This window comes from Ananas comosus, linkage group 1, assembly GCF_001540865.1.
Source record: "Ananas comosus cultivar F153 linkage group 1, ASM154086v1, whole genome shotgun sequence".
Taxonomy (NCBI): domain Eukaryota; kingdom Viridiplantae; phylum Streptophyta; class Magnoliopsida; order Poales; family Bromeliaceae; genus Ananas; species Ananas comosus.
In genome coordinates, this window is record NC_033621.1 from 15331364 (window position 1) to 15402568 (window position 71205).

At 40.5% G+C, this 71205-nt stretch overlaps 6 protein-coding genes and 3 long non-coding RNA genes across 12 annotated transcripts; 4 read left to right on the forward strand and 5 right to left on the reverse strand.

Moving 5' to 3' along the window:
- LOC109717978 lies at window positions 8106-8504 on the forward strand. The gene has a single exon (XM_020243976.1). It carries the CDS (start codon window positions 8106-8108, stop codon window positions 8502-8504), a length of 399 nt encoding a protein of 132 aa, XP_020099565.1.
- On the forward strand, window positions 8553-12331 carry LOC109718053. Its single transcript, XM_020244085.1, has 2 exons — window positions 8553-8826; window positions 12027-12331. Exons 1-2 carry the CDS (start codon window positions 8553-8555, stop codon window positions 12329-12331), a joined length of 579 nt encoding a protein of 192 aa, XP_020099674.1.
- Window positions 21840-27556, forward strand: LOC109711239 (ubiquitin-60S ribosomal protein L40). The gene is made up of 5 exons (XM_020234188.1): window positions 21840-22000; window positions 22232-22318; window positions 22441-22543; window positions 26473-26539; window positions 27302-27556. The coding sequence occupies exons 1-5, from the start codon at window positions 21898-21900 to the stop codon at window positions 27326-27328; spliced, it is 387 nt and encodes a 128-aa protein (XP_020089777.1). The 5' UTR covers window positions 21840-21897; the 3' UTR covers window positions 27329-27556.
- On the reverse strand, window positions 31189-31830 carry LOC109718132 (putative germin-like protein 9-2). The gene has a single exon (XM_020244188.1). The coding sequence runs from the start codon at window positions 31828-31830 to the stop codon at window positions 31189-31191; it is 642 nt and encodes a 213-aa protein (XP_020099777.1).
- On the forward strand, window positions 40845-42089 carry LOC109711256. Of its 2 annotated transcripts, none has more exons than XR_002216554.1 (2): window positions 40845-41278; window positions 41393-42089. It is a non-coding gene; the product is annotated as an uncharacterized LOC109711256 (long non-coding RNA). The 2 variants fall into 2 exon arrangements; XR_002216553.1 differs by having other exon boundaries at window positions 40845-41260; window positions 41393-42084.
- On the reverse strand, window positions 44118-45007 carry LOC109711232 (germin-like protein 9-3). Its single transcript, XM_020234178.1, has one exon. The coding sequence runs from the start codon at window positions 44912-44914 to the stop codon at window positions 44279-44281; it is 636 nt and encodes a 211-aa protein (XP_020089767.1). The 5' UTR covers window positions 44915-45007; the 3' UTR covers window positions 44118-44278.
- LOC109711248 lies at window positions 48940-51062 on the reverse strand. 2 transcript variants are annotated; one of them, XR_002216550.1, is made up of 5 exons: window positions 50707-51062; window positions 50381-50450; window positions 50217-50284; window positions 50037-50096; window positions 48940-48979 (listed from the first exon to the last, which is right to left on the reverse strand). It is a non-coding gene; the product is annotated as an uncharacterized LOC109711248 (long non-coding RNA). The 2 variants fall into 2 exon arrangements; XR_002216549.1 differs by having other exon boundaries at window positions 50381-50447; window positions 50707-51060.
- LOC109718198 lies at window positions 54778-56257 on the reverse strand. The gene is made up of 3 exons (XM_020244322.1): window positions 56236-56257; window positions 55008-56126; window positions 54778-54810 (listed from the first exon to the last, which is right to left on the reverse strand). Exons 2-3 carry the CDS (start codon window positions 56118-56120, stop codon window positions 54778-54780), a joined length of 1146 nt encoding a protein of 381 aa, XP_020099911.1. The 5' UTR covers window positions 56121-56126; window positions 56236-56257.
- On the reverse strand, window positions 57661-59078 carry LOC109711264. Of its 2 annotated transcripts, none has more exons than XR_002216559.1 (4): window positions 58585-59078; window positions 58259-58325; window positions 58093-58161; window positions 57661-57973 (listed from the first exon to the last, which is right to left on the reverse strand). It is a non-coding gene; the product is annotated as an uncharacterized LOC109711264 (long non-coding RNA). The 2 variants fall into 2 exon arrangements; XR_002216560.1 differs by having other exon boundaries at window positions 58259-58328.

A 71205-nucleotide genomic window follows, 5' to 3' on the forward strand; every position in this document is an offset into this window, starting at 1 on the left:
ACGCTTAACTCTCTTAACCTCTTGGGCCTTGCCACCACCCAAAATGCTTAAGCCGGGTTAAGAGTTTAGCCCTATTATATCTCATATATAGGACTATCCGGGGTCTCACAATCTCTCCTCCTTTAAGCCCTGACGTCCTCGTCAGGCTCAGACTCACAAGTACCAGGCGATGTGAGACTCATCTCGCTAGCCCGTCATCCAGACCCTGGCTCAGCCGAGACTCATCTCACACTTCCGGCTGGTAATTGGCTCTGATACCATCTGTGACGCCCCAACTTCCCAGGGGGTCACCCATCCTAGGACTACTCCCGTCCTAGCACGCTTAACTCTCTTAACCTCTTGGGCCTTGCCACCACCCAAAATGCTTAAGCCGGGTTAAGAGTTTAGCCCTATTATATCTCATATATAGGACTATCTGGGGTCTCACATCGAGTTAGCCAAGTTGATTGGGTGACAAGCATATGAGCTGTAGTTGAATCCCAATAGAGTGGATTTAGTATCCCAGTTGAGTGGATTTAAGGCTGAGGTGCATGTGAGACGTCCTTCACCTCGAGCCTGATTTTACGCGGTACTCCGCGGATGATTGACTCAAGACCGAGTCGAGTAGATAACTTTGTAAAAGTAGATGAAACCTTATGAGTAGAATGGTCATTGACATGAATCTAAGATAGAGAAAAACTTAGATGTCGATTGGATGAGCTGTGGATAGCGAGACAAAAAGTAGAATTAGTAAATCGACTTACCTCATTGCATATTGAGTTGCATGATTTGCATTATTGCATGTTGTGAGGCATGAACATAATAAATGTTTGTTGCATAACTTATCTAATGAAAAATATATATATCTGTGGATATTTGTTGGACTAACATGTTGTAGTGCCTCCTTCGGATCTGGTGGGTCGAGCTCTTTTCTTGGGTGGCCGTACCCACTGGAAACTATGGACAATAGTTCTTACTTCACGTGGTTTTGGGGTTTCAGGTTCACACGCGAGCGGCGCGGCAGCGCGAGGAAAGGACATAGCTCCGTAGATAGCGCCCTACCACAGAGACCAGAGATAGCATTACCTCGAGTCGGCGTAGCTAGGGGTTGTAGAAAGCAGAAAATAATGTTGTAATAATATCGATTATAATTAGAAGTTAAATGTGGATGCAAATTGTAATATGTAAAATCTGGGATGAATGCTTGTAATAGTATAGTTGTATTTATGTTTTTGATACTTATGCAATCCTTGCTTGATTATTGTCCCTGGTTGGAACCTCGCGCTTTGTATGGATTGTGACGCCTAGGATGTACAAGGGAAACTCTGTCCGTTCGGCGGTCTGTCAGCGTGCCCAAATCCGACCAAATAGGCGGGTCTCGGGGCGTGGCAGTACACCTCGCCTTCGTCGGCTTGCGGTACCGAACATGTTCATTTTTTAGGTGACACAGGCGGTGAGGGTCAGGACTGTGCGTGAGGATGATACTAGATATCTATGTTCTAGATCTATCTGTTGATGATATTTATTATTCTTCTGCTAAATTAGTTTAATTCATTACTAATGTTTAAATAATAATGAATGTATGTGGATTATCATTATTTTATGATCATTAAATTGTTTGTATTGTGTGGTTGTATGTGTGATTAATTTTGTATCTGGTGCTACGCCGTGCATGTACAGAGGAGACTCTGTCCATTCGTATAGGGAATCTTATATCCATGTGGCGGTTCTATGTGTGTCCGCAGGGTGTCCTCAAAAGTGTTCAAAAAAAATTATATGTTTTTCGCTATTTGTTTCGAAAATAGATTTGCATGACAAATTAAGATGGTATCAGAGCAAATTTCAACCACAATCAACCAAGTTTAGGATGACCAGTAGGATAACCTAAGGCTTATAGGCACGTGAGAGCGCGGGGTTATTGGGATTAGATTCCGGTGTTTTAGTCGAGATTTAATAGTCTCAAGGTATATGATTCTTTTATTACCCCATGATTTGTGCTATAGGTATATGGCCACTTCTTTACCTTGTGTTAGTATTACGTGTCGGCGCTAACTCATATTCTTGCCAAAAGTTGTGGTGGATTACCAGGCAGGCTTCGAGTGGCAAAGCGAGATTCACTAAGTATAGCCACTTATTATCAGGTGGAGGCCTTAACGGGCCAGGTGACAGCACTTATTGGGTCTATTATGCAAATATGAGTGCATGGGCTGCCTCGGGTAGTGTAAGGCCATTTATTGTGACCCTCTAGACTAATTGTCAAAGTTATTGATACTCTCACGAGAATGGAATTTGGTTTTCCGAAGTGTTTTCCAACGAAATCATCGGCAGAACGTGGTTATTGATGTGGGGTCCACTTTTTATTAATGAGGATGCCCCCGGTTTGCCGCCGAGCTTTGTTGGCTGGTTTCTCTCGCAGTCTCGAGTTTCTAGAGATAACGGGTGAGCGGTGGAGGGTTTCGGTGCTGAAAATGGCATTTTCGAAAATCCGGAACGGCACTAAGTGCGCTGTTATATGTCTATATCTGTTTGGCATGTGTTTGCTGTCCGAACACCTGATTTGGTGCGTTTTGGGACACCAGGTGACTTGAGATATACAACGGTACCTTTCGGGATACTTTGTTGGGTTCAGAAGTGTTCCGGTGGATATTTCGGAACTTTCGGTGGTTCTGGAGTTGTGTGTTTAGTTTTTTGGAGTCGAGTCGGTGGACCTTGACTTGGTGGGTCTTTCGTAGGTCTAATCGACGTCCCTGCGTGCGACGCTACGACAGTTTTAATTAGGTAAGTTCTTCAATCCAAAATCGGTACAGTGGTGCTAGCTCGGTGATGTTCTTCTCTTACCATTTTTTATTGCTTTTGCATATTATTAATGAGCGTTACACCACTAGACTTTCAGTTATTTACTCTGCTTCTATTCTATCATGTGTTAGTAGTAGGGTGGTGTATGATATATTGCATGATCTCTATCTATGAGACTTGATTGGTCAGTGTTAGTTAGTTCGGTGACATGGGTGATAACGTTTGGACATGTGTTAGTTGTTGACTTATTCTCGGCTATTTGCCGTATTGTTGACTATTTTGAGCATAGTGCATTGATCGTCACAGGTCATGTAGCATGTCACGTACACTAGTGGTTTGGCCACCGTGTAGGTGTTCTTTTTCAAAAAAAAACAATCGTTTCCTCGACCCATGAGCCCCTTGCAAGGTGCTAGTTGGGGTTATGTGCCGGTGGGTAAGCATACTGTAGCACTGCCTGCGGTCTTTAGACTAATATGGCGAGGTGTTTGGATATCTATTTTACATACAATTGATGCATATATTTATTATTTACAGTATCGGTAGATGCTTACTATTGTTCATATCTGTATTTCTTTACTCGCTACTATACTTGTATATCTATCTCTCCTTGTTTATATTCTACTCGCCAGTGAGTACATTTGTAACATGCCGAATCCCCAGTAGGGTGTACTGAACTTATGTCAAATTGATAGAACTGTGGTAATGGACATTTGGTAGAGGTCCGTTAAGTGTTCCGAATGCTTCGGAATAGTTTAAATAGATGTTTTGACCTTGGAGAGAAAAGTTGGAAAATTTCCAAGCTAGTCAGGCTGGAAATGCTCTCGGGGTCCGAACCCTGGCTGTAGGGTCTGGACCCTGAACCCGCAAAAAGTTGGGTTGGTCCAAAATGTTATTGTTGTGAGGGGCTTAGGTGTAATTGTCTTTGGGAAGGCTTCTTATATGGGTTCTATGCCCTAAGCCCCATTTCCCTCACATGTGAACCAAGAGAAGAAACTCTCTTTCTCTCTCTAGAAACTTCTCTCACTCTCCACTCTCTTTCTCTCTCTGTCTCCTAGGGTTTGCTCCAAGGGTGGAGTTTGGAGAAGAAGGAAGCTTGCTTGAGTAAGAAGCTAGCTCTTGTGCTAGGGGTTGAGGAGAAAGCTAGAACTTGAGGTGAGTTCATGTGAATATGAGTTAGGGTTTGGTTAAATCTCTTCTAGTTATTGTTTCTAGAAGATAATATGTTAGAGAAACTCATGAAACCCTAAAGAATTTGGGTTGTGAAGCATGTGTAAACCCTAGGCTTGAAATTAGGGTTTTCTTGGTTATGAGGTCTAAGATAAAATTGATCTCTTGTGGCCCTAATTGGAGTATAAACCAACGCATTGGGAGACTCGGATTGGGGTTCCGACAAGCCTACGTCGAGATATTGAGGGAAAACCTCATTTCGCCTTCGTTCGTCGTGGGTCGAGAGAAAGCGGCGACCATAAATCGTGGAACCCGAATTCTAGCACCCTAGCATCCCTACGAGGTGGGTGGTGCTATCCGAAACAGTTGGATTTCTCTTTATGTCTAAGTTACCATTTGAGCAGGCATGTGTATATGTAGGATTCATGCATTGTAGAGTTAAATGGTAATATGTTGGTACTTTTTGCATGCTTTTGGTATAAAGATGCATATGAATTGGCAATGGAACATTGGACAATTGTGAACCCTATAGATGTATGAATTGAGATATGAACCTAGTCAAGGTAGAAAATATGGTGACATTGTGACAAATGATTGAAATAGCATCTTGTGGCGTTGAATGCTAATGAATGGAACACTTTGTGTGTTGTGTCATTAGTGGACATGGCATTCTCATGGTTGTGGATTGGATCATACTCACCTATAGTCTTATGCTTGAGGGCGGTCGCTCCCCCTAAAGCGATGAGCTCCGGAGTGGTCATCACTGGGTAATAGCGGTATCTCCCGAGAAGACGGTCCTGTCGGGTCGTAGCGATATCTCCTCGTGTAAGGTAATGGATCCTCGACGTGTAAACCGAACTTCGGTTGAAATTGACCAAAGCTTGGTTTTGGATGCTTCAGAAAGGCCCGAATGCGTCAGATTGGCTCAAAAGGGTGTTAAGGGGCCTTGGAGAGCAATTGGGTGAAGCCCCAAAATTTTTTCGCAGAAAAGATGCTCTCGGGGTCCGAACCCTATGCAGGGTCCGGACACCGTAGTCGAAATCTGCCCAGTATGGGCAGTATGCAAAGTGAGTTGTGTGAGGGGTTTTATGCAATTGTATTTGAGTGGGGTTATTTGAGAGGGGTTGTGAGCCCATTTCTCTCATTCCCTTCGTAAGATATTGAATCCTCGTCGTATTAAATCACTTTTGGTCAAATTGACCAAAGTGTAGCAAGAGAGATGATTAGACATGGTCTATTCGACATTTCAACAATGTCGGAAGGGTCAAAGTTGAGTCCCAAATGAGATTAGCGAGTTTTAGCATTGCTCGGCACGAAATAGAAATGAGCACTGCCAAAAACTGCTACCTGAACACTGCGTACCGGTGATGGCTTAGGTGGTACCGGTACCAGGCAGGCAACCCGAGAAGGTTGCTCTCGGGTTTGGCCATTGTGTGGCTGCGTACCGGTACGGCATCAAGGCAGTACCGATACTCCGTAACAAATTGAGGATAGCAGCTCTCGAGTTTGGGCTGTTGAACAGGGGCGTACCAGTGACGCCATCCCGTGTACCGGTACCCTGCACTGCGAACAGCAAAATAAAAACTGCTGCAATTATAAAATGTTGGAGGGCTTAAATGCAAATGTGGGGACATATAAAAAGACCCCATCTCTCTCCTCTTCCATTCACAGCCAAAGAACACCCTCCCTCTCATTTTTCTCTATCTTTCTCGAGAAACTCTCTCCCAAGGTGGATTGAAGGAGATTGGAAGAGGATTTGGAGGAGATTTTGGAGCTTGAAGGTGGATCTTCATCTTCTTCTTCTTCTCTAGCTTGGAGAAAGAGCTTAGTTGAGGTAAGCTTCTCGCCCTTTCATGGTGGATTGTTAGGGTTTGGCTTAGATCTCTTAGAATACTTGGTTTTGATCTTCCTACATGAAAGAAAACCTAGGAGAGACCTTGGAATCTCATGTTGGAACCATGTTGTTCATGCTATAGGAACCCTAGGGTTGGATTTGGCGTTTTCATAGATATGAGGGTTATGGTTAAATTGACCCTATGTATCTTCAATTGAAGGTAAAGCTAACGTTGTGGGCAACTCAAATCGAAGTTCCTACGATCGGATGACGAGTAATCGAAGAAAAGGACCGTTTTTTCTTCGTTTCAGCCTAGAGGGCCGAGACGACGTCCAAAAATCACGAAATTAAAATCCTAACATCGCGACATCACCAAAAGGTGGGGGGTGCTATCCGAAGCCATCGAGCTTCACTTTATGTCTATGTTGTTTTGTTGACCATGCATCTCATATATGTCGATTATGCATTATAGGATGTTGTAGTTGCATTTCTATTTCCTTATATGCTTCCTTGATTGAAATACCATTGTGAGTTCAACACATGTTATATTGGATGCGTAAGGATTGGGTCTTGATATATAATCCTATATTGCCGATGAACTTGATAGATGCAATGACATGACGAGTGGCATGTAAACTATAAATGTGATGACATGATGAGTGGCATATGACTAATGTAGTAGAAACACTTATGGACATATGACATGTGAACTTAGTGTAGTTGAGACACTTGAACATGAACATTAGAATAGTTGAGTTCCCGAGTGTTAGTTAGCCTTAGTTGGTAGGGTGTCCTCAGTTGACGATGATTGGATTATACTCATATAGTCTATTTTTGCTTGGCGATGGTTGCTCCACCCAAGCAATGAGCACCGGAGTTATCACACTAAGGGCAGATGTGGTTGTCCCGCAGACGGTTTTGGGTTGGTTGAGCAGCTGAGGCTACTCACCTATGGGATTTGCACGGTGAATCAGGGCGAACCTTCGGGTTAGCCAAGTGGATTGGGTAATGAACTTATGAACGACATACTTGTTGAACATAGTAGCATGATAGTTGATTTCATTATTATGTAGTTCTTTCGTTCATTTACCTTGTTGAGATATACTAGCATGATAGGTGGTTTCATTGCTAGGTGGACACTTCATTAATTTACATTATTGAAGGCATAGTAGGATAGTATATTGATCGTAGACTTCATTACTATGTTAGCAGCTTTCATTATCATATCTATCTACTTATGTCTGCTTAGACCTAGTGAGAAGATCGGCGGGGTCGGCAGCCGAACCCACTGGGAACTATTATTAGTTCTCATCCTACTTTGTTGCAGGGCCGAGCTCGAGCGGACCGGGCGAGAATCGTGGTACGGGCATAGCGCCCTAATAGTTAGCAGCTTTCCTTATACATTAGAGTATCCTATGTATTTTGTGAGAGGTTAAGGCTATAGATGCGTGAGTGAGACGTGGACCTATGCCGGGTGGCGGAAGTTGAACTAATTGGGTATAATCGCTAGTATGTCTCTAATGATTGATAGAGATGGATTCAAGTGGTATTAATTCTCGACTTGAAGAGGTTATGTTGGCGGTCGACAACATGACACTAAGAGTTGAGAATAAGTACGCTTGTGTGCTTCCGCCGGATTGGGTGTCGAGTTGTTTATTCCTAAAATTGCGTAGGGTCGTGGGTTATGATAATTAACCTAATTGTTGTGTTTCAGGAGCTATGGCACCAAGGGGATGCCCCAGGACGAGATTTACTCCGGCGCCACCTCCCGAGGTGCCTAAGCAATCAGGATCAGAGGAAGTGCGGGAATTGCGAGCACAGATTGCTACGATGGCCGGCGCGATGCAGTGCCAAGAGGATCAGATAGCGAGGTTGCAGGAGTTGGTAGCCCAGTAGGCGTCGGCTTAGGCAGATGTTGAGCGACCTGCGCCTCCTGCCGTTGTACCTAGTGCGATGGAAGGTGCAGCCACGGCGGCTATGCCGGTTGCAGCGAGGCCCACGCCGGCGGTAGTAGCGACGGGTTCGGGAACTTCAAATCCCGATGGTACGGCTATGGCGGCGGAGAGGGATCACGTACTTGTGGCCCTCGTGATGTTCCGGAAGTTTGATCCATCGGTGTTCGACGGGGAGAAGGTCGAGCCGTGGATGGTCGAGTTGTGGATTGACTCGATGGAGACCCTTTTCGAGGATCTCTACACTCTGGAGAAAGACAAAAGTACACCTCGCCACTCATTGCTTGGAGCGGGCGACGAAGGTGTGGTGGAAGCGAGTTAAGCGGGACCGGTCTTCCGACCTTTCGTCGTTGTCGTGGGAGGAGTTTCGGGGCTTGATGTATACTAACTATTTCCCCGATAGCGAGAAGCAAAAGCTTCAAGACCAATTCCAAAAGTTGAACCAAGGAAACCGCTCGGTAGGAGAGTATGAGCGAGAGTTCTCACATATTATCGATTGTGTCTCCGACGTGGTGCGAGACGACAAGGATCGAGCCGATTGGTTCGAGCAAGGACTCCGGCCGGATATCTACAAGGCGGTTCACATTTTAAAGCTCACTACCTTTGCGGAGGTGCTTGATCGGGCGTTGTGGGCGGAGCATGGTAACGCCTATGTCCGTGAGGAGCGAGAGGTGTCCGAGAAGGACGGAGGAAAGAAGTGGGCTCCAGGTGGTTCTGGAGGTCAATCCAAGTCGAAGTCGAGGAAGCCTCCGAAGTACCCGCGGACACAGTCGTAGGGTCGTGGGGCGCAGCGGTGTGTCATTTGTGGTGGAGACCACCGGGCGATGCATTGTGAGCAACGCCAAGGGAAGTGCTTCGAATGTGGTCAGGCGGGGCACGTTAGCCGTTATTGCCCAAGGAAGACCTCGCCTGCCCCGTCCGTCGCATTGGCTCCGACAACTCCGGGACATTATGGAGAAGCCCCACTTGTTGCCATATCTGCTGGACGTGCCATGGAGCCGCGTCAGCCCGAGATGACCCGGTCGGCCCTGAGTGGACAGGTGTTTGCCGCTCAAGCCGAGGAACCTATCGAGGCTGAGGAGCGCAACGTCGTGGCAGGTATGGTGTCACACCCCGAGACCGCCAATTTGGTCGGTTCGGGCACGTCGAACAGACGCCGAATGGACAGAACCTTCCCTATCCATCCAAGGCTAAACAATGAGATCATGTACATTTTTGTCGCCCAGGATGACATACAACATATATGAGGCACCACAAGTGCGATACAAGCAAAAGCAAGAATCACAAGTAAGCATACAAATGAACAAGAGAGAGAGATTCTAGATTTACATTTTTCCTCCACATTCACATTGGGTTTACGTCACCAAAATGGATACATCTTTATTTACAATTTCTTCTCATGACAGAAGTATGCATACAACTCTCCAAAAGCACCCTCACCAATATACATTAGGGATAATTACCTTTGTACCCCTCATACGTTTGAAAATATCTGATTTACCTCTACTTTTTTTTTTCTTTCTAAAATACCCCTCATATGTTCTACCGTTATTGCAAAATACCCCTACAGTTATCTCCTGTTAAGTTAACTTGGGTTAAACGTGAGTTAAATATCTACCACAGTTAAAAAAAAATTAAAATACCAAATTTGCCCTTAACTTAAGGGCAAATAAGAAAGGTTGGTGACGGTAGAGGGGTATATTGGAAAAGACCAAAAGTCAAAATACTTTTTATACCCCTGACTTTAAGGGTAAATAAGAAAAAAAGTGATGGTGGAAGGGTATATTTGAAAGGGCAAAATAGTAATTTTATAGAGATAACAGAGTTACTTAACAGATTTTAACTCTAGGGGTATATTAGAAATAGGTTGGAACGTAGGAGGGGTATTTTTAATATTAGCCTTCTAAGAGGGGTAAATCGAAAAGTCGGGAACTCTTCAGGGGTATATAAGCAATTGCCCCTATACATTATCATCTCTCAAGTACATAGGTGATCTAATGCAAAATAGGAAAGCAACTATCTAGTTGGGGCGCTATGCCCTTGCCGCGATCATCTGCCGGTCCGCTCTCGTGAGTACCTGTACTCCAACACCACATGGGGTGAGAACTATTGTCCATAGGTCCCAGTGGGTTCGGCCGCCGACTCCGCTAATCCTCCTACTAGGTCTAAATAGGCATGAGTAGATAGACAGATAGATATAGAAATGAAATTGCTAGCATAGAATAAATTCTACTATTATTCTACTATGCCTTGATCAACATAATGTAATGAATGCTAACTCTACATAGCAATGAAATTCAACTAGCTTTCTACTATGCTTCAACAATATCATAGATAAGATATGCATATAGCTAGGAAAATCTACTAACATGGCCCTAAGTTCATGCCATGGTATGAATGCGTACTCTACAATGCCATTTAATCACTTGTTATTCAATCTGCTTGGCTAACCCGAAAGTTACGCCTCGACTTACTTCTCAAATCTCATAGGTGAGGAGAATCTGCACTCGCACACCGAGACCGCCTGCGGGACAACTATGTCTGTCCCTAGTGTGACATCTCCGGAGACCACTGCTTGTGTGGAGCGACCACCCCAAGCGAAAAACAGATTGAGGGAGTATAATCCAATTCTCGTCTACAGAGGATACCCTGTTTACAAGGGTCACAATGCTTCTACCGCACTTGATTCAATGTCTCATTGGCAAATCGAAAAAATCTACTATCCCTAAGTTCATGCTATAGTGTTTCTACTACACTAAGACCAAATGCCACTTATTTATGTCATATGTTTTCCAAGTGTCTACTACTACACTAAATCATATGTCACTCGTTTATGTAATCATATTTATGTGTTTCTACCACACTAATTGACATGCCACTCGTCTACATAAACATATCATCCAAGTTATTACTTAATCTTGCTACTATAGGATCCAATGTCATATCCAATCCTCATGCAACCACAAGAATATGTGTTCAACCCACAATTCTATTACTACTATGGAAGCATGCAAGGAAATATAGCTACAATTACTCAACATATCCTATAATGCAAGATTACACATATACATGTATGCTCAATAATAGAACTTGGACATAGAGAGAAGTTCAACTGCTTCGGGATGACACCCCCCACCTTCTGGGGTTACCAAGATGCTAGGGTTCCGTTTTTGTGATTTTTGGACGTGGGCTCGGCGCTCTAGGTGGAAACGAAACCAAAAACGTCATTTTCTTCAATATCTTCGTGTAACCTCGTCGGATCGCCGAACCGACTTCACCAACGCGTTAGAATACCTATCAATTAGATTTATATAAGCTCAATTTAGATCAAACCCATATACTTGCAAAAACTCACTTTTGGAACCCTAACATGCTACTATAGCAAGAAACCCAATTCCACCACTATATTCAAGTAAATAGCATGTTAAAATCACCTAGGGAGTCATCCAAACCCATTTCTAGAGTATACAAACCTAACCCTAGAAATCCACCATGAGAGCTCCAAGAGCTTACCTCAACAAGCTCCTTCAATGGTGAGGAAGAAGATGAAAATCCACATCCTAGCTTCCTTCTCCACCAATCTCTCCACCAAATCCATCTTCTTGCAGAGTTTCTAAAGAGAGAGGGAGAAAAATGAGAGAGAGGAGAGAGTTCACTGCTGTGAACAAGAGAGGAGGGGTTAGGGTCTTTTTATAAGCTGCTACATTTGCAATAAAACATTCCACTTCATTTTATTTGCAGCAGACCGCCCCTGCTGTTCGGGGCACTGCGTACCGGTACGCGGGTTGGCGTCACCGGTACGCCCCCTGTTCAACTACCCAAACCCGAGGGTTGTTGTTCTCGGGTGGCTACGGGGTACTGGTACTCTTTGGATTTTTACTAGTTTAACGATTACGCAGCAGCCAAACCCGAGAGTTGCCTTCTCGGGTAGCTGACCTGGTACCGGAACGCACCAGGGGTGTCACCGGTTTAATAGCCTTAAACTCTCAAACCCGAGAGCTGCTGTTCTCGGTTGCCTGCCTGGTACCGGTACCACTCCAATGCATTATCGGTTAATAATGCTCTAGACTGCAATTTCGCATTGTTTCGTCCCGATCAACGCTAAAACCTTTTAATCTCTCTTCAATCTCAACTTTAACCTTTCCAACATGGTTGGAATGTTAAATGGACCATGTCCAAACATTTTTCTTGCCACGCTTTGGTCATTTTGACCAAAAGTGGTTTAATACGACGAGGATCCACTTTCTTACATATGGTGTTAATAAAGGGAGTTTGAACTAGGGCTATGTTTGATACAGGTGCAACTCATTCATTCATTAGCCGACCCTTTGCACAAATGCATGGCATAGACATTCAGTTGAGTAGGAGTACTTGGCGGGTTGAAGCCCCCGAGCGTGCATTCGTTATTAGAAAGGAGTGTTTGGCTTGTCCGGTGCAAGTGGGCCACTGGATTATGCTGACACGGTTACTGGTGCTCAAGAGGTTAAAGAATTTCGATATAATACTAGGCATGGACTGGCTCTCGAGATACTATGTGACCATTGATTGCAAAGACAAGTTGATAACTTTTCGTGAGCCGGGACAAAAGGAGTTCACCTATTGAGCATGTAAGAGCTCGCTCTTCGCCATGATGGTGTCGGCGTCAAGGGCAAGGAAGCTAGTTAGCAGCGGTTGCGCGGCTTATTTGGTGACCGTTGTGGAGCTTAATAGGGAGACCCCGACGCTTGAGGATATTTTCGTGGTTCGGAAATTCCCGGATGTGTTTCCCGCGGAGTTGCCAGGATTGCCACCGGATCGGGAGATCGAGTTCGTGATAGATATGGTTCTCGGGACGACGCCAATTTCGAAGGCTCCATATCGAATGGCACTTGCTGAGTTGATAGAGTTAAGGGCTCAGTTGCAGGATTTACTCAACAAGGGGTTTGTAAAGCCGAGTGTATCACCTTGGAGAGCCCCGGTGCTATTTGTGTAGAAGAAAGACAGATCCTTTCTCTTTGTGTTGATTATCGTGAACTTAACAAAGTCATGGTTAAGAACAAGTACCTGTTACCTCGCATCGACGACTTGTTTGATCAGTTGCAAGGGTCGCGGGTTTATTCGAAGATAGATCTTCAGTTCGGATATCATCAGTTGAAGATAAAATCGGAGGATGTACAAAAGACCGCGTTTCGCATGCGGTATGGACATTATGAATTCACGATCATGCCATTCGGGCTCACAAATGCCCCGGCAGCGTTCATGGACTTGATGAACCGTGTATTCAAGGTTTACTTAGATCGATTTGTCGTAGTGTTCATAGACGACATATTGGTCTACTCTCGTAGCAACGAGGAGCACGCGAAACATTTGAGGATTGTGCTACAAGTCCTTCGGGAGGAGAAGCTCTATGCAAAATTAAAGAAGTGCGACTTTTGGCTCAGTGAAGTTGCATTTTTGGGACATGTTATTTCCGAGGGCAGAGTATCTGTTGACCCGAGGAAAGTTGAGGCGATCAAGGATTGGCCTCGCCCGACGAATGTAACGGAAGTCCGTAGCTTTGTTGGCTTAGCGGGCTATTATAGACAGTTTGTTTGTAGAGGGTTTCTCAAAGATTGTTATTCCACTTACCCGTCTTACAAAGAAGGGCACTAAGTTCGTATGGAGTGATGACTGCGACCGGAGTTTCAAGGAGTTGAAAGAAAGATTGACTTCGACTCCGGTGCTCACTCTACTGGTTAAAGGTGAAGACTTTGTGATGTATAGCGATGCATCCTACCAGGGTCTTCGGTGTGTTTTGATGCAAGGAGGGAAGGTGATCGCTTATGCGTCCCGTCAGTTGAAAGGCTATGAAAAGAACTATCCCGTCCATGATCTAGAATTAATGGCAGTGGTCTTCGCACTTAAGCTGTGGAGACACTACTTATATGGTACGCATTGTGAGATATACACGGATCACAAGTCTAAAATACTTGTTCACACAGAAGGAACTTAATATGCGGCAACGGCGGTAGTTGGAGTTGCTAAAGGATTACGATGTTACTATCATTTACCACCCCGGGAAAGCTAATGTGGTAGCTGACGCGCTTAGCAGGAAATCGGTGGAGAATCTTGTGATGTTGGTCACACATCAAGAGCCGTTGTGGAGAGAAATGCGGCGGCTTTATCTTGAGATTGTAGCTCCGGAGGTTCCGGCTATGCTTACGGCTCTCGTTGTCCAACCGACCTTGTTAGAGAGGATTAAGAGTTTGCAATCCGCGGATCTGAATCTCCAAAAGGTGCGGCGTAATATCGAGAGTGGGTGTAGTGGTGATTTTAATGTAGACACCGATGGCGAACTTCGGTATCGGAACTGATGGTGTGTGTCGGAAAATGAGAAAATTCGAAAATTGATTCTACAAGAAGCGCATCGATCTCCCTATAGTGTCCACTCGGGCGGCACCAAAATGTACAAGGATTTAAAAATGCACTATTGGTGGCTGGGAATGAAAGGTGCTATTGGACGTTATGTGGCACAATATCTTGTGTGCCAACAAGTCAAGGCGGAGCGCCGATTTCCGGCGGGGAAACTCTAAAGTTTACCCATTCCCGTTTGGAAATGGGAGGATATAGCGATGGACTTCGTGGTCGGATTGCCCCGGTCGTCGGGTGGCCACAATGCTATTTGGGTAGTGGTGGATCCCTTGACCAAGTTGGCGCACTTTCTACCGATCCACACTACTTGGTCTGGAGACAAGCTAGCCCAAGTTTATCTTGATGAGGTTGTGAGACTTCATGGGGTTTCAAAGTCGATCGTGTCGGATCGGGATCCCCAGTTTACATCACACTTTTGGTGGAGCTTGCAAAAGGCACTTGGCACGCAGCTCAATTTTAGCACCGCATTTCATCCTCAAACCGACGGTCAATCGGAGAGAACCATTCAAGTGTTGCAGGATATGTTGCGAGCGTGTGTCATTGATTATCGGGATGGATGGCATGATCACCTAGCGATGGCCGAGTTCGCCTACAACAATAGTTATCAAGCTAGTATAGAGATGGCACCGTTTGAGGCTCTCTACGAGAGGAAGTGCCGATCTCCTATACATTGGAGCGATGTTGGCGAACGAGTGGTTTTGGGTCCCAATGTGTGGCGAGAGGCGGAGAAGAAAGTCCACCTTACTCGCCAAAGGTTGTTGACGGCGCAATCTAGACAGAGGAATTATGCGAATAGGTGCCGGCGAGATCTTGAATTCGCAGTGGGCGACCGCGTCTTCTTGAAGGTATCACCTATGAGAGGTGTGAAGCAGTTTGGAGTTCGAGGTAAGTTGAGTCCCCGATACGTTGGACCGTATGAGGTGCTAGAGCGGATTGGAGCGATAGCATACCGGCTTGCCTCGCCGCCAAAGCTTGCGAGAGTTCACAATGTGTTCCACATATCTAATCTTCGCAAGTATATCCACGATCCCGAGCATGTTCTTTCGTATAAACTGCCGAACTCCAAGAGGATATGACATATGAGGAGTTTCCGATATCAATTATAGCTCGAGAAGTGCGGAAGTTGAGAAACCGTGAGATTCTATACGTCAAAGTTCAGTGGAGCAATCATGATGATCGCGAAGCCACGTGGGAACGTGAGGACTCGATGAAAGAGCGCCATCCTCATCTCTTCGAAGGTTTGAGTTGAGGTATCAGTTTATATTAAGTTGAGTTAAGTTTCAAGGACGAAACTCCTTTTTAGGAAGGGAGGATGTAAGATATTGAATTCTCGTCGTATTAAACCACTTTTGGTCAAACTGACCAAAGTGTGGTGAGAGAGATGGTTGGACATGGTCCATTCGACATTTCAACAATATCGAAAGGGTTAAAGTTGAGTCCCAAATGAGATTAGCTAGTTTTAGCATTGCTCGGCGCGAAATAGAAGTGAGCACTGCCAAAAACTGCTGCCTGAACACTGCGTACCGGTGATAGCTTGGGTGGTACCGGTACCAGGCAGGCAACCCAAGAAGGTTGCTCTCGGGTTTGGGCTGTTGAACAGGGGCGTACCGGTGACACCATCCCGCGTACCGATACCCTGCACTGCGAACAGCAGAATAAAAACTGCTACAATTATAAAATGTTGGAGGGCTTAAATGCAATTGTGGGGACATATAAAAGGACCCCATCTCTCTCCTCTTCCATTCACAGCCAAAGAACACCATCCCTCTCAGTTTTCTCCCTCTCTCTCTCTAGAAACTCTCTCCCAAGGTGGATTGGAGGAGATTGGAGGAGGATTTGGAGGAGATTTTGGAGCTTGAAGGTGGATCTTCATCTTCTTCTTCTTCCCTAGCTTGGAGAAAAAGCTTAGTTGAGGTAAGCTTCTCGCCCTCTCATTGTGGATTGTTAGGGTTTGGCTTAGATCTCTTAGAACACTTGATTTTGATCTTCCTATATGAAAGGAAACCTAGGAGAGACCTTGGAATCTCATGTTGGAACCATGTTGTTCATGCTATAGGAACCCTAGGGTTGGATTTGGCGTTTTCATAGATATGAGGTTTATGATTAAATTGACCCTATCTTCAATTGAAGGTAAAGTTTACGTTGTGGGCAACTCAAATCGAAGTTCCTACAATCGGGTGACGAGTAGTCGAAGAAAAGGACCGTTTTTGCTTCGTTTTTGCCTGGAGGGCCGAGGCGACATCCAAAAATCATGAAATTAGAATCCTAGCATCGCGGCATCACCAAAAGGTGGGGGCTACTATCCGAAGCCATCGGGCTTCACTTTTATGTCTATGTTGTTTTGTTGACCAAGCATCTCATATATGTCGATTATGCATTATAGGATGTTGTAGTTGCATTTCCATTTCCTTATATGCTTCCTTGATTGAAATACCATTGGGAGTTCAACACATGTTATATTGGATGCGTAAGGATTGAGTCTTGATATATAATCCTATATTGCCGATGAACTTGATAGATGCAATGACATGACGAGTGGCATGTAAACTATAAATGTGATGACATGACGAGTGGCATATGACTAATGTAGTAGAAACACTTATGGACATATGACATGTGAACTTAGTGTAGTTGAGACACTTGAACATGGACATTGGAATAGTTGAGTTCCCGAGTGTTAGTTAGCCCTAGTTGGTAGGGTGTTCTCAGTTGACGATGATTGGATTATACTCACATAGTCTGTTTTTGCTGGGCGGTGGTCGCTCCACCCAAGCAGTGAGCTCTGGAGTTATCACACTAGGGGAAGACGTGGTTGTTCCGCAGACGGTCTCGGGTGGGTTGAGCAGCTGAGGCTCCTCACCTATGGAATTTGCATGGTGAGTCAGGGCGAACCTTCGGGTTAGCCAAGTGGATTGGGTAATGAACTTATGAACGACATACTTGTTGAACATAGTAGCATGATAGTTGATTTCATTATTATGTAGTTCTTTCACTCATTTACCTTGTTGAGATATACTAGCATGATAGGTGGTTTCATTGCTAGGTGAACACTTCATTCATTTACATTATTGAAGGCATAGTAGCATAGTATATTGATCATAGACTTCATTACTATGTTAGCAGTTTTCATTATCATATCTATCTACTTATGCCTGCTTAGACCTAGTGGGAAGATCGGCGGGATCGGCGGCCGAACCCACTGGGAACTATTATTAGTTCTCATCCCACTNTAGTGGTGCATAGAGCTGAGGTCAGTAATTGCCCACTGAGAACTATAAATTATAGTTCTCACGCCCTCTTTTTCTCGATGTTTTTCAGAGCCTTCCACGCAGGGTGAGGCCAGGGATCGCGGGAAGGGAGTTGCTTCGAGCTAGCTTCCTTCGAGGACGAGTTGTTAGGTGGTCTACCTCTCGATATTTACTTGTCTTACCGAGAGGTTGAGGGTTTTGCCAGTGTACTAGAGACCACCATTTTTGTATTGGAGACAGATATTGTACTACTTATGATTTCTTTTATTGTCTAGCTTTACTTTGGTGTAGATGTTAGAACTTTACTCGCTCTGATATCATTAGTTGCTAGTTATTTCACTTTCTCTATTTGTTCTATTACTTGCTTTTATTTCCGCTTTTATTCTAGACGCCTTATATGTGTAGACATATGGCGGGTCTGGGTACGCTACCATGGGGGCCTCCGCCGGTCCCGAGGTGTGACATAGCGTCCTAGTAGTTAGCAACTTTCCTTATACATTACAGTACCCTATGTATTTTGTGAGAGGTTACTTTTGGAGAGTCATACATATATGTATATATCATGAGATGAACATGTAAACTTAATATATGCATTTTGGAGATAAATATGTAACTCAATGATGTAAATGGTTGAATGAAAATGTAATAGCTAGTACTCTCTCTCTCTTTTGCTCTTGCTTGTTTATACTCACAATTAATTATGTATGTGGTTAATATTTTCCTGGGCAACTATATGTACATGATTGTTGTTGTTGAGCCTTGGGCGGACAGGGGAGGTTCTGTCCATTCGGCATCTGTTCAGCGTACCCTAACCGACCAAATTGGCAGTTGCGGGGCGTGGGACCCTTACACTTGCACACCCAAAAGAAAACCCTCTCTCTCTCTAAGATCTCTTTCTCTCTCCTAGGGTTGGACCAAGAGGAGAAGGTGGTGGAGAGTGGTGCTTGGAGGTGAAGCTTCTTTCTCTTCTTTTTCCTTGGCTCAAGAGGATGCTAGGTTTTGAGGTAAGCTTCTTGACCTCTAATGGTAAATGTTTAGGGTTTGGTTTAATTACCCTAGGAATGGATCTAGATGAATCCCTAGATGGTATTATGTTGGTTTGTTGCTTGAATCATGAGCTATATAGTGTATTCTTGCAATAGTGGGATTCTAGGGTTTCAAAATGGGGTTTTGCCATGTTTAGGGTTTGGATATAAATTGACCCTATGGAAACCTAATTGAAGGTAAAACTGACACGGTGGGCAACTCAAATAGGAGTTCCTACGGGCGTGCAGCGAGTTTTTGAGGGAAATGACCATTTTCGCTTCATTTCTGTCGGATAAGGCTGAAGCAACGTCTAAAAATCACAAGCTTAGGATTCTTGCATCTCGGCAGTGTTTAGAGGTGCGGGGTGCTATCCGGAACATCCGGATTTCTTTTTATATCTAAGTTACTTCATTGCTCATATATGTTTATGTGTAGCATTCATGCATTGTAGAGTAGTTGTTGGTTATTCAAATTCTTGCATTCTCTTATGGTATATGTGAAAACATGAGATGGAACCTAGTGGCTAAGAGCATGAGAATTGGGTTGTGAACAAGAAAACTCTAAAGTGACCTGAAACGAGAACTTGGAACATTGTGGCAACGGAAATGGCATTTGACATAACAATGAAAACTTAGATACATTGTGGCATTTGGCTAGAGACTTTGTGACATTGTGGCGTTAGCTAGAGATATTGTGACATTGTGGCGTTAGCTAGAGACATTGTGACATTGTGGCATTAGCCAGAGGCATTGTGATCACTTAGGATATGAGGATTGGGGATTGGTATTGTTCCCAAACTTGGTTACCGCTGGTTGGTAGGGTATCCTACGTAGCTGTCCCGCAGACAGTCTCGGGTGAGTGTAGTCGATGCTCCTCACATCGCAAGATTTGGTTGTGAGTCGGGGCTCAACCTTCGGGTTAGCCGGAATGATTGGGTTATGAAAAAGTAAATGTCATGCATCATGAGCATAGTAGTTGCTATTACTTGTTTACCTTACCTGTTTATTGTTTCATATTGTTGAGGCATAGTAGCATGCTAGATGTTTATATATCACTAACCTTTTTCTACTTATGCCTGCTTAAACCTAGTGGGAAAATCGGCGGCGTGAGTAGCCGAATCCACTGGAAACTATTATTAGTTCTCATCCCACTTTGTTGCAGGGTCGAGCACGAGCGGACTGGTCGAGAATCGCGGTAAGAGCATAGCGCTCTAGGTAGCGACCACCTATGCATTAGAGTTGGGTACCCATTTTGAGGGATGTCTTTATGGGTTGAGAGACTTTATGTATTTTGGTGAGACTGCTTATGGATATAGATGTATCATGAAATGAATGATGTAAACCATATGTATCTTGAGATGCAAATTGTAAACCAATGTATGTATGTTGGTGGAAATATGTAAAATGGTTGAATGTTAATGTAATAGGTAGTTCTCCTTTGCTCCTGCTTGTACTATACTCGCATTGTTCATATATGTTGTTGATGTTTTCTTGGGCAACTAGATGTACATGACTGTGTTTGTTGAGCCTTGGGCAGACAGGGAAGATTCTGTCCGTTCGGCGTCTGTCGACGCGCCCGAACCGACTAAATAGGTAGTTGTGAGGTGTGACACCCCGATATTAGGGATTTGGTTGGTGAGTTTTGGGGCTAAACCTACGGGTTAGCCAAGAGAATTGGGTATTGACAATGACAATCGGCATGCATCATGAGCATCATATATATATTGCTTTGCTATCTTTGTTCAGGCATAGTAGCTACATTTGTTTAAAAATAACTATTTATCTATCTGTTTTCTTCTACTTATACCTGGTTAGATCTAGTGGGAAAGTCGGCGGGGTCGGTGGCTGAACCCACTGGGAACTTCTTATAGTTCTCACCCCACCATTTTTATAGATCCGAGCGCGAGCGAGGAGGTCGAGGATCGCGGCAAGGGCATAGCGCCTTAGGTAGTGGACACCCGTGCATTAGTCGTACTTTTATTTTATCTTTTATATGTGACAAAAAGATGTATTTGGGAGATGAAATTGTATATAAAGACAAATGTAAAAGATTTGTATTTTGGATTGATGTAATCAAATAAATGAATGGATGTAATAAATAGGATTTACTTTCACTTACTTTTGTTACTTCCCTTCGCGCAAGTCACGTATATTGTAATTCTTCCTGGGCAATTCTTTATACATGTTAATATTTGTGTGGAGCCTTGGGTGGAAAGAGGAGGTTCTGTCCGTTCGGCGTCTGTAGACGTACCCGAACCGATCAAATTGGCGGTCGCGGGGCGTGACAATATTTTCCCTCGTCGGCTTGCGGCGCGTGATATAGAAAGGTTTGTGTTGGTGAGGATGGGTGTAGGAGCGGGAGGGGAGAGAAGGAGGTCAAGGGAAGAGGAAGACGAAGAAGAAGATGAGGCGAGGAGGGTCAGAGAATAGTGCAATTTTCTCTAAAACAATATAATTTTTTGTCGAAAGAGTGCAACTTTTGTTTCAAATGGTATAATTTTCATCTCAAAGAGTGCAACATTCATCTTAAACAGTGCAATTTTCTTGTAAAACAGTACAATTTTATTTTAATAGTGCAATCTTCATTTTCTTTTTCCTTTTTCTCTGATTATTAGATTTTTTGATAGCAGCAACGATATATAATGACCTTTCAAAGAGAAAAAAATTTTGTTATTTTTTTTTAATTTTATTGTTATTATTTTTTTCTTCTATCCTTTGCATTTTTGTTCGATCTTTGGAGATGGGCACGTCTTTTTTCCTAACCTTTACGGGCAGCGAGCACCTCCTAGGCAACGACCTCATCGTCTCCGTTCGCTCCGCCCTCACTCGGGCATACTCCGAGTTCTCCTTCTCCTTCTCAAGCACTTGCAAAGCAGAGGTGGTGGCGGAGGAAGAGGAGGAGGCACCGTCGTCTTTACCGTCGCCGAGGGCCGTCGACGTCGGCGAAGGAAGAGATGGAAGAAGAGGAGGTAGTTGAAAATCCGGCCCAAATTTGTAAAATCCAAAATAGTGGGCTATCTTTTGCAAAATCACAAAACTAGTGGATTTTTTATGCAAATTGGCCAATATAAAGTGACCTATATATTTCATAAATTTTAACTTTTGGATTAAGATTTTGATTTTTAAAATTTTCTTTTAACTTTTTACTTAAGAATGGGACTGACAATCTGACTTGCTGTTAACGAGCCAGCTTCTTAATAAATAAGGTGAATGCGAATTAAATTTTGTAACTCGATATTTTAATAACCTAACTCGTGTTCGGTTTGTTCAATAAACAAGGGACACGAGTCTGCTCATCCCGCCTCCTATTCAGGCTGACCTGGTTTGGTCGATTTAATTCCAACTCGGTCCGTTCCCAGCGAACCGTGACGAGCTACAAGGCAAGGGGTAATGTCGTCATTCCGCGCGCGAAATGTCAAAACCCTAGCGAGGCGCCGCGCCTATAAAACCCCCTCATCCTCTTCGAACCCTAATTAGTTGAGAGACGAAGGACAACGTCGGCGGAGATGCAGATCTTCGTGAAAACCCTAACGGGGAAAACCATCACCCTCGAAGTCGAGAGCAGCGACACCATTGACAACGTCAAGGCCAAGATCCAAGACAAAGAAGGTCTCAATTCCCTACTCTAATCTCGTTCGATTTCGTAATCCACACTTCCTCTTCTTTTACATCACCTCGATCAGATCAGCTTCGTGTTTTTCGTGCTTTTGGTTCAATATGGTTTTATTTTGATCTAACGTAGTTCGGTTTCTTGATTCGCCTCCTTTTCTTATTGTACTTTGATTTGATTTAATTTGAGTTTTATGATGTTTTTGATCTCTTATTGGCTCCAAATCTTAGGAATTCCGCCGGATCAGCAACGTTTGATCTTTGCAGGGAAGCAGCTTGAGGATGGACGAACCCTAGCCGACTACAACATCCAAAAAGGTCTCATATTCTTAGATTTTGCTGCAGTTTTTGTTGGATTTGTGGTGTTTTTTTGTTTTTACTTTAATTTAGTTTGTGATTTGGAGTTCCGATTAGTGTAAATGTTTGTGTTCGTGGCGCAGAGTCGACGCTGCATCTAGTGCTTAGGTTGAGAGGTGGGATCATCGAGCCGTCACTCATGGCTCTCGCGAGGAAGTACAACCAGGACAAAATGATCTGTAGGAAGTATGACCTTTTGATTCCTTCTAATTATACATTTGAAAAGATTTACATTTGATTGTTTTAGATCTTTTCCTCTGTATCGAGTATTTACAGTGGCTTTTGGTTATTTTCATGATGCATTCGTTCCATTGACTAGTGGGTTGTGACATATAATCAAAAGAGTTATGGGTACTCCGCCGAATCTGGTAGAAAACCTTTGCCTGTGATGCATTAAGCTTTAGTTTCTTAGGAAGCATGAGCTCATGCTTTCAAATTTCAGCTGAAACTTGACAACTGAAAATTATTGTGTATCAATTTGAAGCTAGGTCTGAGAAATATAAATTGAATCGGAGAAATTTCAGTTTCAGTTGCAACTGGTGCTTTTAAAGCATTGACTCAAATTGATAGAAACTAATTTTATTTTTTTGTTGGTTTCATTTATGTTTTCATCTATTTGATGGCCTTTGCTTAAACAGTTACCTCTGTTTCTCTTATATATTATACAAATGTAATTTATTAAAATGTTATTAAATACATGAAGTTTGTTTAATTATTCTAAATTTGATATTTGATATGTTTGGAGATTTTTCAATGAATACCTAAAACCAAAAGCATAAACTTCCTAAACCATTGAATCTAAAATTCCAGTAGCGCTGAGCCGATGCCCAAAACAAAAAAAAGAATTGCGGGCTCAAGATATCTTTGAAGTTAAGCGTGTTTATCTTTGTCTTATACACTCATAGTTTGAGATTTGGGCTATTGAGTTATTAAGGTCTCAGTAATTGTACTAGCAGTTCCAGTATCTGTATGTAATCATTTCTCTGCTCACTCCTTAGGAGGCCTTGAATTCCTAAGAGTCTTCCTACAAGCGATGCTTATTTTCTTGAAGATCTCAATTTGACCTTTGCTCATTTGCATATTGATATTTATCAGAAAACCATGCTTAAACTAGCGTAGACTCCCGTACGATGTGGCGGATAAATTTTTTTTAAAAAATTAAACTATAAGATGTGCATAAAAAAATTATCATTTACCAATGCAAAAACAATTTTTTTTTTTTTTTCATTTACCAATCCAAAAACAAAAAAGAAGAGGAGACGAAGAGAGATTCATATATAGTGAAAAAATTAATATTAATATCTCAACTAATAAAGAATGACAATTTTATAAATTTCAAGAGTTTAGAGAGCAAAATAAAATAATTAAAACTTTAGAGAGACATACAAATAATTATCTCTAAATTATATTTTTATAAAATATTTTTAAAGGTTATGATAGCTTTCTAATTACATTATTCTTGTAAAATACAAAAAGTATGTAATTAAAATTTTGATTATCAAAAACCTATTCAAAGTTAGTGTTTTTTTTTTATCTAATAAATTTTATTTGTAAAAATCAATAATTTATATGGAAGAAAATTTACAAATGAACATATTTGTAAAAAGCTAGTTATAAAATAGAGGGGCCCTTTTTGAACTTATTTTTTTGGGAACTCTAATAATTTGGACTTCTTTAACTCTATTTTTGCAGTGTTTCTCACTTTTTTATTGAATTTTAAAATTCTTTTAAGTATTTTTTATTTTTTGCTTTGAAAAAATATAATATAACATGCACTAAAGAATATAGTATAAACATAGAGTTTTTTTTGTGCACTTACATTTGTTTTTATCCTCATGATAGCTTCTGTAGGAATTAACCTAAAAAAAATCAATGATAAATTAGAGAAAAATAATTTAAAAGTTAAAATAAATACTTTATAATTGAACTCATAAGATAAAATTAGTAGAGAAGAAAAATCAAAAGAACAAATAACAATTTCCTTACTAATTAACAACAGAGACTGCTGAATTAAAAGTAGAAAATAAAAAAAATAAAAGAAAATGCCGTTTGAGAGAGAAAGAGGAAGAGGGGTCATATAAATAGCAATTACAGGATTAAAAAATTTTAGGAATTATGAGATAAGGTGCAATAATTTTAAGAAGATGAGAGGTCTCATAAATAAGAGTTATTAAAAAAGGTGTAGCATTAAATTAAATTAAAAATTAATTAGGAAGAATTTAATGAGAAAAGATTCTGTTATTTGAAAAGGCATGTCAACTTTATAAGAAAAAATATGGTAATTTAGTGAGTAATTGCCAACCCATTGAACTTCCAAAATTAATTTATAGAAGACAACTATTGACCATTTGAGCAGTCCAACAGTCTTGTACACAGTAATTATTATAATTATAATACTATATCAAATAGTAATTTTTGCTTAAGAAATATTAATTAGAGAGAGAGAGTAGATAGATTCCAAAAAAAATTCAAGAAAAATTAGAGTACAAAAGAAAAAATTAAAAATTGAGGTTATGCCAAGTCACCTCTAGATATTGAGGATTAATAGAGGTATAGATTATTGTCCATTTCCACGATTATTGTGTCTTGATATATTTGGTGCAACATAGGAGTTGAGTTGTGTAATATCTAGCGATCTTATCTTTTTGTGCCTTGATCCATTCTCAGATAGGACTTATGTAGTATGGTGATATGTTACTTGTGGAGGCCAGTTTTATTGATCGAGTCCTATCTTGTTTGAGAACATAGTGATTGACAAATATGAACGCTTCCTTTGTTGTTTATATTTTTATTTTTCTTTTTACATTTGTATCCTTGTTACTATTAGTTTTTTTTTTTTTTTAGCATTTTTCCAAATGGGAGAAGTGATGATTTTCTATCCATAGACTGTTTCTGCATTTTGTATGATGAATCATTTAAAACATGCACTACCATCTGATCTCCCATGATTTTTTCACCTGATTTGTAGGCCTTTCTTTTCAAAAATCTGTTCTGTTAAATATTACTTGACTTTTTCTATGTATACACATTTGGCCGACTGGTGATGTATTTGCATCTGTTTGTGCAATCAGTGATGATGCTCTAATTACTTGCTGATTTGTAGTGATTATTTTAAAATTTTCACCATCTTTCGACTGAGATTGCACCATCAGGATCTTTTAACATATTAAACATCAGTGGTTCTTAAATTGTTCATGTATTTATACTCTAAATAATATATTTGTGTACTTCATGATTTTATTTTTAACTGAATGCCATAAGGTATCTGATGCTCGGCATATATAGTTGCTGTGTGTCTCGTTAGAATGGCAGATATTGAGTGGAACAGGTCTTGCGACACTGGTTGCTCCTTCATGAGCTTCTTGTTACTTTAATCCTGTTTACATTGTATTACTGCATGACCAAGCATAATGTATCTATTAAGTGGTGTGTATAGTGATTTTCTAAATCACTTTTATTTTCTGGTTTTCTCTATTCTTGATAGGCAAAATAAATCACCGGTGTGATATGCAGGAAAATGTAAAATAATTTAAATAGAATAGAGGAAATTTAATATGCTCTGTCAGATTAATCTTTCCATATTAATAGATTGAGTAATTTGCCATATTTAATTTCTCAGATTGCATCGCACGATTAGTTATAACTTGTTCTGCAGTTGAGTGTTGGAAGGAGAACACTACTTAAAACTAATTTGAGTTGAGTGTGATTTTTTGTTTCATTTGAAAATTTCTCATTGGCCTCTGATCTTTTGAAGCAAGGCTGAGTTACATTGGAGTGTATTTAAACAAACTCCAGTCGGCGGTCCCAAATAAGTCCTTTCACGAACATCCTGTTGAGTGTTGACAAGGCTTGTGGGTGCCATGCTTGTTATATACCCACATTAATTAAACCAAGTTGTTTATGTGGCAACTGTATTGGCCTTGTCCTCATTTAACTTATCAGCAGATGATTGAACTTATTTGGAACGTGTCTAAATTTGGGGTGTTTGCATGGTGCTTTAAAAGATCACAGACCAAGGTGAAACCTTTGGGAAAAAAAATTTGTGGACAACAAATGCTATTCAGTTGTTGAAAACTGCGGATAATTTTGTTAAAATACTTATGATTCTTGAGCAGGTGCTATGCTCGGTTGCATCCAAGGGCTGTCAATTGCCGGAAGAAGAAATGTGGTCACAGCAATCAGGTGACTGCGACCCTTCACTTTTTCTGTTTTTCCTCTATAGTACTCTTGTTCTGTTGGCAATTTTCCGGTCTAAGGTATCCTCTATTGGTACAATCTGCATTGGTTTTTGAAGCCATGTAAATATGGCATACTACTTTTTGAGGTAAATTATGACATAGTATTGAAATTTAAAATATTTTGGGAAAACTTCAAAACCCCCCCCTGTGGTTTCGCACTTTTTCATTTTAGTACCCTGTGGTTTAAAGTGTATCAAGTTAGTACTCTGTGGTTTCTCACTTTATCACTTTAGTACCCTGTGGTTTAAAGTGTATCAAGTTAGTACTCTCTGGTTTTATTTTTGTATCTAGTATCTTGTGGTTTTATTTTTGTATCAAGTTAGTACCCTGTAGTTTTTAAACTACAGGGTACTAAAGTGATAAAGTGCGAAACCACAGGGTACTAAAGTGATAAAGTGCGAAACCACAGGGTACTAACTTGGTACTAACTTGATACACTTCAAACCACAGGGTACTAAAGTGAAAATGTGCGAAACCACAGGGTATTTACTTGATACACTTTAAACCACAGAGTATTAAAGTGAAAAAAAAGTGAAACCACAAGGGTGGTATTTGAAGTTTTCCCAAATATTTTTGTAGATATGAGATCTTTACACACGCATGATACTAGATTTGCTCAATTTCCCTCTTGGATTCAAAACTATCTTTACATGCGTGCGATACATTATGTCGAATCTGAGAATTTTAATATTACTTTTTCCTGCAGCTGAGGCCTAAGAAGAAGATCAAGTAAATGGTGCTGTTTGAACTTATTAGCTCCTTTTATAGCCCAGGTGGGGAATTAGAATTATCTATGAGTTAGCTATGGAAAATTAAACCTTTGTTTTTTGCCGTTTATGTTGGATGTTTGACTCCACTGTGTGACGCTGGTAGATATGATAATGCATTTTTTCGATTGTTCTTGACATATCATTGTTCTTTTCTTCTCTATCATCAAATATATGATGCTAATAAGACCTCTCATGGCAGTTCTTTTTAATGATCTGAATCTTATGATGCTGTCGCTCTTTTTTTTTTTCCTTTTTTTTTGGCAGAAAAAAATGTTTGAGCGGCAGTTGCATAGCTATCACCTGAATTTTTTTCTTTGTTATATATATTAGCATATTACTAAAATATATCAGAGGGAATTATAGATAATTGGTTACCTATTTTAAATATTATTTATCATTCAATGTACTATTTTGTTACGTTATTAACATCTGATATTTTAAAGTTGATGAAAGATACTCATTGAATTTTTGTTAAATGCTGAAAATTTTGTTGAACTTTGTACTTCATCTGCTTCATCACCTGTGGATCAGTTTGTTTGGTTCAGTGTTTGCATTGAATTTTTCTTTTGGAATTAAAATGTGTTAGTTTTTTAATTTTAATTGGTCAATTTCATCATAAATCTTCAATTTGAAGACGGTACTTGTTAAATTTTATAGTCGGTTGATTGTTATTGATATTAAAAAAATCAACAACTAAATTTAGGCCAATTTATATAAAAAATCTATTAGTTGTGTGTTGTTTATGTATGAGTAGTTAAGTAGACTTTTTTGATTTTGCATATTAGTTTTATATTTTTAGTTTTATATTTTTATTGAATTGAATAAAATTTTTTTTTCTCTCTCATTTTTTACCTCTCTTCGTCTGACTTCTCTCCCTGCTTCTCTCTCAAGCCAACATAGACACGACTTTGAATATGTGGCGCCATACTCCTCTCTCAAGTCAGAGGAATTTTATGTTGTTTCGTTTGCACCACGTCATCAATAACAAGTCAATTATATACAAAAATATAATAAAAATATTTTTTTACAATTATGATGGGACATATATTCCTAAAAGGAGATCTTTGATTGGTTTGTTATCCCACGTCATCAATAATAAATTAATTACATTTCTTCTTTTCAAACAAAAATATAATAAAAATATTTTTTTACAATCATTATGGGACATATATCTCTAAAAGGAGATATTTGATTGGTTTGTTATCCCACGTCACCAATATACCCGGTGCATTTTAGAATTTTTCCTCAAGCCAATATCGACACGGCTTTGAATACGTGAACAATATGAGGCTAAGTAGTATTGTTTGAAACTAAATTGTATTATTTAAAATTATTTAAAATTAAGTCACATTATGAAAAAATAAAAGCTACACTATCTAAAACTTAAATTGTATTATTTGATAATTTATAGTTTAGTTTTAAATAGTTTTAAATAGAATAACTAAAGTATCAAACAGTACAACCATTTTTTATAGTGTAACTTAATAAGTGATATAATTTAGTTTCAAATATTGTTAGTTAGTTTAAAATAGTATAAATTTTTTTTTTTCCTTCTTTTCTTCTCTCTTTGGCTTTTCTTATAGCGGCTATAGTATACGATGCCTTCACAGGAGAAGAAAAATATATATAGTTTTTACCCTTTGCATCTTTTTTCGCTATTGTTTCTTCCCTCAATCTTTGCCGTCGCAGTTGCCCCTGACTCGACACACTTTCCTTTCATGTCGTCCTCAAATCTTATGGCACTCGTCTTCGTTGCCATCGTCATTCATGGCTATACTCTTCGCCACAGCCTCACATTCGCCATCTATACCATACTCGAGACCGCGTTGCCACCGTTGAAGGCGAGATACGCTCTTCGCCGCAGCCTCACATTCGCCATCTATACCATACTCAAGACCGCGTTGCCACCGTTGAAGGCGAGATAGTAAAGAGGAGGGAGGCGGAAGAAGAAAGACGAAGTACAGGCAAGGAGGGAGACAAGGAGGGAAGAGAAAAACAAACAGCGAGATAGGAGAGAGGAGGGAGGCGGGAGAAGAAAGACGAAGTAAAGGCAAGGAAGAAGACAGGGAGGGAAGAGAAAAACAAACAAGAGAGGAAAAGGAGAGAGAAAGAAATAATAATATTTTAGTCAGTTTATCAAAAATCCAGACTTATTTTGCAAATTAAAAAAAAAGTCTATTTTACAAAAAATGGAGCACCAGCAGATTTTTTTTATACAAATTTTGCCTAAAATTTATTTATTTTTTATTTTTGATTGTGAAAGTTTGTATTTAAATATTTATTAAATTAAATCAAACGGACGGTGATGCTTCTCGTACCTTCATCACCGGCGAACTTACGCAATTTTGAAATTAGCAACCAGGAGTAAGAACATTGTTGAAGGCCGTTATGTCTTTAGATTGGCGTGAGTGAATGAGAAGTAGCACAATTTCGATATAAGCGGACCTTGTTTGGATTATAAAAAAAAGAAAAAAAAATGCTGTAGAACAGGAATAGTATATTTAGTTTAGGGATGAAATCATGAAATGTGAGCTGGGCAGGCGCGACCAATATTTTGCGGGTCGTAAAGGACCTAAAATTGGCCCACAGTGCTCCCACAAATTTGGTTCTGTGTCGGGTCTGACCAGATTTTTTTGCACTCTCTGCCTAGGACGGCCTTTGGGCCAGATCCTACATTCCGAGTCGGGCCGGCCTAGTGTTTTTTTTTTTTTGTTTTTATTTTTAAGTTTCAAAATTTTTATCTTTTTTAAAAAATAAAATATACTATTTTTTAACTATTAGAAGGGTATTATGGCTATAAAATTTATTAACTTTTAATTTTTAAAACATTCAAATTAAAATTATTTATCAAAAATTTAAAAATTTAAATTATTTGAATAGAATTTTAAAAATTTATAAATGCTTAAAAATCATTTATATATAACTTAAAAAAATAAATTGAATAAAACTTTAAAATTTTAAAAAAAGTTGATCAATTTTAAGATAAAATTATATCTTTTAAACTTTTTAAAGAANAATTTTAAAAAAAGTTGATCAATTTTAAGATAAAATTATATCTTTTAAACTTTTTAAAGAAAAATGAACATAATTGATAGCTATATATAATTAGGCACGCATTGATTAGATGAATAAGCTATAGTAGACATGCATGGCTGCTTGAGTGTTGCTTAGCATGTAATTAATTACTTTTTATTAATAAAGTATTAATTTAGTTATCTTCTTCCTCCTCCAATATTTTTTCTCTATATTATTTTATTTTATTTTAGATCTTGGATTATATAATCGATATTTCAGCACAAATATCAGTTCCAACAATTGATATTAAAGAAAATTACGCTTCCAACATAAGACCACCAATATTTAAGTACACTAGCTACCTGATAATAGCAAAAGATCTTAAAGTTATCTTTGACCTTGAATAGAATTTAAAACTATATTCAACCTAATTTCAATTAAGATAGTTTAGTTAGGAGATTAAAACCGGAGTTTAACTTTAATCCTTCAAGTTTTGATAATGCAATTTCTTAATTACTACAGAGCATAATAAGGTTTATGTGGCTAGACGTATACCTTAACTAGGATAAATGAGAATACTTGGCTTTCTTGTCACCGAAATTACCAGTACTTAAATATCCTAGCAAAAAAAAAAAAAAAAAAAAAGAAAAAAAGAAAAAAAAAAGAAAGAAAATACAGCAACATCCTTTGTTATTATAACCTGTCAATCAACGATTAGGTAACAATCACTTTTGTTTGTTGATGTTGATTACACTATAAATTAATTCAAAAAAAAAAAAACATTCAAAAATATGAAGTTCCAATCTCATCATCTCAAGTCCTGGGCCTTGGGTGTAAGTCCAGCTTTGATTTCCTGAATCGTCGCCACATCGGTCTTGAACGACTTTGCGAGAATCCAGTCGTCGATGCCGGTGCCGAACACGGCGGCAGGGACCGAGACGGTCCCAGCATTCGCACTTCCGAAAGCCGATACCGCCAACGCCGACTCGCTCCCCCGGTTGTACTGGAAATGCACCAGTCCTTTCGGAAACACAAACAAGTCCCCCGGCTGGAGCGTTTGGGTGTAAAGCTTGTCAGTTGTGTCGACGAAGCCGACATCGAGGGCGCCTACGATGAGGAATAGTAGTTCTGCAGAGCGAGGGTGGGTGTGCGGTGGGTTGACGGAGGACGGGGGGTAGATGAGCACGGCGGAGGAGACGCTCTGACCGTTGAGGGCAGGGAATTCCGCAGCGGTGGCTTTCAAGACTGTAAAGGTTGTCGGCTCGTTGGCGTTCATTATCTGGCGCATACCGGTGAAGGTGAAGAAGGCGCCCGTGATGTTGCTGGCGGTGAGGTTCTGCGGGAGGAGAAAGTTGGAGACGATGTCGGGGTCGCCAGCGAGGGCCGTTAGAGGGGCCGCAACGGCGAGGAGGGGGATGAGAAAGGAAAGGCTTAGGCATTTGCTTGCCATTGTTGATGATAATTAAGAAGGATTGATGTGGCCGGGTATGCAAATGGAGGAGGTTTTGGAAGCATAAGGGGCCTATGAATATTTATATATAGGTGTTATTGGGAGATTTCTTAATTTCTTGCTATTGCATATATATATGCATGGTTGAGTAGAAATGGGGCCGGCGCATTGTTGTATATATATATTTGGAGTTTCCAAGACCAGCTACATTCTAAATGATTACTATGCTAACATTGGGATTAGTGATTGTACTTAGACGTCATTTTAGTTAATTGATTGTATGATTGCTAAGGTGGTTTTTTAGTGTTTTTTTTTTATTATTTTTTATTGGACATGTGGCCACTAAAAAGCGCAAACAAAATTCATCTTGTACAAGGTTTCACGCAAATATTTGGGTCAGAAAATTTGGCCCCACTTACCTCAATCTAATGATTTAGTTTGCAAGATAATTTCGTAATACCGTTTGGTGGGTTTCCCTCAAGTATTAATTGTTGATGACAATTTTATTTAAGTTCAAAATGATGCTTTGCAATGTAACTTTTAAACTAGTACTAAATTAATTACTAGCTTGCATGTTTATGTATAATATTAATTTGTCAATATTATTCTAAAAAGCTTATAAGTTAGTCAAAATAGTACTATAGACCGCCTAATCAATAGCGATTGTATCTGATCATTTTTGTAAGATGATGCTAATTCAATGATTGGTTTGGACAACCAAAATATTTTATTAATTAAATTCATTAAAAAATTAATATTTTTATTTTTCCTAATGTAGATAGTCAGTTAATTGGTTTTGATTTAAATATTTTATATTTTTTTAAGAAAATTATTCGATAACACAATAACCTTCATCATACCATTTCTAACTAAGTTTATTTCTAAATGAAATAAACGAAACGGATAGCATGCTATCTATCTCTCTCTCAAAAAAAAACATTGATCATATCATTTATATAGTGGTTTTTCACAGCAAAATAAACTTGTCGGATCTATCAAACTAAATTGTAAGACTAGTTAATGGGATTCTACTGGTACCATATTTTTGCTGTATCAATTTATAATACAAATTAAACTAATTCCTTGTTTGGGTTCATTGTTAGCTTTTTATTTGAACTACAAATTCTGAGTGATAGGGCTTGCAATCTGTACTTAGGGAGGTTTATTGGACAACAAATAACAAAAATTTAGTAGTTTTTTTTAATAAAAATTTTTTTTTTGGTATTCAACTATATTAAGTAGCGAGTTATAGCCAACAACGACAACTATATATTAAATAGCAAGTTAGCCAACAATGACAAGAGTACGAAAGCATATCTTATGATATATCCAACAACATAAAATATTTATTTACAAAGTTAATTGAAACCCGCGACAACACTTAATGAGACCTAATTTGTGTTATTTCGATCATTTTGATTAAATGATAGAAAGATTTGAAGAGACTTTGCATTTGGTTGATACTTATTCAAGAAGATGGAACTATAACATTAATATAGTTCTAATTGCAAACCTCAATTCATGTTAAATGCTACACACCTTCAAGCAAATGAGCTATGTTACACATACATCCACTTGTCGACGTTTGTTTTAAATTATAATAATTACCATTCAAATGTTAACTTTTCCAAACCAGTTTAATTTATTACTCCCCTTTTTTATTAAGAACAATTTCAGACTTATCCCTCCAACATTTCAAAATTTTATAGATTACCCAACAAAATTTAAAATATCATATATATATACATGCACTTCAAAATATACCATCTATATAATATATAAAACTATGAATTCCTATGACCTTAAGCTGATGTCGCCAACTCTCTTAATTTCGGGGTATGCGTCCTACTGATTTTTTTATTTTTTTAAAATTGGCTAGATTCTTCTATTATCTTTTTTTGTCCATTTTCTTTCTGGAAGATAAAACACCATCTCTTTAATTTGGGCATGTGAGCCCTACTGAAAAGATGGACCGTCATCTATAGATATATTAAATCCTAAGTTCTACTGTGGCCTACGTGTCGTCTTCTCAGCACCCCCCTCTTTGCCATTTCTCCTCTGGTGGGCGCGGGCGCGGGCACGCGAGGGGCGCGAGTGGGCGCCGGGCGCGGGTTGCACGCACGTGGAGAGAGATGAGGCGGGGTCGGGGGGGGAGAGACCGAGCGGGTGGAAGTAAGGAAGAGAGGGGGGGGGGGAGAAAGAGAGTGGGGTGGGGGGCCTGCCATGTGCGGGCGACCCGCATCCTTGTGCGCGCGCGCGACAGAGAGAGAGATAGCCGGAGGGGGGGCCCTTGGGGTGGGAAGAGGGAGAGAGGGGGGGAGAGAGAGTAAGAGAGAGAGGGCCGGAGGAGGGGGGGAGAGGGCGGCCTGCTATGTGCGAGCGACCCGCAACCCCCCCTCACGCGTGCGCGTGCGCGCGCGCGTGCGAGAGAGAGAGAGAGAGAGAGAGAGAGAGAGAGAAAGAGAGAGAGAGAGCTTCCCCTATTTTCCTCTCTCTCCTCCTCCCTCCTCGGCTCTCTCTCTTTCTCTCCCCCTTGTAGTGTTCCGAAATTTTGGATAGGATTGGCTGCAGTATTAGTGACTGGTCGACACATCTAGAGAGTGTCGGATTGAGTCGAAGTCGTTTCTGCACGAAATGGATGCAGAAATGGACTTGGCGCACTCAAATAAGCAAAACTAAAGTTTTGCCAGTTTCGGGCGTCTAGAACTGGGTTTGGGTCGCCCAGAAGTCGAGTGCTGATCTGAGCAGAAACTGGAAGCAAATTTGGATCCTGGTTTGGGGCGCCTAGAAATGGGTCCGAAAATTCACTTTGTGAATATCGCCTGTGCTGACAAGTGTATGTGGTAGGTGTGTTCCGTCAGACCACGTTAGGGGCACAGCAGACGCAGGTGGAGGAATTGAAGAGGAGTGGTTGTATGGCCTGGAGATTTCGGACGCCCAGAAGAGTGTTTCGGACGCCCGAAAGTGCAGAGTTCTGCAGGGCCAGCAGGTTAGTGCTTCTTGTTCCTTGGGCTTAACAGACCATTTCACCTCTCTATAAAACGTTGGGTGCGATCCCTTGAGAAGCTTTTTCACCCTTCTTCATAGAGAAACCAAATTTTTGCATTTTAGCCCTTCAAATCCTCCAAATTTGCACAAGTTCATATTGAGGGCTGCAGTTTCAGCAGATTCCAACAGCGACCTTCGGCGTTTTGGTTCGTGTGTGACGTAGGGAGCTCCGATTGCCACGAAATTTGGTTTGTTGGTTAGAAAACTTCCTGAAGATTTCGTGGAGCCCATTTAGACAGCATTTGATTGAGGTTAGCTTGGTCAATTTAGTGTTTTTCTGAGCTATTGGTGGTTTTGAGCTGAATTTGGAATTTCTTGTGTTTTCTTGGATCAAACCTGGGAGAAAGCTGGATTTCGGACCCGAGGAGGTTACACCATCATACTTTCCTGGTTTTGAGACCTTTCCTTACCTGAATTGGAGGTTGAAAGGTAAAGTTGACATTGAAATTGAGAGAAAATTAAGCTTAAGTGCTGAATTTTAGTAGATTAATGAATTTTGATGTTTTTGGTGTTTAGAGCCTTGGAGTAATATTGTTGCTGGTTGTGGGTGATTTTGGCTGAGGCTCCCAGTGACTTCGCGACTTCTAGCCTGTCGGACTCGCGCTAGAGGTGGGTTGATGATTAAGCTACCGGAATTTTCGGATTTCCTCCTAAGTTTAGTTATTGTCGTCATGTATGTTGATCATTATTTATCGTGTTAATTAGCTCAAAGTAATGGATTTGCATGCTTATTGAAATATGAATTTGGAGCTTAAAATGTTAGTTAAATATACATGTTGGATTTTGAATTGACTTAGGAGAAAACTAGCAATTCTACACTGTCATATGTTAAACTACCAGATTTAGCTCTAGGAGCCGTAGTTTGTTTGTATCGCCGCAGTTGTGGGCGGTGGATATCCATATTAGTATAGAATGCATTTACGCTCGTGCTGGAATGCCGAATTCGAGTAATCTTCAACTGTAGGTTCTACACTGTCGTTTCTAAAAACTATCAGATAGCTCCTTAAGCTGTTGCGCTTTGTATTCACGCTGTTAGTACGCATTTGATACTCATATAGCTTTTGAAGCTGTTGCGTTTCGTATCCATGGTGTTAGTGCGCATTTGATACTCAAATGCTTCTGAAGCTGTTGCGATTTGTATCTACGCTGTTAGTGCGCATTTGATATGCGGATAGCTTAGGAGCTGTAGTTTATTTGTATCGCCGCAGTTTGTTGATAGTGGATACCCAGGATAGTGTAGAATGTATTTACGCTCGTGCTGGAATGCTGAGCTTATTTTTACAGCAGTGTTTAGGCTGTTCCGGACTGTCGGGTGCCGTTGAGGTTGACGGTGGACCCGGATTGTTGTTTTTGCTTCAGATGGTGCCGAGGGCAAGTGAGTTTTGTTGTTAGACCCGGTTTACTTTGACTTTAGCCTGTGAGAGTCTGATTGAGCTCGACGGAGATACGCTTGTATACTCGGTTGGGTAGCGCCCACGAGTGCTACTCCGGAGTCTGGCTTTGTGCATTTGCATTGGTGTTGTTGTGTCCTGGTTGGACTTGCTCTCCACGGATGGCCTAGCATGGAGGCAGTTATGTAGCTTCGACAGGCGGGATGGGTGTATTCACAGTCCCTAGTGAGATTGGGTCAGAGATTGCATTGTTTTATAAATAGTTAGTGTTGGATCATGATAGTATAGTGGTATATAGCTGTAGATTGTTTTAAGTTCTTTTACTATCATTGAGCATACATTTGTAGACTTAGTGGGTGAGCCGTTGAGGTCGGTAGTGATATCCACTGAGGACTACTTCTTTTTGCAGTAGTTTCACGCCTAGTTGTGGATAATTTGTGGAGCCTTCGGTTGCGGCTACTGCTACTTCTGATACTGATCGTGGAAAGGATGTTGCGAGTTAGAGCCCTTCCCGACGAGTTACAGAGTTAGAGGAGCACCAGCTACAAGTAGTTGTAGTTTTTGGTTCTTATACATACTGATGGTTGTATCTCGCTGGAGCGAGTGTTTTTGTATATCAGGATATTATGTATGTATAGTGAACCTTTGTTATTCTATATGCTTTTATTTTAGCAGCCCTATACTACTGGTTGTAGCGTTGTATGATTACAGATACAGGTACAGTTTCGCTTCGTATATAGAAAAAATTTCTATGTATACGGCGGGTCTGTTGGCGTGCCCGAGGAAACATGTAATCCGGGGCGTGACAAATAGATAAGAATGCTATTTTTTATCAAATTGATCATAACCATTATTCATTTTTATTTGAAATATTTTTTTAATAAATAGATTAGGGAAAACTTCAAAAACCCCTATTGTGGTTTCATTTTTTTTCACTTTAGTACCATGTGGTTTAAAATGTATCAAGTTAGTACCATGTGGTTTCTCACTTTATCTGTCACGCCCCGAGCTCCGCCAATTTGGTCGGATTCGAGCACATGACAGACGCCTAACGGACAGTACCTCCCCTGTTCGCCCAAGGCTCCAACAACAAGTATATTACAAGCAAATCATTAAAGATAATTGCGAGATATACAAGGTTTGCACGAGGGCAAACAATAACCACAANTCTCCCCACGCGGATCGGCCGAGATTCGCGCCGCGATCTTCGCCGGTGGCTCCGCCTTTTCGACGTTCCGCCTCTCTCTCTCCCTCCAAATCTCTCTTCGATCTCTCCGCCGCCCGGATCCGTGCTCTCTCCGACCTCCCGCCGGGATCCACGGCACGATCTTCGCCAGTGGAGGATCTCGATCTCCCCCCTGTTCTCTCTCCTACCTTTCTCCGCCTTTCTCCTCCGATCCTTCTTCCAATCTCTCTCCGATCTTCCGTCGGGATCTACGGCGCGATCTTCGCCGGTGGGGATCTGGCGAGGATCTTCTTCTCCTCTTCCCCCTCCCCATCGCGCGCCCTTGCAAGCCACCGCGCCCTCTTCATTCCGCCAGCTCCCTGTTCGACAAAATGCCGAGCCGATCGCGAGGCGCTCCACGGGCATCGGTTTTTTATGTGGCTTGTTTTACGTCGCTTGAAGGAAGACGGAAAGGAAGGGGTCCAATTCGGCCAATATCTATATGAAATTTATAATCCCGATCTTGAGCTGAGAGTTTCAAAGGCTGGGGTTAGTTGTTGCTTCCTATTTCCTTTATCTTCATTTAAAAAAAAAATATTTTCATAGATAAGATGTCATGAGTAGGGCTGGCAAACGAGCGAGCCGGCTCGCGTTCGACTCGTGTTCGGCTCGATATTCGGCTCGCTCGAGCTCGACTCGAAATTAAATGAGCCGAGCTTGAACAAAATAAAAGGCTCGAAATTCATTTCAAGCCGAGCTTGAGTATTATTCGGCTCGCTCCAATTAGGCTCGAAAAGCTCGAAAAGCTCGAAAATATATATATAGGTTGGGGCTACTATACTCTTATGAGTATAGACCCCCTTGTACTCATAAATTTTTAACTGTTGATTGATGGGATGTATGGTTAGGATGATGGTGGTCCCCACTTAGAATGACAGTGGTCCCCTAGGGTTGAGTGGGTAGTTGGTTAAATAGTATGATCTAACGGATGAAAATGATTAATGGAATAAATCTAAGGGTCGAAAACTTATGAGTATAAAGGAGCCAATACTCATAAAAGTATAGTAGCCGGACTCTATATATATATAAATATATAATATTTATAAATATAATGTATTTTAATTATATATAGGCTTTAATTTAATTTGGGCCATTATTGTTGGCCCATAAAATAAACCCAACAAGTACAACCGTGCAATTGAGCCCAACTCTAAATTTACATAACACACTCTCTCTTTCAGACTTTCACTGTTGCACATAACCCTAAAACATGATAACATTCAAATTTTCAAATCCCTACTTTTTTTCCTCTCTCTCTCTCTCTCTCTCTCTCTCTCTCTCTCAGACCCTCATCTAGTCAGGAAGTCACCCTAGCTCACATTTCTTATAATTATTTTGTATTTTGAACTATTGGACATGTTGCATCAAATTATAGGTAATGTTCTATAAAAATTAAACTATTGATTATATAATGTCGAGAATTTCAATCGGCTCGTTTAAAGCTCGAGCTCGGCTCGACTTGAAATTAGACTCGCTCGAGCTCGGCTCGAATTAATTTCAAGCCGAGCTTGAGCCTAGATTTAGGCTCGAAATTAATTTCAAGCCGAATTTGAGCTGACATAAGCTCGCTCGAGCTCGGCTCGTTTCCACCCCTAGTCATGAGTCTTATTTGTGGCATTGCATGATCATTGTTCTAGCTTTATTGTATCTTTGTTACTTATAGAACTTTCAAATCATCCATCAGCTAAACTTAGTATTCTAGATCCATAAATTGTAAATGATATTTAAATTGTTTAAATATCACAGTCCTGAACCCTGTACAGTACAATAGCATCGCAGAGATTGGTAGAAACCTGAAGCAAGAAGGGATGTGTGATGAGATTAAAAAACTGCATCAACTTACTAAGTTATTTTGACAAGAGAACAGTATTTTTCTTTGAGAATGCACCCATGTTGTCACAGCAGCAACAACCAAATTACTAAGTTTAATTACTAAGGTCTCAAATACTGCTTTTTTGCATGTCTGTTTCTTTGAACATGTAGTTAGATTTGTCAAATATAATTATTCTTAAGTTTAATTTACTAAGTTTCATGACTACTCCCTTCTTTCTAGCTCTTCTTTGAGGCGATGATGATAAGTAACGAAAAATGTGAATAGTGGCTATTGTTCATGTGCTTAACACTTTAGTTGGTTTTGGTACTTTTCTTACTAGTAAAATTAGCTATTAATTGAAGGTTTCTTTTATTTCTCATGATAGTTTAGTGAGAATTTGTGGTGATCAATGTGCGTGAATCTTAGATTTCTTTTTTGCAGGGTAAATCAGTTGGTTTTTTTTATAATTATGTATGGTATAATTAGCTATTAATTGAGTGTTTCTTCTATAACTCATGAAAATTTGGGTTTATTATTTACTCTCGCTTAAACGCTAATTCATTTGAAGAAGGCGCGAGCGGGTGCGGGCGGGCAACCCACTCCTCTCTCTCTTTTTCATTCTTTTTGTTTTCTCAGTGGCGTCGACGGCGACACCATGAATGTGAGTTCCGAGCGGTGGGAGGAGGGAGACGATGCGCGAGACGAGGGGAGGAAGGGAATTTCTCTCAGTGTAACAGATGCGTGTGTCACGGGTGTGCGGCCCACGTGATCACGTGGTGAGTTGCGATTTCGATGAACCAGGTTCACCACGTCATCTTTGGACCACAATAAAAAGAGAATTAAAAAAGTGTTAATAAAATTTATGAAAAATTAAAATTAAAATTCAAAAATGTTGAAGTTTAAAATTTAAAATTAGATTTGAAAATTAAAAAAATTAAATTTAAATTTAAAAATTTAAATGATAACAACGGAAACATAGAAGTATATTCTTATATACTTTTACCCCAACTTTGGTAAATAATATTGAATAGTTTATTCAAAATATTTTAGAAATTGCGAAAATTTACCGCCACAAAGCGCGGGTCTTCACTAGTCTTTTCAATTTGGGGGTGTGGGCCCCACTGAGAAGGTGAACCATCATCTTCTTAGTTTGGGAATGTGGGCCCCACCAATTTTTTAATTATTTTTTTCAAATTGTTTGGGTGTTTTTTCTTTTTTTTTTTTTCTTTATTTACTTTTTCTTTTCTTTTTCTGTTCCATTTCTATCCAATAATACAGATCAAGTGTGCATAGTGAGTCTATTTCGTTTTTTATTTTTCTTTATTTACTTTTTCTTTTCTTTTTCTGTTCCATTTCTATCCAATAATACAGATCAAGTGTGCATAGTGAGTCTATTTCGTTTTTTATTTTTCTTTATTTACTTTTTTTTTTTTCTTATTGACTGAAGATGGACTGTCATCGCCATGAAATAAAAATTTCATCTCTCTCCATTTTTTTACTATATCTTTCTCTCTATTCCTTTCTTCTTCTCTCTCCTCTAATTCCTTCAGCTTTCTTTCTCTCCGCTTTCTTTCTTCCTCCCATCTCTTTAACTTCCCTCTATCTCCCAAATAGACAACAGGCATCTCTCCCTCTCCCCTCATCTCACCTATGCCCGCAGCAATTTTGGTGAAGAAGCGGAGATTTTCCCACGAGAGCGCTTGCTGATCAAATTCCTCCACAAAGATATCTTCGTTTTTTTGGCTCTAATCTCCTCTTTTATTTCGATTGATTGATCCATCTATATCTCCTATTTTTGTTTCTTCTTTAACTCGAATTGATTTGGGGTGATCGATCTGTCAATGATGCAATGTATAGCGAGATACTGAAGTTGGCGGAGGGGGAGGAGCCAAAGCCGTTGCCGCAGGATGAGGACCTTCCAGGGATGGGGCAGTTCAATTGCGTCCATTGCGAGTAAGATTTGAAATTGAGGTGATTTGATTCGAAAAGTTTTAAAGTTTTATGGTGTTTGGAAATCGGGATGATTCAATTTGATGATTTGATTCAGAAAGTTTTGATTTTGATGGGTTTCTTTTGGTGTATCAGCCGATATTTTGCGAAGGTCAATGTTAGGGAGGAGCACTTCCGGTTGAAGCGCCACAACAAATGGTGAGCTCTCTTTTTTTTGGCGCAGTTGGATCATTACTATCAAGTCTTGATCTCTTCGTACCAACAACGCTTGTCATCCTCTACCCATCTGCACATAATTATATTTTTTCTCTCTTTATTTAATTGTTTTAAAAATTATAAAATATGTTATTATAGTGGTTTGAGTTTTTTTTTTATGAAAAGAGTAAAAAAGAAATGGTTTGAGAAATTCATTATAGTAGCTTGAGTTTTTAGAAAAAACCAAAATACTTTGAAAACTTTTATATTGATCATAATATGTAATTTACTTTATTCATAATAGACAAGGTATATCATTTCATCAACGACATATGAAAATAATATTCCTTGCCGATTTTTTTTTATTATTTTTTTTTTGTTGGATTTTTTTTTTTCTCTATATTCTTTCCTGTTGACTGAAGATGGACCATCATCGCCATGAATGTTGCCCGATGTATTATCATTTCCGCCATTTCTTCCATGAATGTTTGCTATTGCCCGATGCATTGTTGTTTTTGCCGTTTCTTCCACCCTTCCTTCCTTCTTTGTAATTTAATATTGTAAATTTCCAAACGGTAGAGATCAGAATATTGACCGAATTTATGCATCAAGTAAGAATATTATTTTTTTTATTTTATTTTCTATTTGCTTAGTAGATGACTTATCTTTAGTTTTACAATAACATCTACTCACTATAAAATTTGTGTCACTACACTATATCAACTAAATAAATTTGAAGAGGATATGTCTCGGATCCCTTCTCTTTTTTATAGTATTGTAGTATATTATGTCGAATTCTCACTTTATAAATATCTATTCGCTTAACGTGCGGGCTACTATAGTAGTTTATTATGAATGCTACAATCCAAGTTAAAATAGAGTTAAACAGTAGTTAATTGAAATAACAGTTATTTTCAACTAATATTCGTAGGATAAAATAATAATACATGTTGTTTTCTATTTTTTATTTAAGATATATATATATATATATATATATATATATATATATAATTAGGCTGGAATACTATTAATAGTAAACGTTCGTTTTGCTATCACAATTTTTAAATACCTTGCAGATGAAAATTGTAGGGTCAGGATGATATTATCGCTTAGAGTGAGTGGATCCCCCATAGGTGTGATTGGTCCCCACCTGGTGTATAGTATTTAATCCAATGGTAATTAAAATAATCGAAAAATAGTCGTATCCAAAAGCCTAAAAAAACTTGTAGCCAACAATGAGATTTTGGCTACTATAGTAGCCGATCCAAGCTCTATATAATATATATATTATTATAATATATTATATATATAGAGTTGTAATTTTAATGGTCGATATGATACGTTTTCCCATTTAACAGCATAAAGATATCCAAATCAATTGATTTTTTGTTAGAAAATTCTTTAAACTATTTAAAACAAGATCTATACTCTTGATCTTGATTACAAGACTCCTATCATCAGTTTTTAAGGAATATTTTTTTCAACCGTTCATTTTTGTGTCCACTCGATGGATAAGAGAACAATATCGAAAATGTATGAAATTTGATTTCTAAACACTTCAAGTAGTATAGATCATGTTCAACGGTGTCGATCGTCGATTTGGATGCTCTATCATCAAAAACAAATGGATGGCAATGGAGCTCGTTTGCTATCGATAGAATTCTAGCTCAACTCTCTCTCTCTCTCTCTCTCTCTCTCTCTCTCTATATATATATATATATATAGATTATAGTATGATTTTTAATTTATTATTAAGTAGGAGATTTATCACTTTTGTTTGTTAAGTCTATGTTACTTTTCAGATGACAAGTTTAATAATGTTTTAGCTTATTAGTGGGTAAAACAGAATTTTATGAATAATCTATTCAATTTACGTTAATTTCGACTAATAAAGGGTTTCTGAGGGAATTGCTGATGTTAACGAGGATATTGGTGATTTTTTAAAAAAATTTGAAGAGACATAAATGAAATTGCAATCCAATAGAAGGACATTCAGCACACTATTCTTTCATTTTTTAATGCTAAAATCTCAAAAGGAGCTGTTTAAACTTTGGGATGGAGGATTCTAATTAGATCTACGTAGGTGGATCATTAGATGCTCCGATTTCATGAATGAATTCAATACATAACTGTAGTCATCTCTTGATTGATTTTATCAGACATTTCTTTAATTTCTACAGAGACATCTTCCTCTTCCTTTAAGCCCTTAGTATGAGCAGATGGATTGATAGGCATGCAAGATTTGTTTAGAGAATCGCAGACCTCTCCTAATAAATTTATAAGGGAATGCGCAATCTTTTGTCAAATCAAGCCTATCACGAAGATGGCAATTTGATTTAACTGTACTGGATCAATCCTATCACGAACACGAAGACGACGATTCGATGAAAGCAAACCCAAATCTACCTTATTACAAGTATGACGATTTGGTTTAACCAAACCCAAATTGAGTCTATCACGAAAACAGCAATTTGATTTAAGTCGGATCAAACCTATTATAAAATCGGCGATTCGGTGAAAGCAAATCCAAATCAAGCATATCAAGAAGACGACAATTTGAGTTAAGTTGAATCAGATCAAACCTATTATTATTCCATTTTGATATAATTCTGACAGTCCTAAATTTCACACAGAAAAAAAAGATAACTTTATTGAAAGAGGCAATTCTGGTAACAACCAAAAAATTGCACTTTATGAATACACGTCCAAATGTAGTTATCATAACACACTAATGCTATTTTATTTTTGTAACTTAAACATAGGTAATGATTTCCTATGTGTAGTCCACACTCGTACTATATATTATGCACTCTAATAATCCCACACTCAGCACTTGTTTGCTGCAAGCCCCTCCTTCAACTTCTGAATTGTACCAACATCCGTTTTGAAGGACTTGGCAAGGATTCCATCATCAATATTACTCGTAAAAACACTTCCAGGGACAGAAACAAGCCCCGCGCTCGCACTTCCGAAAGCAGAAAATGCGACAGCGGGCTTCGGCCCGGTGCAGTACTGAAAGTGAACAAGCCCTTTCGGGAACACAAACATATCACCCGGTTGCATTTTCTGAGTGTACAGCTTATTTGTAGTATCAACGAATCCGACTTCGAGATAACCCTCAACAAGGAATAAGAGCTCCGCAGACCGAGGGTGAGTGTGCGGTGGGTTCACGCTGCCAGGCGGGTACATTAAGACGGCAAAAGAGACACTCTGGCCATTTAGGGCGGGGAATTCTGCCATTGTCACCTTGGAGACGGTGAAGTTTGTTGGTGGGGGCAACGTGAGTAAGGGACGAAGTCCAGTGAAGGTGAAGAAGGTGCCGTCCACGAGCGAGTTGTTCAAGTTTGGTGGGATAATGAAGTCTGAGATGATGTCGGGATCCCCCGCTAGGACAAGAACATGAGAGGCTGACAGTGAGAGAAGTATAACGAGCAAGGCATGAGAGAAAATGTTAAATCCCATCTTTTATCACTAGAAAGTGTTTCTACAACGATTAGGTTGTTGTAAGCATCGCAGTAATCTTGTGTATTTATAGGTAAATTTTATGGGCAGCAATCCGGCCTGTTTGTTGTCTGGCTATGTTATTGCTATGGCTGTCAGACGGGAGGAAAAAACAACAGCAGTCTGGAGATTAATGTGGAATGATAACTAATGACCCAAAATTGCAACAAACTAGGGAGTCTTGGAAAACAAGAAAAAGAGAATCAGGTACTTTGGCACCTTTGGAATTTCCAAAAGCCAAATATTTTGGTCTTAGGTCTTAACTATGACAAGCGAAGCAACGACAGATAGATGTAGTCTGAACTTAAGCAAAGTCAGAAGTTAGCAAGAGACAATCTCAAGGAATTAAGGACCCACATGATGGGAACAGAAAAAGAAATATCCACATCATTCGGTCATAGCCACATACGTAAAAGTAAGAAGCAATGGTAAGTAGTAAATTCACACCCCATTTGGTTCGGGGATAAAGGGTGGAATAACCCCTTATCCCCTTTATACCCAAACGCACCACATCATTCGGTCATAGTCTATTATAGTAGTTTTCGAATATTTGGAATATATTGATATAACTTGGTATAAACCTAGAATTACTATTCCACCCTTATTTCTGGAACATGTAAAAACAAAATTAATTAAAATCTAATTAATCATTTTAAATTATTAATTAATTTAATTAATATATTTAAATTATTAATTAATCTATTTCCACCCCTTTTTTATTTTTAAAATTTAAAATGTAAAAATTAAATATAAAAATTTAAAATTTAAAATATCAAAATTGAAAACTGTTAAATGTTAAATATTTAAAATGTAAATTTTAAATTGAAATTTAAATTCAAATATTTAATTTAAAAATTTAAAATTTAAAATTTAAAACTTTAAATTTTAAAATTTAACAATTTAAATTTAATTAAATTAAATTTTAAATTTAAAATTTAAATTTAAATTTAAATTTTAAAATTTAAAAATTTAAAAATTAAATTCAAAATTTTAAATTTTTAAATTTTTAAATTTAAAAATTAAAAATTAAATTCAAAATTTTAAATTTTTAAATTTTAAAATACAAAAATTAAATTTCAAAATTTATAATTTTAAAAGTAAATTTTAAATTTTAAATTTTAAAAATTTGAAACTTAAAATTAAATTAAAAATTAACAATTTTATTTTTTATATTTTTTAATCTCAAAATTAAAGTTTATAATTTTAAATTCTAAATTTTAAATTTTAAAATTTGAGATTGTCACGCCTCGGATTATCACGTTTTCCCAGGCACGTTAACAGACCCGCCGTATACAAAAAAATTTCTTCTGTATACGAAGTGATAGCTGTATCTGTAAACAAACCAAGCTACAACCACAGGTAAAGAGCTGCAAAACACAACAGAATATATAGATAAAACATCAGGTTTAATGACACTAGGTTCAATGGCATTTTCCACCTAGGTTCACTCGACTTTAGGTTTAATGACATTCCAATCATGTTCTTTCTTTATCCTAATTGTCCACACCTAGGATTCATAACTTCATGACATCTAGTCCTTGATTTCACACTTGTCAAGTTCTTTAATTGTTTCTAGAGTTCATCAACCTTTGTTCATTATCCACATCTAGGCATACATATATGTTTTCACATGCCTATTGTTCTTGTCCAATAGTAGGTAATTCTATCTAGTAACACATGGTTCATACATTCATATTTATTACACACAACCTACCATTGCATACATGCATCAACAATAATACCATCTAATCACTTCGGTGAAGTACAACCCACCTTGTAGTGCCCTCAACTTGCTTGTAGACACTTGCAATTAGGCCAATCCCTTGGATCTCCAAGCTTGCTCCCAAGCTTTCCTTATTCTCTACAAGAGATCCATTCGTTACCATTTTCGAACACCAAAATGGTTTTTTCTCTTGAAATCAAGTTGCCTCACTTGATTTTCTAACCCTCAATTAGGGTTTTAAAGGGTTAAAATATTTTTAAAACCCTCACAAGAGAATTCCTCTTTCAACCTAGGGTTTTCTAAAAATAATGGCAAAATCCAAAATCTTAAGATAAATCCCACAATTTGTGGTCTAGATTTACCTAGGATTTGCTAAAATTCTAAAAGTAAGGATTAAATACAAAACCCTAACTTCAAATCCTAAAACTCACCTTTGCCCAAAGCTTTTCCATTTCTTTTTCCTCAAGAAGATGATCCTCTAGCTCCAAATCTTCCCTCCAAGCTTGATCCTTAAAGCTTCATGGATTGGAGAAGAAGAAGATGAAGAAGAAGTGAGAAAGGAGCTTCTCTCTCTTCCTTTCTTTCTCTCTGCGTGTGTGTGTTCACTGAGAAAAGATGAGAGGGCCCTTTTTTAAACAGGCCCCCATATGAAATTACCTATTTACTCCTCAAAAATCGCATTCTATAACACTGTGTACTGGTACTCGGGTTGGCATACCGGTACTCGGGCATCCAGTTCCGGTACCCAATTTTCAATACCTCAAAACCCGAACGTTAGATTCTAAGCTTTTGTATTGCGTACGAGTACCCAGATTCCAGTACTGGTACTCAGTACAAATTTAGTATCGATACCCAATTTTGGTTCCTCAAAACCTAAGAGCTCATTTCTCTAATTTTGTATTGTGTACCAGTATCCAATTTCCAGTACCGGTACTTAATACAAATTCTGCCACTTTGACAAATTTTTCATTATGGAGTCCGTTTTCGCACCCAGTTTGCACCGAAAACACTCGAATGCTCTTCAAACTTCGCTGAAACTATTTTAATAGATTTTTAAGCAAGTTTCCAGCAAAACTTCATAATTGTAGAAGTTCGATATATTACAATTTTCCTGTAGTATAGAAGTCAAAGATCACTCATGGATTGCCCCCTAACCTCATCTTGTCCTGAATTTCCTTATGGAGCAAGGAGTTTGGCAACATTAAAGTGCAGTTCACTAGTAGCTACAATAGTGGCCCCTAACCTTATCTCATCCTAGTTTACGATAGTTTGTAATATTTATTCGTATTTTCTGTTTGGTTTTTTTCCTCTCTTTTCTGGTTATATAAACTTTTGCTGAGAAGACAGATTTATTGTAAAAACATGATTCGACGCTTTTGTTGCAGAATCCCAACAACCGGTACCAGATTAACAACAGTCGGTATTAGAGCAGGTTGCGAATTCTCAAAATCTGATACTAGGGCGAGTACCAAATTCCCAACAATTGGTACCGGTGCTTAAAGAAATCAAGAAGTTCGACGGCAAGAACAATTTAAGCTTGTAGCGAATTAAAGTACAAGCAATTCTTGTACAATAAGAGTTGATGAGATGTTGAACGAAAAAAAGACGAAGCTGGTAGAAGTCACAGATGCGGCATAGGGGAAGATAGAGCGGAAGGCATTGAGCACGCTTCATCTATCGTTAGTAGATGCTGTTCTTTACAACATAGCCAGCGAGTCGACGCCGGTGAAGTTGTGGAAGAAGTTAGAAGATATATACATGACCAAGTCTCTGACAAATAGGTTGTATTTGAAGCAACGACTATTCACGCTGCAGACGCAGGAAACAACTAGCCTACATGAGTATCTAAACAAGTTCAACAAGGTGGTGGCCCAGTTGTCACGCCCGGGTACCAGCGGAAGCATATCCGGCACGTGCACAGACCCGCCATACACCTGCAGTATATAAGGCGTCTACGAGAAGCAAGTCGATAGGAAGTAAAACAAGAGAGTCCTATCCTGATATCAGAGCAAAGTACAAGTCGATATACAACGAGTATCCAATCCGAGTCAAAATCCAAAGTGTATACAAACCATGATCTCAGCAAAAAGAGAAGTAACACTACTATAATCTCAACCCCGAAGTAAATAAACATCACGGGTGTACAAAAAGAATAGATACAATGGGGGTCTCTCTATATATATATATGGACATCACCCTCGGCCGTAGCCCGAGTAGCAAGGTGATCGACTAGCACGCTCCTAGTAGTCCCTAGCTAGGCGCGACTCCCTTGCCACGATCCCTAGCCTCTCCTGTAACAGGCTCTGTAAAAACAACCACCAAAAGGGCGTGAGAACTATTAACAATAGTTCCCAGTGGGTAAGCCGCCAGCCTCGGCGAATTACACCACTAGGCTCAAGATGTACAGAATGGAAATAAAAGCAGTAATTTGCATGATATATTGTCAATGCTAACACTTCATAAGCCAATGTTAACAAATAATGAACATGTAAACAACATGTGATCATAGCATCAACAGTAATGAATCAACTGAATAATAGAAGCATGGCTACTACTATAAGTATAAACGTAGCATAAGTGTGAAAGTAACTACTGTACACTGTAACTGGTAATTATTCATTACTGTCCAATTTTCTTTAGCACTTTCCTTTCATTCATAGGGATCTACTCAAGGTAGTCCAGCTTGCGCCGTGCCTAATGGCCCCGTGGTAGTATACACTCCCCACGGCAATCCACTTCGGCACCCAATCCCGCACGGGCGAGCAACTGTCGCGTAGGCCAACTCCGGAGTGCCGGCTTGTAGGGAGCTACCCTCACAAGCGTGTGCGAATGAGCACGATGGCAAGCAAGAAAAGTCCATTATCCACATGTCTCAATTTTCATATTTTCACATACAAAGTTCAGAACCCTCGATCCTCTGATCGGAATATCAATACACAAATAGTAACAAAAGCTAAAGGGTAAAGCTAAATCACATAGCATTATAATCTTTCCACTAGTATGGCACTATCAACATAGTCATGAGCATGTCATAGTTCCCTATGTTAGAGTCAAGAGAATGTCCTGGTTCTCTACAAAGTCACGAGAATATCGTTGTTCTCTACTCTACTAAAGCAGCCTTAGTATGTCCATTAGTTATCTTAACTAAATATGAACATAAACATAGGCATAAAGACACTTATGCATGAGTACTCTCTACTTCATAGAGGTTCTATTCAATCATATGTATACATATCAACACTATAATATCGTGACTCGTCTCAAATTCTGTATCAATCACAAAAACATACAACTGTATCAATTCTATAGTACATATAGAACATAAAGGAGCTTCACTTGCTCTGGTTAGGTCCGACCCACCTAGTACTAGGCTCCGATTATCCACAAGAAGTCCCACAACGGCTCAACGAAGCCCCAATGCTGCAGAAAAACGAACGTCAAGATCGGATTAAATCTACGGCCGAAATGTCCGATTTCGACCTAAATTTCACTTAGTACAAAGTAACTCTTTAAATCCCTGTTTTGGGACTAGTGTAATACCTCAAGAGACGCCTCCAAGAGCTCTCACAAGTCAGCTCACGACGATCCAAAGCTCGTTCGCACTCTCGCTGCGAACAACATCGAGACGGCATCAATATCAACATATATAGCAAATATAGTCGGAATCTTGCAAATTCAGTTTTCTAACTGAAATTCCTGCTTACCTCAGGTTAGAATATCTTCCAAACCAGCTTCTAAGGGTACAAATTCAGCTCAACGAAGCTTGAAGACCTGCTGCGAAGAAATAATTCTAAATTGTATCAATTCGCGTAACAATTTGCATTTCGTTCCAATATAGCTTCATAAATGGCTAAATATTCCAATTAAGCTTCAAAGTAGCTTATTCCAGGTCTAAGAAGGTTAATTCACAGCTAAATAATCCAATTTTAATTGCTGAAATCTCAGATTAAAGCAACTAGAAGCAATAGCTCAAAAGCAACACATAAACGTCTACTCGAACGTCGATAATGGAGAAAATCGAGTCGTTTACCTTCTCAAGCCTCCAACCAGCACCCTACTGGTTCAGGACAGCAAAGAGCCTTCCAAAACACTCCCTCACACGTGCACAAAGGTGCTGCAACGCTCACAAATAGCGAAGAACGCACGCGGCGACGAAAACGAGCGAAATCGGCGAACTCGACGTAGAGAGAGAAAAACCCTAGAGAGAGAGAGAGAAGAAGGGAAGAGAAGCTTTCCCAGAACTCTTGCATACTCCACTGAAGTCCCAGAGCCGTGCTGGGATCAAATAGGTAGGTATCCAATGTGAAATTACCAAAATACCCAAGCTGCCACGAATCTGCCAGCTTGTACCGGTACAAGGTGATGGCTGTACCGGTACAGCAAGCAGAAAAATGCTGAGATTTCGCAGGTCAATGCATTTTCTTATTTTTTGCATTCCAATCACTCTCAAACTTGTCCCAACACTTGTTCTAACCTTTTAGAACATGTAGGAGTGACCCACACACCATTCCACACACTCGAACTTCGCAATTTGCAAAAGTTCAGTGTATTACATTCACCCCTCCTAAAAAGAAGTTTCGTCCGCGAAACTTGAAATCACTTACCTCAAGATTCTGTCGAGAAAAGATAGGGATAGTGCTCTTGCATTGCACTTTCCAGTTCCCAAGTGGCTTCCCGTTCCTCGTGATTGCTCCAAAGGATTTTCACGTAGGGTATCTCGCGATTACGAAGCCGTTTCACTTCTCGAGCTAGTATCCTCACTGGATGCTCCTCGAAGCTCAAATCTTCTTGTAAATCCACTGGAGCACTCTCAAGTATGTGTGTTGGATCAAATACATAGTTCCGAAGTGTGGACACATGAAACACATTATGCACTCCCGATAGGTTCGGCGGCAAAGCAAGCCGATATGCTACGGGGCCTATCCGCTCCAACACCTCGTAGGGTCCAATAAATCGAGGGCTTAACTTTCCTCGAATGCCAAATCTTTTAACTCCTTTCGTCGGTGAAACCTTCAAAAATACATGATCGCCGACTTGAAATTCCAGTTCTCGCCGACGTTTATCCGCATAACTCTTTTGTCGACTTTGAGCTGTCAGTAGACGTTCTCGCGCAAGTCGCACTTTAGCTTCAGCTTCTTGCAGTACATCTGGACCCAACACTAACCTCTCACCCACTTCACTCCAATGAAGTGGTGATCTACACTTTCTACCATACAGGGCTTCAAACGGTGCCATCTGAATACTTGCGTGATAACTGTTGTTATAAGCAAATTCAGCCATCGGGAGGAACTGTGGCCAACTGCCCTGGTAGTCAATCACACAGGCCCTCAACATATCCTCAAGGGTCTGGATGGTACGCTCAGACTGCCCATCACTCTGGGGGTGGAAAGCAGTACTAAAATCCAATCGGGTACCCAAGGCCTCCTGTACACTTCTCCAGAAATGTGAAACAAATCGGGTATCTCGGTCAGAAACAATAGAGACTGGTACTCCATGTAATCGCACAATTTCGTCAAGGTACACTTGTGCGAGTCTCTCCCCTGACCAGGTTGTGTGGATTGGGATAAAGTGGGCAGATTTGGTTAATCTATCCACAATTACCCAAATGGCATCGTGACCTGCTTGTGAGCGAGGTAATCCAACGATAAAATCCATAGTAATCCTCTCCCACTTCCACACTGGTATGGGTAAACTCTGAAGTTTTCCCGCAGGAAGTCGATGTTCAGCTTTAACTTGCTGACATGTTAAGCACTTAGCTACAAAGTCTGCAACTTCCTTTTTCATTCCAGGCCACCAGTAGGTTAACTTCAAATCTTTATACATCTTTGTACTTCCAGGGTGTACAGTATACGGCGCCCGGTGTGCTTCTTTCAAGATTTCTTCTTTAATATCTGGATTGGCAGGCACACAAATTCTATCACCGAATTTTAGCAATCCCTGATCATCCACTCGAAAATCGCCAATTGGATCAACAGTGATCTTTGCTCGAATCTTTTGCAGGGATTCATCTTGAGCTTGCTTTTCTTTAATTCGATCGATCAGGGTAGGCCGCACCACTAATGACATAAGTCTCCAAGGCGTATCAGGAGCTACAACTTCCAAATTTAATTGCTCCATTTCCTTTACCAACAGGGATTGCATTGTTATCGACATCGCCAAATTTTCCGTCGATTTTCGACTTAAAGCATCTGCTACAACATTAGCTTTTCCCGGATGATAGAGAATGGTCAAATCATAATCCTTGAGCAACTCCAACCATCTACGTTGCCTCAAGTTTAATTCCTTCTGAGTAAACAGATACTTTAAGCTCTTATGATCGGTGTAAACCTCGCAACGCTCGCCGTAGAGGTAGTGGCGCCAAAGCTTTAAGGCAAATACCACCGCTGCTAACTCCAGATCATGTGTAGGGTAGTTCTTTTCATAATCCTTTAATTGGCGTGATGCATAAGCAATCACCTGGCCATTCTGCATTAGAACACACCCTAAGCCATTCAACGACGCATCGCTGTAAATCACATAGTCCACTCCAGTAACAGGCAGTGCCAGAATTGGGGCGGTAGTCAATCGTTCCTTCAGTTCTTGAAAGCTTCTTTCACAGGCTTCGTTCCACAGAAACTTAGCTCCTTTATGTGTGAGTCGAGTGAGAGGAGTAGACATCTTTGCAAATCCCTCTACAAATCTTCGGTAGTATCCCGCCAAACCAAGGAAACTCCGAATTTCTGTGACACTGGTCGGCCTAGGCCAATCTTTAATCGCTTCAATCTTCTTTGGATCCACAGCTATCCCAGTTTCTGAAATCACATGGCCCAGAAATGCCACTTCTCGAAGCCAAAATTCGCATTTCTTTAACTTTGCAAACAGTTTCTTTTCTCGAAGTACTTGCAACACCACTCTCAAATGGTCTTCATGCTCTTTGTCACTTCGAGAATAGATCAAGATATCGTCAATAAACACTACTACGAATCTATCCAAATAGGGCTTAAAGACACGGTTCATTAAATCCATAAACGCTGCTGGGGCATTAGTCAGTCCAAATGGCATAACTGTAAATTCATAATGCCCATACCGTGTTCTAAAAGCGGTCTTAGAAACATCTTCAGGCTTGATCTTAAGCTGATGATAACCAGATTGCAAATCAATCTTGGAGTATACTTTCGATCCTTGCAGCTGATCGAATAAGTCATCAATTCTGGGCAATGGATATTTATTCTTGATTGTGACTTTGTTGATTTCTCGATAATCCACGCACAATCGAAGAGATCCATCTTTCTTCTTGACAAATAACACCGGTGCTCCCCAAGGCGATACACTCGGTCGAATAAATCCTTTGTCTAAAAGATCTTGTAATTGTGCCTTCAGCTCTTTTAACTCAGCGGGTGCCATTCTATAGGGTGCTTTAGAAATAGGAGTTGTCCCAGGGACAAGATCAATCACAAACTCCACTTCCCTATCAGGTGGCATGCCCGGCAACTCAGCTGGAAACACATCCCCGAATTCCCGCACAACTGGGATATCATCAATCTTGATGGCTTCACCACCACTCACAGAGATGCTAGCCAGATAGGCTACACACCCTCTCCGTATCAACTGTCGGGCTCGCGAAGAGCTAATAGTCATTGCGAACAATGAACTCTGACACCCTTTATAAACAAACTCCTGTTGACCCGGTTCCCTAAAGGTCACCGTTCTGTTCGTGCAATCTATGGTGGCATAATACTGTGTCAACCAATCCATACCCAATACTACATCAAACTCACCTAGTTTGTGTAGTGCCAATAAATCCACTGGCATAATCCAGTCGCCTACCCTAACTGGGCAGCGAGGGCAAAACTCACGAACATCTAGGGTATGGTCAGGTACAATCACTCGTCCCAGATGCAAAGTAGGTGCTAAAGGAATGCTATGCAACTCGGCGAACTGCCGATCAATAAAAGAATGCGAAGCACCAGTATCAAATAATGCACGAACACGAATATCATAAAGCATAATAATACCTGCTACGACCTCCTGTGCTGCTGCGGCGCCCTCGGTCTGGGCGGCATACATCCGCCCACTCGAACCCTGCTGCGAACTCTCCGACTGCCGCTGTCCTGGTGGTCGCCTAGACTGATAAGGCGCTGTCGGGGTGCCCTGGCTCGGAGCTGAAGATGCAGGTGCAGAAGCTGACGAGGGTGCAGGCAAAGAACCTCTCGGGCACTCTGAACGAAAGTGGCCCTCCTGGCCGCAAAGAAAGCACCTGCCCCCACGCTGTGGACACTGTGGCGGTACGTGAGGCCCACCACAGATAACACAACGCGGCGGTCGTCGACGCTCGGGTGCTCCACGGGGTGCTGAAGATCCTCGACCCCTCGACTGTCCTGACTGTCCCCTCGGATACTTTGGCGGTCTCCTGAAGGCCTGCTGACCACTGCTCTCAGCTGCTGGTCTCTTGCCTTTGCTTCGATCCACAACATCTCTTTCCTTCATGATTTCTGCCCCCTTCTCAACAATCAAAGCCCGGTTCACGACGTCCCGGTAAGTGGAGAGGTTTGACGCCTGGACCAATCTGAAGATCGCAGGTCGCAAACCCACCTCAAAAATACGAGCCTTGTCCTCATCGTCTCGGACTACAAAAGGAACACAGTGCAGTAATCGAGAGAACTCTCGCTCGTACTCAGCCACTGTCCTGTCCCCCTGTCTCAAGTTCCTCAGATCCCTTTCCATCTGCCTCTTCACACTCTGTGGAAAATAGGTAGTCAACAACAACTCCTTGAACCTGTTCCACGTGATAGCAGACAAATCAGCACGGGGATCCTCCCGGATGTCCACCCACCACCTGTAAGCCTCGCCATCAAGGTGGTGTGTCGCAAACCAAACTCGGTACCGCTCCTCAACAAAAGTGTCATAGAATAGTTTCTCCATATGCATTAACCATTTTTCAACCACCCAATGATCTGCTTTCTCCCCATCAAAGACACGAGGGTTGCAGCGACGGAATTCATTCAGTCGTTCCATCATCCGCTCTCGCTCCTCAACCCCCACCATCTCGGGTAACACTGTCCCAGCTGCTGCTACAGGTACTGGTGGTGGTACTACTGTCTCCTGTCGGGTCTCTGCCCTCGGAGCTACTGGGGGTGTATCGGGTACCGGTGACTGTGCTCTCACTGTGGTGCCCCTCTCTGGTACTATAGGTACAGAATCCGGAGGTACAGAACCTGGAATCTCTCTATCGGTCGTCTGCCGCAGTAATAGATCCTCTAACCTCTTCATCCTGTCCTCCTGCCGACGCGCAGCGTCCATCTGCTGTCGTGCTGCCGCGGCCTGCTGAGTAACCAACTCTGTCAACGTCGCAAGCTGATCCTGCAACTCATGGAGCTCACTGGACCCCGACGTGACGGAAGTCTCTACCTCTTCCGCAGCGGCCGCCTCAGCCGCCCCGGCGGTTCCAGAACGAGTCGTAGGCATCTTGAACTGCAACACAAAAACAAACATAGGTCAATAAACCCTATACTACTGAACCCTCATTGAGGATATAAACCAGCTAATCAAGCGAAAGTAATGAAATGTAACGCCTACTAACTTCCGATGTCACGTTGTCGGCCGCCAACGTGACCCTCTGCAAAGTTAGTACTTGCACATCCCGATCAAACTCCTACTATTCGGAGTTTATAAGTACCCAATCAAAGTACTTTCGCTAACAACAACCTCGACTAGACATCGTCTCTCACGAGCCTATCCTTATAGTCCAACCAGCCTAAGGTTTGCAAGGTCTACTAAGACTCAACCCTAGGCTCTGATACCACTATAATCTGTCACGCCCGGGTACCAGCGGAAGCATATCCGGCACGTGCACAGACCCGCCATACACCTGCAGTATATAAGGCGTCTACGAGAAGCAAGTCGATAGGAAGTAAAACAAGAGAGTCCTATCCTGATATCAGAGCAAAGTACAAGTCGATATACAACGAGTATCCAATCCGAGTCAAAATACAAAGTGTATACAAACCATGATCTCAGCAAAAAGGAGAAGTAACACTACTATAATCTCAACCCCGAAAGTAAATATACATCACGGGTGTACAAAAAGAATAGATACAATGGTGGTCTCTCTATATATATATGGACATCACCCTCGGCCGTAGCCCGAGTAGCAAGGTGATCGACTAGCACGCTCCTAGTAGTCCCTAGCTAGGCGCGACTCCCTTGCCACGATCCCTAGCCTCTCCTGTAACAGGCTCTGTAAAAACAACCACCAAAAGGGCGTGAGAACTATTAACAATAGTTCCCAGTGGGTAAGCCGCCAGCCTCGGCGAATTACACCACTAGGCTCAAGATGTACAGAATGGAAATAAAAGCAGTAATTTGCATGATATATTTTCAATGCTAACAATTCATAAGCCAATGTTAACAAATAATGAACATGTAAACAACATGTGATCATAGCATCAACAGTAATGAATCAACTGAATGATAGAAGCATGGCTACTACTATAAGCATAAACATAGCATAAGTGTGTAAGTAACTACTGTACACTGTAACTGGTAATCATTCATTACTGTCCAATTTCCTTTAGCACTTTCCTTTCATTCACAGGGATCTACTCAAGGTAGTCCAGCTTGCGCCGCGCCTAATGGCCCCGTGGTAGTATACACTCCCCACGGCAATCCACTTCGGCACCCAATCCCGCACGGGCGAGCAACTGTCGCGTAGGCCAACTCCGGAGTGCCGGCTTGTAGGGAGCTACCCTCACAAGCGTGTGCGAATGAGCACGATGGCAAGCAAGCAAGGTCCACAGTCCAACATGTCTCAATTATCATGTTTTAGTTCACAATATTCTCGTTCTCGATCCTTTGATCGACATTTCAGTATAACAAATATTAACAACAACTAGAATCCACTAGTTTAGTAAGCATACAGGAGTAATGCTAATTTACATATGGCATTAGAATCTTTCCACTATCATGGAGGCATAAAGCATGTCATTGTCCTCTACTTTAGAGTTCAGAGAATGTCATAAGAACATCATTGTTCTCTAGTGTCTAGGAACATACTAGAAACATATCAACTAGTCAGCATAAACATGAATACTTTATGCATGTATGTTCTCTACTTAATAGAGATTCCATTTCAAATAAGCTAACATTAAGGTGACGCATTTCAAGTCCCTATTAATCATATAAGCATAGGCTAGACCACTTCTATAATACATATAGAACATAGGGGAGCTTCACTTGCTCTGGTTAGGTCCGACCTACCTCGTACTAAGCTTAAATCAGCCACAAGATGTCCCAAGGATCAGCTCAACAAAGTCCCAAACCTACTGAAAACAAGGTAACAAAACCGCACCGAGCCGATTACTTACAATTCCAATTTCGGCAAAATTCCTAATAGATACAAAGTGGAAGCTTAATTCCATGCTTTGGCTTAGTTCATTACCTCACGTTAAGCTTCCGGAAGGCCCTCCAATGCCAAACGAAGGCGATCCAAGGGTCAAATACCTTCTCGCTGCGAACAATATCAAAACGGCGTCAAAATCATTGACTATTAATAAATATAGCCGGAAACTTGCGATTTCAGTTTTCTAACTGAAGTTCTAGCTTACCCTAGGTTAGAGCAGCTTCCTAACCAGCTTCTAAGGGTACAAATTCAGCTCAACGAAGCTCGAAGACCTGCTGCGAAGGAAAATCCCCAATTTGCATTAGTTCGCTCAAACAATAGCATTTCGTTCCAAAATAGCTTCATAAATGGCTAAATATCTCCATTAAGCTTCAAAGTAGCTTAACCCTGGTCTAAGGAGGTTAATTCACAGCTAATTAATCCAACTTTAATTGCTTAAATCTCAGACTAAAGCAGCTAGAAGCAAAAACCCGAAATCATTACTCAAATCGACGAATAAAACGTCGATAACGGCGAAAGTGAGTCGATTACCTTCTCAAGCTTCCAACCAGTGACCTGCTGGTTCAGAGCTGCGAAAGACCCTCCAAAATACTCCCTCACACGTCCACGTAGGCCCTGCGACGCTCGCAAATAGCGAAGAACGCACGCGGCGACGAAAACGAGCGAAATCGGCGAAATCGACGTAGAGAGAGAAAAACCCTAGAGAGAGAGAGAGAAGAAGGGAAGAGAAGCTTTCCCAGAACTCTTGCATACTCCACTGAAGTCCCAGAGCCGTGCTGGGATCAAATAGGTAGGTATCCAATGTGAAATTACCAAAATACCCAAGCTGCCACGAATCTGCCAGCTTGTACCGGTACAAGGTGATGGCTGTACCGGTACAGCAAGCAGAAAAAGGCTGATTTTCGCCAGTTTGATGCAATCCTCACTTTTAACATTCCAAGCATCCTCGAACTTATCCAAAAACTTGTTCTAACCTTTTAGAACATGTAGGAGTGATCCACGCACCATTCCACATACTCGAACTCCGCAATTTGCGAAAGTCCAGTGTATTACACTAGTTGACTAGCATCGGAGTCAATCTGGATAACGAGGATAAGGCATTGATTTTATTATTTTCGTTACCAACAGCATATGAGCATCTGGTAACCATATTATTTTATGGCGAGGAGACCATAAGCGTGGAGGTGGTCACGGTGATACTTTTCTCCCATGAGGCGCAAAAGATGACTCAGGAGTCTGGCACGCAGAGCCGAAATACAGCTCTAGAGGTTAGAGCGAAGAAGAAGGCGACAATATCGGCAACCAAAGATTAACAAAAGAAGTCGCTATCTGAGGTGGAGTGTTTCTACTATCACAGAAAAATGCACATCATGTGCAACTGTCGAAAACTTTAGAATAATTTGAAGGAGTTGAAACGACAAAAGAAAAAACCTATCGTAAACCAGGACGAGGCGACATCAGTAATGGTGCAGGCAACAAAGTCGGAGATGATTGATTCTGATGTGCTATATGCAGTGATCGGGATTGCGAAAATTTCGAATGATGCATGGGTGCTGGATTCGGCGTGTTCCTTTCACGTCTACCCAGAGAAAGAGTCTTTTGCTACCTATAAGGCGATCAATGTTAGAAAGGCTTTGATCGGGAATGGGACAACGTGCAAAGTTTTAGGAGTTAGCACAGTGAAGATCCGAATGCACGTAGGGTCATGAGGATGTTGACAGGTGTGTGACACATTCCTGGTTTGAGGTGAAATTTGATCTCACACATTGGACTCAAGGGGTTGTGGTTTTTCGGCTTCAGGCAGAGCTATGAGGGTGCGAAAGCAAGATCGAGTCGTGTGCGAGGCAAACAAGCACGAAAACTTATATGTTCTGAACGGGAGCACAGTCAGAACATGGGCGAAGTCATTTTGGGTTCCAAAAGTTCGCGCAAGTGCAGTCACTCGAGATGGAGCAATGGATGTAACAACATCAAGCAGAGGAGACAAACTCAAGGTGGAGTTTGCATGGTGAGCTCGACGCAATAGTTAAAGATTACAAATCTAACCAAGATGGAGATCATTAGGATTTGGTTATATTTGTCGTAGAATCCTAGATAGATTAGGCTAAATATTTAAATCCATTAGAGATAAATTAATATGGAGTTAAATATTAATTAGAATAGAATCCTAATTATACTAGGAATGGAGTACGTTTTTTTGGAGCTTTATATATAGCTCTATGGTATGCATATTTGTAAGAGCATCCAAAGGAGTACGGCCAAGGCTGAAAACTTAGAGGTATTGAACCTTTGGTAGTCCGTACAAGAGAGAAAAAAATTGGCCAGATTGTATGCACCTTGTGCACGGATGCATATAAGAGAGAAAGAGAGTAGTCTTTTAGGTTTTAGATTCATAAAAGATGAGAGAATGGTAAGAGAGATTAAGAAAGAGGGCTCGCGTTGAAGCTACTCTGTTATAAAAGAAGAGTCAAGTGCGATCTTCTCTTATTTAGTGAATCTTATTTTACCTGTATTTTCAATTTGATTTTTTTCTCTCATTCTTTATTGTATCATATTTTGTTGAGGAGACGAATTTGTGGTAAAAATTTGATTTGATGTTTTCATTACGAAATCCAAATAATCTCCATTTTGATTTGATTTGTAAGTTTTAGTCATTGCGTCGAGCTCACCACGCAAGCTCCACCTTGAGCTTGTCTCCTCAGCTCGATGTCACAGCATCCACTGCTCTATCTCGAGCGACTGTATCTCTACAATCTTTTCGCTCTGACTGTGCTCTTGTTCAGGACGTACAAGCTCCCGTGCTTGTTCGCTTTGCACACCACCCGATTTCGCTTTCGGTCTCTCATACTAAAGCAGAAAAATCGCAACCCTTCAATCCCAATGCGCCTAATGAGATCAAATTATGCTTTAACATCAATTGCTTCTAATAATTGGTAACACTGTGCTCTAACGTCGATCTACTGCAAGGATCGGTAATCCTGTGCTCTTATGTTGATCTGTCCCCAAGATCAAAAAGCCTTAAGCTCAGATACCAAATTTTGGGAATTCGATACTCGCCCTGATATTAGATTTTGAGTATCTCTGATATTGTCTACTGTTGATTCAGTACTCGTTTTGGTACCGGTTGTTGAGATTCTGCAATTAAAGTGTCAAATCAAATTTTTACCATAAACTCGTCTTCTTAGCAAAAAATTGGTACAATCACAAAAGAGAAAAAACAATATTCAAACAAAAATACAAGTAAAACAAGATTCACTAACGAGAAGAAGAATTACACTTGATTCCTCTTCAACATAGACTAGCTTCAACCCAAACCTCTTTCTGAATCTCTCTCACTCCTCTCTTGTCTTCTATAAATTCAGAATACTTCTCTCTCATCCTATACACCCATGCACGATGTATACTAATGACTCACGGCCACGAAAGCTGCACAGGTCCTCTTTCACCCATACACTAGGTGCATTCAAAATTATGACCACTTTGGTTGTGCCATATGGATGTGGCTAACCTGTGCAACTACAAGAAAACAATAGCACCTATACTATATGTATAGCTTATATTAAAAGCTATCCAAATTCTAGTCCAATTAAATTTCTACTCTAATTAATATTTAAATTTAAATTAATTTATCTTCAATATTGTTAGGGGCCGAAATTTCCGACCTTTGACCTGGTCAAAGATCTTCCTCGGGAAGCGCGTCGGGGTTGAAACGGCTCCGAAAGATGACCCTCGAAGTGTGCGCCTTTCGATAGACCAAGCGATTCGGCTGATGAGGGATCGGATCAGCCGGGTTCAAACCTCTATAGTAGAATCGGTTCGGCTGGGATGAGCCGAATACTTGAAACAAGCCAAAAAGTGGGCAGAGAGAAGAGTCGAATGGCCAGAATAACTCGAGATCTGATCGGCAAGAAGAGCCGAAAATGACTTTCTATTGAATAGAAAATGAAAAAGTACAAGAACAGGGGAGTGATGCCCATGGGGCAGACAGACTCCAAGTGTGCTAAGTTACAAGAACTACTCCTAGGGAAAGCAGTAAATGCGAGAAAGAAAGATGCAGGAAAATAAAGGTGGTCTTTTGTGCGCAGGGGCGAAGACCTTTTTTCAAAATATCATTGACCTATTTATAGAATCGTCCCTGATTCGGTTATTACATGATCGGCCACTACCTCCTAAAATCTCGGACCACCTTCAGCTGATCAAACCGCTCGCAACTGCTTGCGTTGCTGTAACTTCCTATTGGCGCGACGGTTTTCTTCTTTACTTTTTCGGTGCTCCTGGTGCACTGTCAGATTAATACCTTTGAAAGCGATTTCCATCTACCATCTGTCTGCGCCTAATTGGCTCAACAATTGCCCCCTCGGCAGCTTTCGAAGCAACGCTTCGATAGCTGGCGTAATCTGAGACGCGATTACTCTTCGAATCCTTGGTGTTGGTTTCATCTCAGCCGTCCCTTTTTGCTGCCGAAATCCTGTAATTGTTTCGATAACAAGCGCAATCCGAGGCGTCATCCTCGGTCAAATCACATTCAAAAATCTCTGTACCAGTACCAGACGTAATTCGAGGCGTGACCCTCTGTACGGTTCGATCTTAGCCATTTATTTTCTTTCTTACGGTTCAATCTCAATTTTCGTTTTGTCTCATTTGCGGCATTAACTAGGTTATCTTAATTACCGCCGTCTACTCATCATTAAAGCCGACCTCGAAACTCGCTTCGATGCGACGGTTCGATACGACGGCCTTTCTTTTTCTCCAAGCTTTTATCTTTTTATCTCTTCTACTCCTCCTTTGTCTTCCAGGAAACTTTTCTTTCGCTTCCCTTTCCTTCATCTTCTCCGATTTTGTTTTCCACTTGACTTTTCCTCTTTTCCTTTTTCAACTAATGGCGTTGGTTCCGTCTCTTCCTTCTCATCCATCCCTGGATTATACCATACTTAAACCCTTCGTCGACTCAAACCCCTCTAGATTTATTTTGGGTCCTTCTCCCACAGAGGTGCCAGCCTCTATCAACTCACCCTTTTCTGGTGACGGCCTTTTCCTGAAAAAAGCTATTCATCTTCAGTCTCGGTACTCCTCTGCTTCAACAGGGAAGAGTCTTCGAACTTGGCCAAGTATTTCAGAGGCATATTTAACCTAGTTAGATTGAGTAGAAGCCGCCTTTGGTGATTTTTGGCGAGAGGTTGGGATATATGAAGCTATTCAATTGTCTCGGCATCCTCCTATTGCCGATAATCTTCTTCTAGCCACCGCTCTGTGTTTTTGGTCCCCCACTTCTAATGTTTTTCTTTTCAAAAGAGGACCTCTTACTCCTACTCTTTTTGACGTGGCCGCCATTACTGGTTTGCGCCCTCATGGCGTTTTTGTTTCTATGTCTTATAATCCTGACGACGTATCTGATTTTGAGGATCGTTTAGACCTCAATGACTTGGCTTACTCCAAGTTCATCCGCAAGTTCGCAGGTGAATCCCCTGCTCCCATAACTAAAAATGAACATACAACATTTCTCCTTTATTGGTTATGCCATAATCTTTTCTATACCCGTTCACAGAAAATTAATCGTGACTTTGTTCCAATCGCCGTCGGTTTGTCTAACGGCGATAGATTAGCTCTAGGATCTTACTTTCTTGCCTTTGTCTATAGAGAAATTTTTGATTCCATCAAAATATTACCTTCTGGAGATGGTATTGCCATTAGTTCTGGCTGCGGTGTTTTCTGGTTTCTTCAAATATTTTTATAATTTTATATTCCCACTTTGTGCCAATCAACTTTCAATCCGACTTCGGTTGCTCAATTCGATTCTTATGGGTTAACTCTCGGCTGTCCACAGCCGATGACTCTGGGTCAACCTCTGACTTTCTTACTTATTTTAAACTTTTTATGAGCCGAGTCCTGAATCGGCTATTTCTTGTGCTCCCTTTGCTGGTCGTCTTACCGGTCCTTCCTGATTCCTTGCCCGGTTTGAAGCTATATAAAACGAATTGGCCTCTGCTCGCGCTAGTGAATACTCAGAGGTCTGGTACTCTTATTTAGCCCCGAGAGATCTTCATGTGGGATTAAAATCGCGCTCAAAACTACTACCAAGCATTGAGGTTTATTCCCCCCAGTATGTGGCCCGTCAGTTTGGATTTGTTCAGCCGATTCCCGCTCTATCCAAATTTTTTACAATTAATACAGCCGATCATCGGCCCCCTACTAAAAGTATAGCCGAAGTTGATAAGATTTCGGCTATGGTAAATCGCCTTCGTCGCTTTTTTAAATTAGTGAGCTTCAGGCCGAACTACACAGGAGTTGCTCTTGTTGGTTATGCTACCATTTGGGATCAGTTCACTATTCGTACTCTCGATCTTTCTCTTCTTCGGGCGTTTCGTAGAACTATTCATCTACTTGCTTCAGTTGATCCTCCCGCCTCATTATCAAGAGAAGAAATAGAAGAGGCTTCTGACGTCAGGCCTTCTTCTTTTGTAATACATTCACTTTTACTTTAATTTTCTTTTCAATACTTATTTTCTTTTTTGCAGTCAATTCCTATTTCTTCATTGGTCTCAGCTTCAGAAAAAAGATCGATTGAGACTGTTCAATCTACTCCTACGCCGCCTTCAAGGCGGTTGAGACTGTTCAAAGCGGCGTAAGTCAGTTGCTAAAAGGTCCTATTCGACACATGCCGAAGATATTGCTTCGGCTGATGTATTAGAGAAAAAAGCTGAAGGAACGCCTTCGGCTCCTATTCCCAAAGAAACGCTTTCGGTTGATGTTTCCAAACAAGGCTCTATTCCTGATGAGCTCATTGAGATTGAGGTATGTATACTTGATTAGTTACTTTAACTCATATTATTTTCTCAACTTGTTTATCTTTCTTTCCATAAAACAGTCATCTCCTGAAAATAATTCAAGAGCTCGTTTTGCTTCTTCTTTGAAGGCGCAAATGGATAGACAGCTTCGCCGGGAAGCACGTCTTGAAAAGAAACGAGGTATAGAAAAGAAGAAAACATCCGTTGCATAGGCGAGCACAACGCCATTACCAGGTGAAATCATACCACCTCTTTCTGCCCCAAACCCAACTACAAGGGATGACATAGCAAGTGTACCTGTCACGCAAGGTCCTGGAGAAGTGCAAGGCTCTGGAGACACAAGCACCATACCTCCTCCTCCGACTCATGGGACTTCCCCTTCTGTTCCTGAAGATTCTCTAACTGCTACTCTTCATTCTTTACTGGTTTCAAGTCCCAGTTCCAATGAGGGGGATGATTCTTTGACCATTATGGTCTCATCAGACACTCAACATAAATTTGATGAATGTCTTAAAATATATAGCAATGGTCCCTCTTGTTTAGCTCAGAATCCGGAGCTACTTGATCGGCTGTACGCTCTCTTAATTGATTTGGCCGATCAAACAGATATTACTTCTAGTATTAAATATTTTGTAGAGACTCTGTCGTCTCAACTTTCTTTTTTTTTGGCTCGGCAACAATCTTTGGGTGCCGATCTTTTATCTTTAGATCAACATTTTCATCGAGTTGATCACTTTAAGAGGAATATCCCTGAAATAGCTGACCCTATTACTGAGGTTAATCATGAGGATCAGACTTTGGCAAATCAAGAATCGGCTTTACAACAGCGGATTTCAACCCTTAAAGATGAGTTAGCAGCAGCCAAAACCACTTTAGCCCAAACCTCTGAGCGCCGGCTTCAATTGCAGAGTCAATTAAAGGCTAAAAGAGTAGAAGGGATGAAGATTCAGGAAGAACTATCTCAGCTCTACAAGGTGCATCCCTTGATGAAGCGCCGAAGAAAAGCTGCCGAAGCTGCCCAAGCCAACCTTATAGCTGAATGGAACCAACTCAAAGATTTGTTAATTTGATTCGGCTTGTAATATTTTAACTTTAATCTTGATTTTTCTCCCACATAGATGGGTAATATCTCTTCAGATATTTTTCGTTAATTGATTTTTCATTTTCTGACCCATCTCTGTTCTGCAAATAATATGTATTTCCTTTTGTGATTCGACTGACTTGAAATGGCCCGTCCCAATTTGGAGACCATTTTCCATATGTTCGGTCTTTTTGACCGATTAGAAAAACCAGCCGAAATACTAAGTCACCGACGGCAAATGTCTTTAATCGAACTCTCTTATTGTATGCGCTACGCACTCGGTTTTGGTATGCTTGCATATTATCTAAAGCTATTAACCGAGTATCGCATACTTCCTCTGCTTTGTCCTTCATGAACTTACTTTATTCATCAGCTGACAAATCTTTTTGCTTTTCTGTCCTCAAAGAAGGGACTGTTATCTCGGCTGGAATTACGGCCTCATGACCATAAACTAACTGGAATGGTGTCATCCCTGTTGCTGTTTTCACTGAAGTTCGGCATGCTCATAATACTTCGGAAAGTTTTTCATTTCATTTTCTCGAATGCTTTCCGATATGTCATTTCATTAGGTTAATGACTATTTTATTTGCTGCTTCTACTTGTCATTCGCTTGTGCATAATAAGGAGACAAATGAAGCAACTTTATCTTTCGAGACTCGATGAATCGAACGAACTGTCCTCCTGTGAACATTGTCCCTTGATCGGTCGTAATTGTCTCGAAAATTCCAAAGCGATGAATTATATGATCTTCAACAAAATCAATAATCTCTTTTTGAGTAACCAACCGAGTGGGTTTTGCTTCTACCCATTTGGTGAAATAATCGACAGCCACTATTAAAAACTTGTGACCAGCCGAGGAGTTCGGCTAAATTTCTCCAATTAAATCCATAGCCCATCCTCGAAAAGGGCATGGTTTAATGACTGTATACATCTCAGAGGCCGGAACTCTCTAGATTGAGCCATGAAATTGACAATCCTGACAACTTTTGGCATATTCTATGCAATCTTGATATATTGTTGGCCAATAATATCCTAAGTGCCGAATTGTCCATCTTAACTTTTTTTCGGCTAAATGGGTTCCACATATTCCTTCATGTGTTTCTCCCATTATCAACAGAGCTTCTTCAGGTCCCAAGCACTTTAATAAAACCTCTTCGGCTGTTCTCTTATAAAGTTGACCATCTAATAAACAATAGCCGAGAGCTCTTCTTCGAATATTATAGCCGACCCTTGTATTAGGATCTTCTAGATATTTGATTAATAATTCTCTCCAATCTTCCTTGACTTCTATGGGAGCTATAATCGGTTCTCATATGTGAACCGAAGGTAGCAACCTCCTCTGTATTACTATTGATTCCAACTTCGGCTATCTATATCCTGAAACCAATTGAGCAAGTTCATTTGCCTTCTCATTTTTCTGTCTGCTTGAATGTTCGAATTCAATTTCTCCGAATTCATATAGTAATTCTAATGTCTTCCTTAAATAGTTTTGTAAATTCGGATTTCCGCATCGGTATTCTCCATTGACTTGCATGATTACTAACTATGAGTTACCGATGACTTTGATTGACTTTGCCTTCAATTCTTGTAAGATTTCAAGGCCAATGATCAATGCTTCGTACTCGGCCTGGTTGTTGGAACAGCCGAAATTTAGTTCAAATGCAAATTGACTAACATGACCTTCAGGGGATTGTATTACTATCCCTGCGCCTGCAGATTCGGTTGTTTTTGAACCATCAAAATACAGCATACAAGGTCGACAGCCGATGAAATTCTGTTTCGGCTCCTCAATCTCTACACATGGATGACAGCCAGAAAATCGGCTATAGTTTGGCCTTTGACGGCTTTGGCAGGAACGTAATTAAGGGAAAACTCGGATAATGCCAATATCCATTTTCCGATCCGTCCCCGTAACACTGGTTTAGACAACATGTATTTTATCATATCGGTTTTACATATTACCGATACTTCGGTTGGTAAAATATAATATCTCAATTTTGTGCACGAATAGTATAAAGCCAAACATAACTTTTCAATAGCCGAATATCGTCTCTCGGTATCTAAAATATGTCGGCTCAAATAATAAATGGATTGTTCTATCTTTTCTTCATTTTCCTGGGCTAGCAAACATCCCAAATTCTCCTCTGCAGCCGATATGTACAACTTCATCAGCTGATTTGGCTTTGGAGGCACCAATACCGGAGGATTCGATAAATATCTTTTTATATTTTCAAACGTCTCTTGCTGTTTCTCCGTCCAAATGAAGTCTTCTTTGTCTTTAAGCCGAAGTAATGGAGTAAAAACTCCAATTTTTCCGGCCAAGTTGGATATGAACCGCCGAAGATAATTAATCTTCCCTATCAAACTCTGTAATTCTTTTTTGCTTTTTGGCGACGGTAAATCTAATATTGCTTTCGCCTTATTCTTATCAATTTCGATCCCTTTTTTATGCACTAGAAATCCTAAAAAATTTTCTGCTGAGACTCCAAAAGCACATTTTAAAGGGTTCATTTTCAAATTATATTTTCTCATTCTTTCAAAGATGAGTTTTAAATCGATCCAATCCTCGGCTTGTGACTTGGATTTTACGACTATATCATCAATATATATTTCCAATATCTTGCCGATTAAATCATGAAAAATAAAATTCATTGCTCTCTGGTAGGTAGCATCGGCATTCTTTAAGCCGAACGGCATAACAACCCATTCAAAGGTTCCAATTGAACTAGGGCATCTAAAAGCCGTTTTAGCCACGTCTCCCTCAGCAATATAAATTTGATTATAACCAGCATGTCCGTCCATAAAGGACAGAATTTCATTACCGACAGCCGAATCTACTAACATATTGGCTATTGGCATTGGATATTCGTCTTTAGGTGTGGCTAAATTTAAGTTCCTGAAATCAATACAAATTCTAAGTTTATCATTCTTCTTTCGTACTGGAACTATGTTAGACACCCAATCAACATACCGGGCAGCTCTAATAAATCCGGCCTTCAAAAGATTTTCTATTTCATTCTTAATTTGGAGTACAATACTCGGCTCAAACCTACGAGCCGGCTGTTTAAAAGGCTTAAACCCTTTTTTAATGGGTAGCCTATGCTCTACGATTTCTCGACTTAACCCAGGTATTTCTTCATAGCTCCAGGCGAAGCAGTCCTTGTACTCCTTCAATAGTTCTTTCAGCTCTTCCTGCTGTCGAGCCGAAAGCTTTGCGCTTATATACGTCGGTCTCTTATTTTCGTCGGATCCCAAATTTACTTCGATCAGCGAGTCTTGGGTCTCCAACTTCTTTTCTCCGACTTTGATAGGCGACTTTTCTAGATCCAATTCTTTGGTTGCCTATTCAATTCGCACGACTCGTCGGTATCAGTGACCGACTCCATTTGATTTTTTTTTTCGGCCCTGTAAGCCGAATCTATTATGACTTCTTCGGCTCTATTAGCCGAGTCATCGGCTGTGGTAGCCGAATCTTCCTTATAGCCGATCTTGTTGATCGGCTTATCTTGTCGAGGCTCTTGACAAGTCTCTATTCTCGATTCTTTGGACTCCATTTTAACCACTTTGGCGGCTCATCGGTTGCCACCAAAGCCCCTTCTTCTCTAGTCAAAATCAACTGGACTCCTTCTTCCGTAACTCTTACAAAGGAGATTTGATCTGGATCCGTATCAGTTGAATTGATATGGCCGATTTCTTCATTGTTGATGTCCACTATTTGGGGCCGTCCTTCGGCCCGGATTTCTTCAACTTTTTCTCCTATCTACTGGAATAATTTTTCGTGGAGTGTAGAAGGCACGCACTCGTTTGCATGAATCCAATCACGCCCGAGTAGTAGGTTATATTGACTACCTGCATCAACCACAAAGAATGCAGTTCGTAAAGTTTTAGAACCTACCGTGATTTCGGTCGTAAGCACTCCTCGAGCTTGCTGACCGCTTCCAGTAAAGTCGGTCATGATCGTGTCCGTGGGTTTCAACTCGTCTTCATCTTTTCCCAACTTTTTGAAGAATGCAGTGGGCATGACATTGACCATCGCTCCGCCATCCACCATCACTCGGCCTACTGGCCGACCTTCAATTAAGGCCTTTATAAAGAGAGGCCTTATGAATCTCGTCTGCATAGCCGATGGTTTCTCAAAAACCACTGCATCGGCCGGTTGAACATCTTCCAATTGCAAATGGGCTACTTTAAGCCCATCTTCTTCCTCTTCTTTAAATTCTTCATACTCGATAAACTCTGCCTTAAAAGATTGAGGCAGAGCATATACCATGTTCACCTCAGCCGGTGACTCTTCGGCTGATTTTCCTTTAATTCTTTATTTTTTTTCTTCTGATTCCTTGGCCGTCTCGGCTGAAGAATCACTCTCCATCCGGACTTCCCTTTCTTTAGGAGGCCATCTTTCTCTCTTGATCATCGTCTCGAGGGAAGCTATTTTGTCTTCTAACTCCCTCCTGCTCATTTTTTCTTCTGACTCAGCCTCGGTTGGCCGTTCTATTCTTGACTTCATTCGAGGGGCAGGCGATGAGCCGCCTGTCTCATGGTCATTTCTCATTGGGCGAAAAGGATGTGATTATTCATCAGGGCGCCTCCAAACATTGAGCCTTATCCCTTTCGCTTCCTCGTAGTGTTGTCTTGCCTCGGCTTGCATCCTCTGCTGCCGACGCTTTTGAGTTTTCGTTAACATCGGCCCCTGCCACCTGGCCGATGGTTTTACCTCAACTTCGTGCCATTCATCCACTAGCACGTTCGCCGGTACCTTTACTGTCCTCAGATGATTTTTCAAAATTTCTCTTCTCTCCCAAGGTTTCGGCCAAGGCTGAATGCCTAACTCGTTGACTAATCTTCGACTGAGGAATTCTATGTCTCCCTCGGTCATTCCCTCGAATTCCGGTTCTAGTCTCGGCCTCGTTTGATGCTGCCAATGTGGCTGATATCCAGGAATCCTTGGCTTGGTGACGAAAGGTCTACCCTGGTAGTCCCATCGGCCTTGACGCTCGTCACGCCTATTGTTGTAGTAATCATGCAGAATCTTCTGCATCAACATATCTTGTTTGCGTTGAACCGATTTCACTTCCGGTTCAGTGTCATTGGAGGCCGTATCCGAGCCTTCTTCTTCTTGGTCTTTACCATCAGGAATGTCATCCCATTCCTCAGGGAACGTTATCAACTCATTCCATTCGTTGCCCCTTTTCTTAACATTCACAATGGCTTCCCAGTCTTTTTTTGTCATTTCGGCCTTGCAACTTATGCAGAGCCGAAGATGCTTTTTGGCATGGGCCACGTTGT

Bases quoted from the DNA above. Each gene is read 5' to 3' on its own strand.
- LOC109717978 (XM_020243976.1), top strand. From the start codon at position 8,106: ATGTATACTAACTATTTCCCCGATAGCGAGAAGCAAAAGCTTCAAGAC.
- LOC109718053 (XM_020244085.1), top strand. From the start codon at position 8,553: ATGCATTGTGAGCAACGCCAAGGGAAGTGCTTCGAATGTGGTCAGGCG. The intron at 8,827-12,026 runs GTATGGTGTCAC...TGTTTGATACAG, and splicing joins GGAGCGCAACGTCGTGGCAG to GTGCAACTCATTCATTCATT.
- LOC109711239 (XM_020234188.1), top strand. From the start codon at position 21,898: ATGCAGATCTTCGTGAAAACCCTAACGGGGAAAACCATCACCCTCGAA. The intron at 22,001-22,231 runs GTCTCAATTCCC...TCCAAATCTTAG, and splicing joins CAAGATCCAAGACAAAGAAG to GAATTCCGCCGGATCAGCAA. The intron at 22,319-22,440 runs GTCTCATATTCT...TTCGTGGCGCAG, and splicing joins CGACTACAACATCCAAAAAG to AGTCGACGCTGCATCTAGTG.
- LOC109718132 (XM_020244188.1), bottom strand. From the start codon at position 31,830: ATGGCAAGCAAATGCCTAAGCCTTTCCTTTCTCATCCCCCTCCTCGCC.
- LOC109711232 (XM_020234178.1), bottom strand. From the start codon at position 44,914: ATGGGATTTAACATTTTCTCTCATGCCTTGCTCGTTATACTTCTCTCA.
- LOC109718198 (XM_020244322.1), bottom strand. From the start codon at position 56,120: ATGCCTACGACTCGTTCTGGAACCGCCGGGGCGGCTGAGGCGGCCGCT. The intron at 54,811-55,007 runs GCACCCCGTGGA...TTCAGCTCCGAG, and splicing joins CGAGGGGTCGAGGATCTTCA to CCAGGGCACCCCGACAGCGC.